Consider the following 60,948-nt stretch of genomic DNA (forward strand, 5'->3'; position numbering starts at 1 on the left):
CTCGATCCTTATCCCATTTTGATATTCGGCTCCGATTGGGTACACATATGCATTTTCCGAGATAAATTGGCCGGATTAACTTAATTGACAAATTGTCAAAAAGGTTTAGGACTCTATTGATAAAATTAAAAGTTTATGACAGAATTGGCAAAAGTGCATTTACGACTTTTTTTGACAATTTTTATCCTCCTCCCTTGCTCGCTCAATCCTTATCTAGGCATGTAGTAGACGTGCGGTTGATTGATTCCGCAGCATTTTATCCATCTATAACGAAAAATAAAATCAGCGCGCAACATGTAAAATCTAATCCATTTGCGGTCTTCTATCTTAAAAACTCTATGGCATGATCCCATTACGCATACGATCGGGTCGCGCAAGCAAACAAAATCATTGATCAGGCAATTTGCGTGAAGCTTTTAATCCTAGAGCCGCCAATTGTATTGCGATCCGAGGAGGAAATGATCAACCAAAGTACATAAGAGTATCGAAACGCAATGAGTTAAACAACTCCCATAAAAGAGCCGCACCCTCGACAATTCCGTTGATCGAGCACATTCGTTTGACCGAGCACGAGAAGGGAAGAAAGGCGGCAAGCCGAGCCGGGTGGCACGATCGGTAAATACCCCGGCATCAGCGAGGGCATTTTCGGCACACCGGGACGGCGGGATTCCAGCAGCGTACGAGGAAAAAGGTAATGTGTCCGGTAATGAACAGCTCAACGTTCCCCGAGTTTTTTCACCTTTCCCTCGCGGGGGTCATCCTACGCGGCTAAAAGGAATTGCGAATAAAAATGGAAAAAAGGAAATTCGATTAATTCCAGCTCAGCGCGAGCGCGGACATTGAAATCGAAATCCACCGTCCGTTTAAGGAAGGGTCAATTTAGAAGGTTCAGATGCTGCTCGCTTCCCAAAAAGCATGCTCGTTAAGCATTGAATTTCGTTAGCCTTAGCCGGCTACCCTTTTCTCGTTCGGGTTTTTAGGTTTCTTACGGGGATTTTCCAAATTTGACGGCTTCTTATCTTCTTCCGTTTGGCAATGACAAGGATAATTTCACGATTTGAGTAGATTACAGGATATTGCCTCTTTATTGCGAGACGAGGGTACGGTGATCATTTACGATTCGGTGTACGGTGGCCCGGGTACTCTCGGGCATCACCGCCCAATACCCTTGTAAATGGAAAATGTATCGAATTCTATGTGAAACCGAGTTACGTGAATCCCGAAAGTTCAATAGTCCCCGATTCTGAAAACTCTTCTCTCCCACTTCACACCTCGGAATGTACCCTTATCTAATGCCGTATTGGGTGTCGTGCAAATTTTTTGGCCATCCTTATCTAATGTCACATGAGAAACTGGTGTTATCTTTTGGGATTACGTGAGGGATGATGCATGTTGGTGGTACGTTTTTCGTTTTACTAAACTAGCCATTGAAAAACGAGCGATTCGCGGTGATGGTCAGCCGGTTGCAGCGCGCGCACCATAGCGCGCCCCGCACCGTATGATTGCGCCGTTGCCGCGTGAGCAGCATCGGCGTCCCAGATTGGTTTCCTCCTCCCGTTTCCCTCCCTCGTGCGAAATCCCGGAATTGACCTCCGCGAGGCCCCTGATTTGCGGCCCTTCCACACGCGCGCTTCGTCTTCGTCTCCACCGAAATAAATTCAGTAGAGAACTCCGCAGAAAGTCTCCGGCTTTCGCTTTTCATCGCCTGCGCGGAAACATTCGCTCCGCTTAAGCTTCGCCATACGCGACAAACTCGTCGAGCTCCTGTGTTCGGCGAGGCCTGCTGCATTCTCCTTTATAAGCGAAGCGGTAAGCTCTGTTCTTCTTCGCCTTCCGCTTCGAGCTCGACGAGGGGAGGCACGAGCGCTCGAGGCTTTCGAGCTGTCGAGCGGGGGCGGAGGTGCGTTCGGTGCGTCCGATGATGTCAGTGGCGATGGGGAGTGGTTGTTCGTGGGAGGTTGGACTCGGTCCCGTGGCGGTGATGTGCGTTCGCTGATCACTTCCGTCTCGGGAAGATTTCAGACACACAGAGAGAGAGAGAGAGAGAGAGAGGGAGAGAGATTTGAAAATGTCCGACACGCGAGTGAAGCGTTGAGTCTGATGCCGTGGGGTCATTGGTTGATCAAACGGAGTCGTTGTATTTAGGTACGACTTTAGGCTAACTCTCTTGTCTCTCTCTCTCTCTCTCTCGCGGTGATTTGCATCTTCGTTGATCGAGTCCTGTTTGCTCTGCTGTCAGTCCAGAGAGAGAGAGAGAGAGAGAGAGAGAGAGATTTTGTGCGAAATTCTGCTTCCTCGTTCTCGTCATACGTATGCATTTTTGTACAGCTCTGTGTGTCCTATATGTATAGCAAAATCAAGTAGGTGACAGAGAGAGAGAGAGAGAGAGAGAGATCCGAAGCTTATCATCTGCGAGTCTTGCTTGCTTCGGATCGTCATGTGTGTATTCATCTTTCGATTTCCCTGACGAAATTTCAGGTTGGTCTGATTGTCACGCCCGCCCACAAGAGAACAGAGGAATTCATCGACGCAATGCCTTCCGATTCGCGCCGCACGAGGACACCGCCTGCGGTTCCCCAGTACAGCCACTACAGGGATGACCTGGACAGCGATCTGCAGAGCAGTGCGGATTTCGCTAACTACACGGTCCATATTCCCCCCACGCCCGATAACCAGCCGATGGAACTGTCCAAACTGCCATCCTCCAAGGAGCGGGTCGAGGATCAGTACGCCTCGAGCTCGCTGTTCACCGGCGGCTACAACCTCGCCACGCGGGCAAGCTTGAAGGAGAAGGTGATCGAGTCCGAAAGCAGCCATCCGCAGATGACTGGCGTGAACGGATCGGAGTGCGCGTTACCCGGGTGCGATGCCAGAGTAATGAGCGATGAGAGAGGCAATGATGTGGTGCCTTGCGAGTGCGGCTTCAAAATTTGCCGGGATTGTTACAAGGATGTGATGAGGAGCGGGGATGGGACTTGTCCCGGGTGTAAGGAGGCCTACGAAGGGAAGAATGCGGAGGTAATGAAGCTGGATAAATCACAGGCGTTGTCCAAGATGGAGAGGAGGCTGTCCATGATGAAGTCTGCTTCCTTCAATAGGAGTTCCGCCAATGAGTTTGATAATAATCAGTGGCTATTCGAAACTAAGGGGAGCTATGGATATGGAAGTGCTATGTGGCCAAAGGATGATGCGGATGGAAATTCTGACGGGTTTGGCGAGCCCGAAGATCTTAAAGACAAGCAATGGAGGCCGCTTACTCGCAAATTGTCAATATCAGCTGCCATTCTTAGTCCGTACAGGTGATTCATATTTCTAGCCCCTTAAAATTTCAATTTGCGCACCATATCCCAGTCCTGCTCACAAGTTCTGCATAGAAATCCTTGTTCATGAGCATTGAATTGCAGCTGAGGCATGTTATAATTTAGGAGAAAACTGACCCCCTAATGTTGTCTATCATCTCTTGATAAGTGGCGCCTAGTTCACCTAATCAAATTCCCCTAAATTCATGATCGGAAGGGCAACTCTTCTTCTGTAATGACCCATTGCATATTTGTCTTTGCAAGGCTTAGCTAGTTTGACTTTGAGAAAGACTTGAGAAAAAATTTTGAAGGCAGGATCAGGGCTATCAGAATTTGCTCTATGGCATGCATTTCAGATTACTTAATGCGAGATTAATCAGGTTAAATAGTTATAATTCCTGATGGTTTTATGGCAGGTGTATGTTAAAGAACATCAAATGAATCCTGCTCTCCTGAAATATCACTGTGATAATGCGTCTGTTGTTCTTCGTAACAACTTCGATATTCCTATAACACCTATGGACACGTTAACCAGGAATTTGTGCATCTCCCTCTGTGATAATTCATATGTTGATCAGGGTGGCTTAAGAGTATTATTGTTGTAGCGTAACATTGATCCCGGTGAACTTTGTTTGATATTTCATCTGAGATATAGCACGATCTTATCTTTAGCATGTCAATTTCCAGTTAACACATTTTCAATCCTCCATACTCTTTTAGGCTCCTAATCCTCGCAAGAATGGCCGTTCTTGGATTATTCTTGGCATGGAGGGTCATGCACCCCAATGACGATGCGTTGTGGTTATGGGGGATGTCCGTGGTTTGTGAAATCTGGTTCGCATTCTCTTGGCTACTTGACCAGCTTCCGAAGCTCTGTCCCATCGATCGCGTTACTGACCTAGATGTTCTAAAGAGGAAATTTGAAACACCTAATCAGGGCAATCCTACTGGGAGGTCTGATCTTCCAGGCATAGATATCTTTGTCTCTACTGCAGATCCAGACAAAGAACCTCCACTTGTGACTGCAAATACCATTCTATCCATTTTGGCAGCCGATTATCCGGTCGAAAAGCTTTCCTGCTATGTTTCTGATGATGGGGGAGCACTACTAACATTTGAAGCCATGGCCGAAGCTGCTAGTTTTGCCAACTTGTGGGTGCCATTTTGCCGGAAGCACGATATAGAGCCAAGAAATCCCGATTCCTATTTTAATCTGACGAGAGATCCGTACAAGAACAAAGTCCGGCCAGACTTTGTCAGAGACCGCAGGAGGATTAAGCGAGAGTATGATGAGTTTAAGGTTCGAATAAATGGTCTTGGTGACTCTATTCGGCGACGTTCAGAGGCTTTTAATGCTCGAGAGGAGATCAAGGCTTTGAAGAAGCAGAGAGAGAATGCTATTATTGATGATGAGGTGGAAAATGTGAAGATCCCAAAAGCTACTTGGATGGCCGATGGAACCCATTGGCCTGGCACTTGGACAGTTACTGCGCCCGAACACTCCCGAGGTGATCATGCTAGCATTATTCAGGTAAAAATCTGATTCATTTTCTGATTATTATGCTGTTCTTTACAAGTGTTCAAAAGTTCAAATTTCTAGATGGTTCATGTCTAGTTTAGACGTTTTAATGAGACTTTTACGCCGTTATAAATTTTTGTTGATTCTTTGCTAGTCTCGCTTCACTTTTTTGTGAACACTTGGATCATCATCAAGTTTATTAAATTACTTGCCCACTGTACTCTGTCACTTGAATATATTTTTTGTGTAAAACTGTTGCTTTGAAAGTTTTTCCTGGAAACCACCTGGATTGCTTTAACACATACCTTTCTGGTGGCCCTTTTGATCTATAATCGTAACTAGATGTGCTCATCAGATGGATTACGTTGATTCAGGTGATGTTGAAGCCTCCGAGTGATGAACCACTTAAAGGTACAGAAGCTGATTCCAGGTTTATGGATCTAACTGAAGTAGACATTCGTCTTCCCCTGTTGGTGTATGTTTCCCGGGAAAAGCGACCTGGTTATGACCACAACAAGAAGGCTGGGGCCATGAATGCTCTTGTTCGAGCCTCAGCGATAATGTCCAATGGCCCCTTTATTCTTAACCTTGACTGTGACCACTACATCTACAACTCAGAAGCACTGAGAGAAGGTATATGCTTCATGATGGATCGTGGTGGGGACAGAATTTGCTATGTTCAGTTTCCTCAGAGGTTTGAAGGCATTGACCCATCCGATCGCTATGCCAACCACAATACGGTTTTCTTTGATGTGAACATGCGTGCTCTCGATGGCATTCAAGGCCCAGTCTATGTAGGTACCGGATGTCTATTTCGTAGGATTGCACTTTATGGGTTCGACCCACCTCGGAGGAAAGAACGCAGTACTTGTTGCAGTCACTTCTTTGCCCGTCGCAGGAAAGCTGCATCTGTTGCCTCTGCCCCTGAAATTTCGCGAGAAAACCATTCACTTAGAATGGAAGACGCTGAAAATGAAGAAATGACCACTGCGCTGATTCCTAAGAAGTTCGGGAATTCATATATGCTCATTGATTCCATACCTGTAGCTGAGTTCCAAGGCCGACCCCTTGCTGACCATCCATCTGTGAAACATGGACGGCCTCCTGGTGCTCTTACTATTCCTCGACAGCTTCTTGATGCGTCAACAGTTGCAGAGGCAATAAGTGCCATCTCATGCTGGTACGAAGATAAAACTGAGTGGGGTGACCGAGTAGGGTGGATTTACGGATCCGTCACAGAGGATGTCGTGACAGGGTACAGGATGCACAATAGAGGATGGAGATCCATATACTGCGTGACCAAGAGAGATGCTTTCCGCGGGACCGCGCCCATCAATCTCACCGATCGGCTTCATCAAGTCCTGCGGTGGGCAACAGGCTCGGTGGAGATATTCTTCTCTCGCAACAATGCCATAATGGCCAGCGGCAGGATGAAGTTCCTTCAGAGGATTGCTTACCTCAATGTGGGAATTTACCCATTCACTTCCTTCTTTCTCATTGTCTACTGCTTTCTCCCCGCGCTCTCTCTGTTCACTGGGAAGTTCATTGTGCAATCGCTCAATGTAGCCTTCCTTACTTACCTGCTATCGATCACCGTGACTCTCTGCCTTCTTGCATTGCTTGAGATAAAATGGTCCGGTGTCACGCTGGAAGAATGGTGGAGAAACGAGCAATTCTGGTTGATCGGCGGCACGAGCGCCCATCTTGCTGCTGTGTTGCAGGGGCTCCTGAAGGTGATTGCCGGGATCGAGATTTCGTTCACCCTGACATCAAAATCGTCAGGCGACGACAACGACGACGAGTTTGCGGACCTCTACATCTTCAAATGGACAGCCCTGATGATACCGCCGATCACAATCATATTCACCAATCTGATTGCGATCGCCGTGGCCTTTTCTCGAACCATCTATAGCACGTCCCCGCAATGGAGCGAACTAATAGGCGGCGTGTTCTTCAGCCTCTGGGTCTTGATGCACTTATATCCTTTTGCGAAAGGACTCATGGGAAGGCGAGGAAGAACGCCGACCATAGTGTATGTCTGGTCAGGTCTTCTAGCGATCACCATCTCCCTCCTCTGGGTGGCTATCGATCCACCATCGAATAACTCTCAAATCGGGGGATCGTTCCAGTTCCCGTAGTCTTAACTTCGCAGCTCGTTGGGGAAGATACACAAGACGGCACAGCTCGGCATGATCGTCGAATATCATTGTTTACCCTTAAGATGTAGGGTGGTTTTATAGTTCTCTTTGCTAGCTTCTAGCATTCATTCTTGCATTCATTCATTAAACAGCCATACGTACTCTATAGCCTCTACAGTTTACCAACCACCCAGAAATAGGCCTCTCTTTTTTTCTTCTCTGTGTTTACAGGGTGTTATACCTGTGATGCGTCAGTTTCTTGTATATCGATTCAGAAAATAAACGACATCTTTCTTAGAAGCGTGACTTCTTTGTCGAGTAAGTTCGTTGGTTCTTCGGAACATGAAGTCGAATCGTTTTTCTCGTTCCGGAGTAAACCGATGCGTAATTCAATTCCTTACTCGATACATTCGAACAAGAACTCAATTTTATCTAATGAGATTCGACAACAGACATATTGACAATGCTCATCTGATCTTGTGAAGGTGACTTTGTTTGATTACACGACCATACCAGCAAATTTTCTGAGTCTGACCACAACTCCAAGCATTTATCAACATAATAAACATTGAGATGATGATCAATGTTTAATTGGATTATTCAAGCCATGTGAAAATTCCCCCTCGTGTTATCTGCTTGTAGCCACAAAAATCAGAAAGGCAAAAAATCTTGACCAACCCAATAGAAGGGGGAAGAAAGAAAATGAGATGTAAAAGTCTAGGCACATGTAATTACAGCTAATGATCAAACTACATCACGGGCTGCTCCACCGACCCCGACACCACGGGGGTCTGCCCCCTCCGCCGTGACCGCCGCTTGTGGCTGCCGCCGAACTTGAGCCGCCCAGTGTCCTTGAACCGCTCCTTCTCCGACGGGAGGATCACGCACTCCGGCGGTGGGATCGCGTATCGGACAGTGTCGTAGCAGTAGGAGTAGTACATGTAGCTCTGCCGGAACCGCCGCATGGCCACGCGCCGCTGCGAAGTGACGGCAGAGAAGTCCTGGGCCTCGAGGAGGGCGAGCTTCTCGTAGCAGTGGCCGGCTGGGTACTGGTCGATGGGGTCGACGGGGCAGCCCTGGAGGACGAGGTCCTTGAACTCGGCCACAAAGGGGGCGTACTTGTAGTTGACCTTGTAGCGGCCGCCAGAGGTGGCCCAGTCGGAGGCGTCCCAGATGGTGGCGTACAGGGCCATCGGTTTCGCCGGGTAGTCGCCGCCCATGGCGTCGTTCCGGATTATCTCTCTGATGGGCACTTCATCCACGTAAAATCTGTGCCCAAAAACACATCACGCAGATCAGTATACAGTATAATCTGATGTAACTTAAGGGAGTAAAACTCAAGGTAAATCGAAAAATGCATGTTAAGCTTTTCATATTCCTTACTTAACATTTCATAATACAAAAAATGAAAGGTCCTAAAGTCAAAGTTTGTCATTGTCTAGAGACCGAAATTTTTCCTAATGTAATCTTGCGCGCCATTCTCGAGGATTGAAGATTGCGGCATTTTGAAGAAAGATGTGCGAGATAGAGAGCAGAATTCAAGCAATGATTCTCGCATTCCTACACGGGACACAAAAAAGGAAAAATTAGGTGCTCTCCTTTCTTTTTCAATTTCCTAGGAGTGTAGTAGAACAACGGTCAAGCTGTCTAATGCTTCGTTCTTAAGGCAAGAGAGCTAACATCATGTGGACCGACCGAGAAAAGAATCGACATGGGGTGTCCCAGCTCTTTTTAGAATAGAGTATTGCTCTTCGAAACCAAATCAATCATTCATGGACATCTAATTTTTATATTTGCAAAGACGATAATGTCAAGAAGCTAGATTACTATCAATGCGATGACTGAGTTGGATTACTAATTCGAAGTGGTTCGTATATGATAGTTTATATCACACTAAATTGAAATTGTTTGCACACGTTTGAATGCATGAACTCGGTATAACTAAGACCAATTCTGGCTCTAAAACTAAAACGACCGGGTCAACTTTGCCATATATCTCCAAGAAGCTAATCCCTTTCAAAGGGTTTCTCGCAACTTAGCCTAAAGATCGGCCATAAAAAAAGGATTAAACATAGTCCGAATTGTTCCGGTCAATATTCAACTGATCTCTCATGGTCGCCGAACGAGAATGACTTAGCTATTAGACGCCCGACCTGATGACACGACATCGGATTGAGGCGGGGTCGACGTACACGCGGTCCGGGCTTAAAGCTCTTCCGAGAGAAGAGACGGGTGCTAGCGACGAGCTCTCGGCTCCGATTAATGATTCGACTCGCTATCGACATCCTCCTACTCGTAGTTAACACTCATTACACGAACAGGTAGAGAGACATACCGCGTCGAGGACCCAAAATTAGGACATGAAGACAGCAAAGAAGAGGCAAAAAGAATGGAGGAGAAAAGCAAGCAGCTCACATGATGTTGTTGGTGGTCCAAAGGATGCTGTAGCGATGGAACTCCTTGGTGGGATCGAACCAGAGCGTGTACCGCTCCTCCCTCCCTCGGCTCGTGCTCCCGTTCCCGTACACGTTGGTCTGGAACCTCCATTTCTTCCCCCTCAAGTTCCCCAGAAACTCTATGTCCAGCTCGTCGTGGGTCTTCTCGAACACGTCGCCGTTCGATGTCTGCGCATCACTTTGTTCGTGATCATTCATAATCATTGAGAAACGTACATATCATCTTTTGGGTTTTCATACATATCCCATGCATGAGGAAGTGATCGACTAGAATAAGCTCATCTCTATGTAAAGATATATTAGCGGAAAACATAGAAAACGAGTCGCGTGATAGGTTTTACCTTCGACTATCCTTGCTTACCATTTTAATACCGCAAACGAAATAAACTTAGGTCTTCGTTTCCATTTACATCATTTGGATTGATTAGCATCGCTCCCCAATCAAATCCTACAATTCGGTCCATCAATCAAATGGTTCGCTTTTTAATTTATATTCGAAGTATTCTCTTTCTCTCTCTCTCTCTCTCTCGAACAAACTTACCAATTCCTAGAATTCTGCTAACGACGCTTCGTGTTTTCATGCATGACAAGACAACCCCACGAAGCGTGAGATCATTTCTTCACGTGTAATGACATCCGACTAAAACCATGCATCCAACATGTATAATTTCCCCAGTCACTTTGTAAACGTGCCGGAAATCAGAAACGCATTCGACGATCATGAAACTAAATCCCCTTGTTTTTACTCACATAAAACGCGACGACAACACCAGCCGTGTAATCCGATGGCAGCTTAATCTTCGCGCTGAAGAAGCCATACTTGTAGAGATTGGAGGAGATGAAACCGGAACCTGCAAAAAAAACAAAAGAATCATTCTTTTTTAACATACGCATATCGATCATTTGAATATGTGCGTGTGCACGCACGTACGCAGATGTAGAGATACGTGGGCGTGAGGCATACCGGAGAAGCGGTCGAGGAGGAGGCGGACACTCTTGCCGTTGGCGGAGCGGATGACGTTGCCGTTGCCGTCGCCGAAGAGAGGAGCGTAGGCCTCGTCGAAGGAGATGGGGACGACGTCGAAGGCCGCGGCGGCATTGGCGACACAGAAGAGAAGCGTAAGAAGAACAATCAAGAACGATGATGATGAAGATGATGAAGAAGATGAAGTCGTAACCGAGAGAGGGATTAGGCGACGCAAAGGATCCATAAAATTTCTTTTGTGTTGGCCAAAAGTTTCTTCGTTCTCTCTCCTCCACCTCTTTTTCTTTCTTGCTTTTTCCTGCCGTGATTAGTTTGCATATATAGCATTACCTATCAACCACGTCATTACACATATTTTTTGCAATCGAGAGAGAGAGAGAGAGAGAGATGGAAATGGTGTGCGATAGTGACCTTGTTAAGAGGAGTAAATCAAGGATTTGCCACTGTGGGTATTTAGGGTTTTTTTTTCCTTTGTGGGGTGTCCATGGTTGTTGATGATTGTGATTTTATTTATGAGCAACTACTATTGTTGGTACATACATTATTGATTCTCTCTATATATCCTAAGGATAACATTATGTACTTCTAAATGAATTTGTCATATTCAAGTAAGATATATATAATATATATGTATATATATGACATCATTGTATATTAATCTGTGTGTTTACAATTATTTAGAACGAGACATAGATAGATAACTGTATTGTCTCTTGATTGGGGCAACAGGGTACGAGTGATTCTTGTTTTGGCATGTAATTTATCTTGATAAAAAGTTTAGAACTAAATTAATTGTAGGTCGTGTAAATGACATGTTCAAACTAATTCTGGAACATTAGAGAGATGATCGAGCTGTTGCTACTAGGTTCTAATGGGAATTTACCAAAAGATGATACAAATCCGCCCCCACAACCCGATTTCGACCAAAAACCTCCCACCAACATATTTAAAACGATGTGCAAGTAATCCATTCAGACAAAATACTCATCTTAGTTTGAATAACTCCAACGAGAAAAGGGGTTGTGGACTTGGTCCGGCCAGATTAGGCAACGAAGTGGTTATATACGCAAGGTCCCATCAATTCAATTAATGCTTTCTTTTTTATCTGAGATGAGTATAGTCAGTTCGAAGATGAAGGGATCTTTCGCTTCTGCACGTAAGGAAGCTCACTCGAGGCCACAGCAAAGCACAATTTTAGAACTCTGCTTGTGCTTTGTCCTTATATTGAACCTAGACAATCCATGCTTGTATTATATTGGTCATTACAGTGCCCTTCCTTGCTTCCTAGAATCATTTTCTCTCCACCCAATTGGATTCTTATTCGATCTGATATGAATTGAGGGATTAGTTCCACCTAACTCCAGCATGGAAAAGCTTTGGAACTTCTTCTTTCATTTCTCACCAAATGGGATAAAGATAAGGTTATTTGATAATCATTTTTTGTGGGGTGAGCTCACAAGCGAAGCCCCTATCATCTTTGTGTTAACATTTTCCTAAACATAAGGACCTTTCAATAGTAGCTAGATGTCGCCATCGATCTCGATGACTCATAATTAAGATAAGTCTTCCCAGGAAAAGCTTCAAGATAAATGAACAAAGCATAAAGCCGATGTATGCATGTGTCCAAAGGGAGGGCCTCCCATGTTGCGTTGTTTTCAGGGGTCAATTTCATGATGTCACGACATGATGAATCATCGATAAACCATGTGAGCAAGCAAAGGAGAAAGTCAATGAGTGAATTATTATGCATGGTATGGCCAAAGACGAATGATGATGCACACGCACTCAGATTAGAGGGAGCCAATACTAAGCATAAGCAAGCACTTTGAATCACTCCAAACAATGATTAAGATGAATTCCTTGTCAAAAATCCATTCGTTTCGCGAAAAATGAACGATTTTGAAAATATCGACAACAATTTACATCTATAAATTTTATAGGTAATGAAAGCATTACTCGTTTATTCATTTTTATAAGCGATACAAGTAATTATTTTTATGAAAATGCTTTCCAGATCATTCATTTTCCACGAATGGAGTCAAGATAGCAACTAGCTCGCTCTCTAGCGTTGACTATGGCACCAAAAGGGTTCTCCAGAACAAGATTGCCAAATTCCTTCATGACAATAATGATTGGGTTTGGTTCAATGATAATCAAGAATTTGGTAAAACGGGTGGCAGTAGGTGGGCATTATTGTCCACATCTAAAAATTGGGGGGGCAAAAACAAGTGAGAGGCGCTTTGAGAGGGCTGGTTAGGTAATATCAAAGTGAACACAGGGGCATTAGGGGAAATAAAAGGAAGTTTGAGCTGGTTTTTAAATTAATCAGTTCTATTACGGTAAAGGAAAAGTTCATTAAGTCCGGTCTGTAGGCGGAAGGACCGTGACCTACAATCACGGCGACGTATTTAATGCCACGCTGTGATTACAGGCTTTGCCAATGTTACTCAGACTGACACTAGTAAGGATAACTAGATATAGCCAACGGGTTACCTCAATATAGAAACGTATTGAGCTGGAAGGTTTGCCTAACACTCAATAGTGATGTGGCAGTGGCAATGGCAATGGCAATGGCAATGGCAAAAAGATGAGAACAGATGGGTTTTTCACAAGAGATATGCTCATGAATCAGCACTAGACAATTGATTTAGGCCGGCGAAGACAAAGCTACCGCCCTGTCGATTGGCACGGTCGGCAACAATCTGAAGTATCGTCTCGCTTTAGGGTGTAATGGAACCCGGGTCCGAAATCACATACCATATCTGTATATCAATATGAGCACATTGTTTGATGATTTGATGCACTATGAACAACCTAAGAGAAACATGTGAGGAAGATTACCCTTTTGTACAGCTCCCAAGAACATCTACTCTTCCAAAAAAAAAGTCTCTAGCTTTTCACAAATTGGTACTTGGACTCGACGTAGTTTTCCGTGTCCCACAGGAACGATCCGAAGGCTACTGCCTCCAAAATCAGCATCGTCAACCCGGAGAACGCAAGGGAGACAACTTCGTCGCTCGACGTGTCGATGGAACCATCCTCCGCGACCCTTATATCAGGCCTCCCGAACAATGCTTGTGTCTGCTTCTCAATTAAGGAAATAGCCTCCTTGGATCTTATGGTCGCATATCGCTGAAGAGTCTCCGGATCCAAGTACATCACGTACGATCGGAGTCTATATACTTTGCCTTCTTCAGAATCCATGAAACCACCTCCGTCACCATCGCTACCATCATCAGGTGGAATTCTGATCAAAGAATCTGGATCCCAAAATGGGCTTGTCGGTATTGGATCCTTCGACCTCCCCCGATTCTCAGTATATCCCTCAGGAAGAGTGTTCATGGTCCTTTCAAGTTGAAATCGCTCGTCCACTCTTCTAAGGAAATACCCGTACATTATAGAAGCAGCGTACAGTTTTCCAAGTTTGATTTTGCTACTCTGTATAATGGTATCCAGGGGTCCCACGACCCGGTCTCCAGCCACAAGGGATAAGTGGCTCTGTATCATTTCAAAAGCTTCGGAAGAATGGACAGACTCGAGCTTCTCTTCTTGGTTAGGCCAAAGATCCACACGACCTGCGGGATCAGATGTTGCTGTAACCTTTGGGATCATTGAGATGTCATTCTCTACAAATCTCTGCACAATCAAGCAGTATATTATCTCTTCCAGTGTTTTGCGCCTCTCCTTCTCCTTGACCTCAGCAATTCTCCTGTGCAAGAAAAAGGGTCACATTAGACAGATCATCCAGCAAAGAACAGCTGGATCGAAACGTTGGAAACGAAAATTGCATTGGTATTATCTTTTGAACCAATTGAGCAAAAAAGAAGCTCCAAGTATTTAAATGACCACCACTTCATTATGTTAGGCTCCACTTGAAGAAAGATACGCCAAAAGCTAGATCATCAAAAGTTAAATTTGAGTGTGAATGGTTTTCGTTAAGATTTAACAGTTCAAGATCGAGCGGATTATATTTTACATCTCAACACTCTCCCTTATGCAAAGGCCAATAAGATCACGAAGGCTTGAAGTGTACAAACACGAGATGCATAAAGAAAGCAAAGCCACAGTTGTGCAGACAAGGGTCATAAAGAATCCAATCCAACCCGACATGTATGGCTCTTATACCATGATAAACTCGAAAAACTAAAGCTACGAGAGAAAGAGGCAAATCATATTTTAATCTGAAAGTAAATGAGGAAGAAAATAACATGCGAAACAGGGTAAAAAGAAAAGCACAAGAATCCACCGCATTGTAATCATTTGCCCAGCATAGGAAGGGGAATATACTTACTAAGATAAAGGCACTCAAGTAGATGTGTCCATCATGTCAAACTTTCTATACTTCCCCAGAAGTGAAATAACTAAGGTCTTGGCCTTTCAATTCTTCATAAAAATCTGACAAAACTCCATGAACTTTCATATATTTCCGCTACCTGTTCTGGTATCGGCTCAATTTTGTCCATTCTGGATTGGACTCATAAGTCAATGCGCCACAATGCAATGTGCCCAAGCGCATCAATAATAACAACTTAACTATGCTCCCTAAAATACCAAAAAACTGGACCCCATCAATTTTACAATAATGACCAGTCTTACTGACTATGGAGCAGGTCTCCAGGTTTGAATGAGGTCAATATGTTTCAAGGCACAGCATTAGATATAAATATCATTATTGATATGGAGTGCTTTATCATAGCTCTCATCACTTTCACTTAATGATCAACCCCTAATTTAGCATAGAATGAAAACATTCATCATTTTAAGCACCAAAAGACACATTCTAGACTATTTGTAAAATTTCAAGATACATAAAGTTATGAAAGAACTGTCAACTAAAGAAGGAGGTGGCTAACTCAAATTAAGAGGCGATCAAACCACAACAGCTAAATCAAACAAGCTGACTACAATATACCCAAACACAACAGGTGTCCTCTATTGTGGCTATTACCAGGCCAAAGCCAAATGTGGGCCACTATGACTAAGCATGCCTGGGTTACTTTTCAATTGTTTGCTTTGTCTCTCAGACGATCAGCACCGAGCAATATTAACAAGTTGGTGAATTATAACATTGAACTATCTTCAAACAAAGATCTGCAGTTGCTTATGACCAAAACCAAACTATAATCAGATAAAACAAGACAACAATGACGTGAACTGATTTTGCAAAGGCTACGCCAGTATCCTTATTCTTCCCTCAGTGTCAAGTTTTGATAGTATCAGATCAATAATGTTCAAACCACTTCACTTTCCAAGTCAGAGAGCCCATGGCAAAGCCAAATTTCAAGCTGCAGACCTTATGGTTCTTAATAGCCGAACGAAAAGAAACGACTACAAATTCAAGTGAAGAAAACTAGTAAGTAGAAGGAGAGTGGGGACAAAGACAGAACCACATACTGGTAGAGTAGATCTGCTGATGCAGGATTCTTTTCTTTTTCAGCATCTCTTTCACTTTGGAGGTTCTCAAGCTGCTGGTCAGCAGCAGCTAAAAGTAAATGTGGATGATTTTGGAGTATTTGTGCCAAAAGCTGTCCGATCGGAGACTCAAATGTTAGAGGCGCAACCGGGACTAGGTTGTCACTTAAATCCCCAGAGGCTCTAATCATTGAGCCTCTTGCTCGATACTTTCCCCGCCCATTTCCTAATGTCTGGATAGCAAAAGAGCGGCATCTCTAGAAAAGACAACACTTTGTGAGGAACACGTACATTATGCTAGACATTTCAGGGTTCAGTGAATGCAACATATGCATCCACTACTAAAACACCAGTCAACATATAAAAGCAAGCAGATGGACATATCATGCTCCATTATTCACTTTCCCCAAAGTCCAACCCCAACCTGTTCCCGAAAAGCACAACAGGACCTATATGAAGTGTATCAACAAATAATAATTGTTCTATACAATTGCAAACCCCACTTGCAACCCAACAATAACAAGGGCAAGCGTGAGGCCTCATACTCTCTCCATCATATCGACATATTCCACTTTCAAGAAGCTAGCAGACTGTCAACATGCAGCATTCATATCATCGAGAACGATGCCAGGAGTACAAAGAGTTTATGCTAACGGTTGCTCACAAATGCTATGGCAAACTCATGTTGTTGGGTTCTTGAATATGCCCCACTTGTTTAAATGGCCGTTTAGAGTTTTGTGACGTCGCTACACAAAACCAATGTCACAAGAAGTTCTTCCTGCCCACGGCACTACTATGACTCCATCTCCAAAAGCTACCACTTATCACACCATCCAAAATGACCCACAACAGAAGCATCAACTACGTCCCACACAGAAGCTCCAATTTGACTAGCCGGTTGCACCATCGGGCCAGCGTAATCTAGCAACCTCCCACAACGACACGAGCAACGAAACGGGGGAATTCACTCGATTGAGCGCACGCCCCTCTCGCAAAGCATCAAACCAAGGGACACCCATTAGAACATTTTCGACCTGCTCGACCATACAGGGAGAAAGTGCACACCTTGACGAAACCACCAGAGAGGAAGAACTTAGAGTCCGAGAAATTGTGGAAATGCCTAAGCTCGGAAGGGGACTTGTGGGTTCCACCCGATGCCGACGGAATGCTCATCAACACGTCGTTCGTCGCGCCCAAAATCTGCATCTTCCCCCCTCGAAAATTCTCGCGTCGCTGAGGGGCGAAGCACGCACGACCGGGCACAGAGAGAGAGAGAGAGAGGATGTCGGAGGAGGTTGTACAGTAGAAGAGTGTGGTCGAAGCAGTTTGCTTCCGTTGATTTTTTTTTTGATATTTTCCTCCTCTCCTCTTTCTTTTTTCCTTAATAAAAAGACCTTTTTTATTTTTATTTTCAGGAGCAACACAGCTCTAGGAAGCCACGAAATTGATATATTTAAATTAAGGGAAAATGACACAAAATGGTTCCTGAACTTTTGTCCGATGTGTAATGCGATCCCTAAACTTTCAATTTGTTCAACGTACTTTGCTCCCAATTTGCAATGTGATCCCCGAACTTATAATTTTGTTCAACGTAACTCCTGAAATTTTGGAACATATTCAATTTAGTCCTCGCACTTTATGAAAATGTTCAATATTGTCTCTGAACTTAAATTAATGGAAGAGAAATATTGAACATTTTCATTAAATGCATGAACTAAATTGACTTCCAGTGATTACATTGAACAAAATTATAAGTTCAAGGGCTACATTGCTTATTGAGATAAAGTTCAGGAACCACATTGAACAAACTAAAAGTTTATGCACCATATTGCACATTGAACTAAAATTCAGGGATCATTTGAAGCGATGAATTATAAGTGAATATTTCTGAAAGGCGAATTGTATTTAATACATAATGAGAATATATCATATAACTTAGATTACTAATATAATAAATTAATCTCAATATATTGAACAGTATTCTATTTTTAATCGCTCTCACGAAAAAAAAAAATTGTCCTAAAGTGATTTCCATATTAACCATGTTCTTCTTTCTTACATCAGTGAAAGTGATCAGAAATCACAAAACATTCGTATGATCAAAGAGTGATTTACAATGCATTTTTCATTGATTCCACGTTAGAATGAGCACAATTATGACAGATTGCAACCATGAAGAAGGATGACTCGAGCTGCATCAAGAAAGTTGGCCATGAGAACTTTCACCTTTCCACCGGCGGAAGGCCAAATCTTCCCCTTGTCTTGTTCTTTCCATGGTGGCTCGGGACATTCTTACTCCATCGGCGTTAACTGTATCATCCGAGGCGACTTTCAGGAGGGCTGGCCAAATCATCGAGGACAACAAGCAAATTTCGTTCGATAAGAATCTGGAGATGATTGTGGTCTATATATCTTGGTTAATGGAAAATTCTGACGCCGGAGGAACATGCTTAAGTTGAGGCATCGAAGGAGGACGACACCATCTCGTCCTATTTCATGGTGATGGAGGGAGCGGCCTACGGCATTGAGATCTGTATTTTCTTGCAAGATGTGTTTGTCTGGGTGCTATGTAGGTGCACTTGTTTGTATCTTTGTGATGAGAAGATGTAATTGATCCGTCTGGTTTAATGTGGTGTTCTAATTTATTAAGTCGTAATCTTTTATTGAGATGTGTTTGTCTAAATCTAGGTCGTATGTATTTGAACTCAATCAATGCAATTCGCGTGGTGTAACTTAGGATGCGCATGACAATCATTCTGTGCCCGGGAACTATTTCTACTCAGAAATGATTCTTTTTTATTCTGTGCCCGGAAACAATTTCTGAGCATTTGAAGGCGTTTGGTAACTGTCCAAAATTTCTATTCCTGGGATAGAAAAGAACAGAAATACGTTTAGTAACTACACAAAATTTCTTTTTATTAATAATATTTTAATAATATTTTAAATTGTTTAATTTTATTTTTTTTTCTTTCTACCCTTCCCTTCTTTGGCCATGGCCGGCCGCCGGTGACCGGCCACAGCCCAGGGAAGAACAACACAAAGAAGAAAAGATAAAAAAAAGAAAAAGAACTCATTCTCAAAATTGTGCCGAGAAACAAGAAGCAACTTTTTTTTACTTCTTGTTTCTCTTCCAAAACTGTTTCTGGGCACAAATTTTTGCAAAAATGTGCCTGGGAACAAAAAGTTTACCAAACGCATTTCTGTTCCCAAACTATTTCTGGGAACAAAAGAACAGAAATTTTCACTGTTTGGCACGTTACCAAACGGACCCTTAGTTTTATAGTGAGATTAATTTATTTATTTTTCTAAATCCGAGTCTTCTCTACTGCGTTTTGTATTTTATTTTTGAGCAATCAGAAAAACCAGGCCTGGGCATAATGTGCTCGGGCACGAGAATCCTAAGTCATGAACAGTAATTCACTTGATAATAAAGAAAGAGAATTCTTAGTTCAGTTTTTCAAATCAAAGGCTCAAAATGTCATCGCTCGACTAAACTTCGACACTTCTAGCTCTTGCCCGGTGATTAGATCGGAGGAAAGATTCCGATGTCCTTAAAACTCCCTGATTTCGAATCATCTCCTCTGTACAGTTCATCGTCGCAGTCGCACCGTAGGAAAAACTGTCGCCAAAAGCTTCCCTTGGACATGCTCAAAAACCACATGCAGGAATTTCTGAACACCAAAAGGCCAAGTACCATATGATCAGTTCAATTCAATGCACGTTGAGCAATGAACTAAGGTCTCTGAAAGACAGCTCGGGTAATCAACTCCAGGTTTTTCCAGTTGTGGAGGGGCATGTTAATCATCCGTCATTCCAATATCATCAGATGTCTCTATACACCCGATACAATTATGCCAGTAGATGTTTGGATCTTTGCGAGGCAAAACTCAAAATGGATTGCAGTGCCCAATAAGCAATGAGAATAACAAGAACAGCACATAGATGAACTCGCTCGTTAACAGCATACTCAAGCTCATTAAATTATCTGGATTACACGTCAATCAACAGTACTCGGTACACATAAGTGTGAATGCTACCCTTCTCAACAGAGAAAAATAAGGGTGGAAGGCAAACTTCACAGTGCTCAAGCCCAATCCTACATCCTCAACTATAAGGCTTGTTGACAGATGATTAAGACAAGACAATTAACATATCCTAAAACTATGAAGGTCAGCTTCAATAAGCGGTGGAACTACATACTACGTAAAATGAGAACTTCCTGTTGCTAGTTGGTTAGGTTACACTCCAGAAACCAGCATGACAGGGTAGCCAATAACACTAGTGAGCACTCTGGCCATGTTCAGGCTTTGCTGTCTTCTGAGATTCACTGTTCAAATGTCTTTGTTCAGACCTTGAATCTTCATGCGCAGGAACTTCCCCAAGCCTTTCCTGCAAAAGTGTGGTGTAAAGTATTTTAGGAGTCAAATCAGATGCTGTTCTGTGTTGATAGTTCAACAGGGAGTTTACAGGTCAAACTGGCTATAAATCTGTCTCCCCCACCCCCCGGTTCGTGGATGCACACATGTGCTGTGTGTTATGGGTGCGCACACGCATTGATCTGTAGTTGTGCATGCACTAATGCGTGCAATCAGCTAGGCTCGCCCCGAACAAAAAATATACATACTTCCATTTAAATGGGCAATTAATGTCTACCCCATGTTATGCTGCATGGATGATTGATCATTAATCAGTTAGTTTTGGTAGCAATAGCATCTTATGTAAAGGAGACCATAAACTTTAAACGGTCACCAGAGAACGAGGTTGGGTTAACGAGAGACTAATTCTGGAGGTAATGATGGGCAAACAACAGAGGAAGAGAAACAAGAGAAGCATCTTTTATATCACCTTCAGAGAAGCATTCTCCGCAAGAAGCTGATCGTACTCACTCCTGATGCGGCTCACTTCAGCTCTTAGAGAGGCATTTTCGTCTTTTAAAGCATCAGCACGGTGCGCAAGCTCGTCACATTCAGCCTGGCTCAATGCAAATGTATTCAACAAACTTCATTGCTGTAATCAGTGGATGCATGTACCTGAACAAGAATTGATTTTGAAACCATTGCAATTACCTGCTTCCGAAGCCGAGATCGCCGAGCAGACTCTCGGTTTGACTGCTTCCTTCTCTGCCGTTTAAGTTCTCTTTCATCCTAAAACCAACATAAAAGGTGCAGATACTTTTTTTAAGAAAAAAAAATGAAGCACATTGAGTTAAAATGTGCTAGCTCTATAAGGTATTTGTATAGCTACGTATTAATGTCCTACATAAAAAATGTGCTTCTAAACCCCATGCGTACCAACTGCACCAATATAATTTACACAAAGTACATGTGCCAATATGCAAATCTGCAAGCATCAGCGCCATGCAAGCAAATCCAATCAGCATTACAGAGGACTCAAACTGGTGTAGGAAAAGACTAGTAAGAAGCATAAAGCTACAGTATTATAGAACAAGTGACATCTATTAGAAAGCAATGGGAGCCCCTCATAACTGCAAAAACCTTATGTCGAAGCTTCTTGTGGCCTAATGAACAATAAGACCAGATTCATTGTGAATGTATTTCTAATGTCTAGAACTGAAGCTAAATTGTTGATGCCATAGAAAAACAAAAGGCTAAGTAATATACTTGGCTGTTTTAACCAAGCAACTATTGCCACAAATACACAAAATGGAAAGCTGCAGGTCTTAATCAAAACTTTGAGGTAACCTGTAGCCACATCTGAGACTGAACACTATCTCTTGACCCAGGAGTGACCATTCCTCCAGCAACTGGAGTAGAAGGAACCTTCCCACGAATTGCAGGGATAGCAGGAGTACCCCAGTAATCCATTCCAATATTCAAACTTGTAGTGGGACCAGGAACACCTGCTGGGCCAGCAGCAGCGATTGGCACCAATGCCACTGATTGGTTCACCGTTGCATGTGGAGTACTTGATCCTCCATTTTGAGAACCATGTTCACCATTGCCATTTTGAGATACATCTGCATAAAAGATATCACAAAACTTCCATTAATATCCACGCTCACAGATTAGAAATGTGCAACAGTGCAGTCAGATTTCAAGCACTAAACCTTCCAAGGAGTCTTGTCTGCCCCCTGATTTCGGTTGGGAGTCCTGCAAAATTTTTTGTGGATTCAACTATCGACCGAGAGAGAAACATAGTCAATTAACAATTGGGAGTGTGTCAGCTCAGGCTCCTTATTCAGAAAGAGTGTTATAAAAGCAGCCCACTTAGAAAAAGGGCTTGTACACTCATTTTTTGTGTTCCTATGCCCAAGATGTCAAACCTCAGCTTATGCAATCCATTTGGCCGGAGCAGTGCAAAACTCATATATTACAAATGAAGAAAGTTACCAAGGATGAGAATACACGCACACAACCCCCAAGAAAATAATCACAACAAAGTAACTGGACAGTAATTACTAATTCATCACACATGCACCATTGGCCATTGCTGATATATGCCTAATTGTAACTTTCCTATAGTTAGAAAAAATCCCTTGAGGAGCAAAAATGATCATAGCACTCACGTTCTGAGAATCATCACTTCCTTCACTTGTACCTTCACTTGCACTCTCAGCACTGCATATGAAGTCCAATATCAGCAGAAGCGTTTCAAAACGAGATGGCATAACATTCATGTCAGGTAAATACAGAAAAGATTAAACTCATGCCATCAATAAAACACGGTGAAAAAAAAAATCTCAAAAGGAGATATTTTCTCCATTTTTGTTAGAGCTATTGCAGCCGCCAAAGCAGCTATTGGGAAACCACATTCTGATGGGCATCCCATGACACTCTGCACCAACATTACATCCATTCACTGCGAAGTACTGTGAAACATATAACAAAACAGAGATCTTCACAACAATGGAAGAGATATACAACCTTCTCCAAAGAGTTTAACAAAGCTTTTCAAGTCGGATATCTTCATGATTTCCAACTTAAGAAGCAAAGCAAACTTGTAAAAGGACTACGAGAAGCCCTTAGTCATCCTTGCTGACACTACTGTATGCATATAATAATCACAAAGGGCACTCTACCTTTTTGAATAACCACCATTAGCAGATGCTCCAGATGTTTTGGCAAGCTCATTGTTTTTTCCTGTAATCATACTCAGACTCCCCAGGCTCCCTTTCGATCTTTTGATAGGCAATTTTTCTTTCACTTCAGATGGCTTACCATCAGCTTCCCCAGTTGTACTTCCCTGCAAACATGTGTGATCATGAGTTGACACTTCCAAAGTGACAGATGGTTAGCAAGAAATTGTCCAGGAAACTCGAGGAAACCTCGGCAATCCCATTTGGAGAAGGCATAGCAAAAGGACTAAAAGGATAAGATCCCTGTTGAATAAGATAGGAGATTGTAGTTAGTGGCATGGGAACTTGGTGAAGATAACATGTATAGAGTAATGGATGTGAAAGTACCGGGGGCATAGATGGGTGCGCATATATGCCACCATGGGGATACATTGCAACGTAGGGATGGGGTGGGGTGCCATAAGGAGGCATAATATGCTGCATCAAGGGCTAACGTTAAGGCTCTGATAACAACATTAAACAATGTACCGGGCTTGAATAAAGGACCGAAGTATCAAAAAACAAAACAACTACGAGACTGAGACCATGAGGATTATTAGTGTTTGCATGTCATTTGAGACAACATCGAAGCAACAAAATAAGCCTTATCTAGTATCTACTCCGTGAATCAGATGCACGTAAACAGAGACAAGGGCTGAAAAGAAAAAATGCCCAACTAAAGCACGGAGAACTTCAAAAAGTTAACACTAAATTCGTATCAATCTCATTCCATTGGCAAAACAACTGCTATTACCTCTAGTTCTAAACAAGACACCAAAAGTGTGTGATACACTGATCGACAAATTGAATGCATGTCAAAAGAGAGAATGAGTCACCGCTTCTGAAATCCAGCAAGTACGCCTCTCCTTACAAATCATCAATAAAAATTTCTCTTCCTTGTAATTTTCAGTTCCACCAAGCGTTTTGACTATCAGTTTGCTTAATATATTCAAATATTCTGGCTCGATCCTATGAGATTAGACAAAGAGTACTGACTACAACCCAGCTATTTCATGATGTATAATGTAATCTGTGGCTTAAAGAACTCAGTGAAACAAGCAATCTTCCATTTGTGAGAACAGACAAAAATCGCATGGGAAGATTTTCAAGTAAGTTCTCCTGAAAATCGAGTGCAAAACTGTTATCACTATTTATCGGTACAAATGGTAACTGCTCAAAAGGATGCCATTATCTTCATTTTCTAACTATCAAAGTTAAGTGTGTAAGTGTTTACCTAAAAGCTTAAGTTGTTAGAGAACAATGCAAATTGTATTTTGTACCTAACCACCCCCCCCGCCCCCAACCGGGAGGGCACGAATGCTGTAAATATGAAGCAAAATACACAAGCCTGATACATGTGGGCAAAATAATGGTTGAAACACTGCGCCAATACATATAAAGAAAAGAATCCTATAAATTGGCAATATAACGCTTCAGTACCAGGTTAAAATTGAGTACCCTACAATTTATTTTAGAAACTTCCATTAGAGGGTGAAGTGGATTATATTTTATATCTTAACATAACACCTAGTACCTACGATGTAGCTCATATTACAAGTCATAATGACTTTAAATGCCCTAATTAATGAGCCAAGTTACTTTACTTAATTAAAGAATAACAAAATTCATACACATCTGAGTATTAGATCATATCGAGCACCGACTCTGTGAATTCTAAGGAGAGATGAAGTCCCTGGGACAGTATTGCCAAGTAATGGGGTCTATTTCAACTTAAAATACTTAGAAGCACAAGTAGCACAAATTTCACATACCTGAACGCCCCACATATATGGTTGAGCATGGGGACTTGATGCCAAAAAACCATGAGGAGGAATAGGAGAATATGCCTGTTTGACAGACAACAATCATGTGAGAATTTGGAAATCCACCTACAGGTATCAAATTACACTAATTAGCGACAGTTTCCCGCAATTACACCTGAAAACCAGACCAATCTGGAGTAACTGGGTTGGCACTAGCGGTTGAAGATTGCTCCTGAACATTAAAACCAAAGGCGAAAATGCAAACTCAGTTCAAAAGTATCACTTGTAGAGGAAAACCTCAGTAAAACTGATGAACTCGGCAGAGAGAGCAAAAGTGTACCAGGGTAGTAGGAGGTGCCACCTTTGTCTCTTTCTCCTTCGCAGGTTTTTCAGTCTCGCTGCTACCCATATTTCTATCCCGCTCCCTCCACAAATTCCTCAAAGCATCCTGTTCTAAAAAGCATCCAACGTTGCAAGCTATTACATACCCAACAAAGGAGCGCCGTCTTCGAAAAATTGCAAATTGAAACCAACAATTTCAGAAGCCCAAGGTCTCGATATTCCGCTAAATGCAAATTAAAAGAGCTATCACCAATAAACCAAATTGGCTGCATTAGCTCCCGGCTGATAAAAAAAACACAAATTCAGCTCTCTCGTTTAAATCCCAAACAATCGACGACCCCCATAATTCCAAAGTCCCGATTCCATTGCCACTCGCTCGTTATTCCGGCAATTGAAACTTCGAAAATTGACAGGCCGCCACAAGCCCGGATAAAGAGATTACAGAGACGCACATGCAGCCAGACAGAGACCCCAAAACCAGGATAATCCCACGCCCCCGAAACCCAACATTCCAAACGCGGACGGCAAACGCAATCCCTACTCCGACGGGGAAGCACGAAAGTCAACTCACCGATCAGAAACTACCGAGAAATGCCCCTCCGGTGCACCGGTGGAGGAGTGATCGCGGATTCAATCGGCGAAATTCGAAAGGGAGCAGCTTGGCCGCCGACGCCGCGAAATTGGCTCGATTCCGGCGAGATTCCGACGGAGGGAGCGGGGAATTACGGGGACATTCCGATAATTCGAGGCGAAAAGGGGGAGAATTCGGGGGTGGGGATGAGATCAATAGGAGGAATTAGGGTTTGGCTCCTTGGGGTTAGGGGAGTATTTGGGGGTTCACGGAGCTGGATTCTGTGGGTGAACGTACAGTTCAGCTGTCCTGTTGAGAGGATTTCGTCCCGATTTTGCCCCCGGTGGGAATCTCGAATTCCGACGTTGTCCCTGCACACGAGTTCTTCCTCGTCTAGTCAAACTCGAACAACTTCGACCCAAAAAAAAAAAAAAAAAACTCGAACATCGTTTTTCCACGTGTAATCCCAATCGCGACAACTATTATCCCCGTAAGCGCAAACGCCAAAGTTAACGACAGTAACGGCCAGGCCTTTCTTTTTTCTTTTTTCTTTTTTCTTTGAGATATGTGCACTACAAGTCTTAAAACTTGTAGCGAACGTGCAATTATAAAACTTATAAAGAGTGCAATCAAGTCATGAAATTTATCAAATTGGTTCAATCAAGTTTTTCCGTTAACTTCATCCGACTTGTCTAATGAAAAATATTGACGTGTCTTATTCATTTCTTTCTTAAGATACGTGGCAATGATGTAGTGCCCACTAAGCATCACGTTAGAAAAAAATATTAAAAAAATGAAAAATACAAACTAAATTAGATTAAATATAAAAAATACAAACAAACTCATCCACGGCTAACTGCCGCCACAATCGCCAGGAAGGGCCAGTGAAGGTCGCCCGGGTCTTCCTGAAGCTCGGCGACCCTCCCAGATATGGGGCGAGGGTCACGCCTCCCCGATCCGAGCCAGCAGGCCCTCGCTGGAGGCCGTTAAGGCCTCCCAAGGGGCTAGCAAGGGTTGTCGGGCTTCAGGAAGGCCAAGGTGACCTTCGCTAGCCCTTTACGGCGGCCACCAATGAGGGCTTGGCCACAGCCTAAATTTGTTTGTTTTTTTTTTTTTTAACTTTAGCTTTTTTTATTTTTTTAATTTAATTTAGTTTGTATATTTTATTTTTTAAATATTTTTCTGACATGGCACTTGGTGGGCGCCTCGTGTCTTAAGAAAGTAATAAAATAAGACACGTCGGCATTTTCCGTTAATAAAGTTGGACGGAGTTAGCGGAAGGATTAGATTGAACCAATTTAACGAGTTTTTTTACTTGTTCGCACTTTTTTCAAGTTTTGTGATTCAATTATTTTTTCGTAACGAGTTTTAGGACTTCCGGTGAACTAATCCCTTTTTCTTTTGGAAAAACGACACAAAGTCCCTGAACTTTGACTCAATATGCAATGTGGTCCCTGAACTTTTAATTTGTTCAATGTAGTCTACGAACTTTAACCCAATGTGCAATATCTTATATTGCAGTCTCTAAACAGCTCCATCAAGGGTTCCGGTCATCGTGGCGGCTTTGTCAAGCCAAGCCATTCACTCTATTTTTCTATCAAGCCTGCGATCTTCGCTGGTATCGTCCAGGCTAAGATCTGGAGGCACGAGGGAGGTGTAGCAACAAAGGCAGAGGGAGAAAACTTGTACTGGGTGCAGCCGTCACGGCGCGGCGATGGACGTCGAGGATGGAGGTTGCAGCGACTTGCGCGGTGGAGATGGCTAAGCAGTACTCCCAAGTCCCAAGTGGCTAGGCACACGGTGGTTGGATGTAGGAGCTGGCGGCGATTGGATGGAGGAGGAAGACAAAGAAAAACGAGAATTTCAATTTTTTACTCAAGACACGTGTCAAATTTCAAGTAATTTATTAAAAAGAATGCTCGCCACGTCACTGAATGTCGCGGTGCTTGAAAACTTATCTGGGAGAAGAGATCATTAATTTTGTGTATTGATGGCCTAAGTAATGCACCGATTGGCCTTGGCTCGGTCTAAGTGGGATGAAGGCTTCGTTTGTTTATACTTATAAGATGCAAAATGTAACCGTTATATTATTTCGACGAATAACACACTATTCAATTTTTAAAATATTATAAAAAATAATATGTGAATTCACACGTCAATATTTATATATTGTAAAAGTTTGATGAATAAAAAGATATCAAAGTAAGTGCTCAATTAGGATTAAAAATAATAATCCAGACGAACTTTTAAGATTTTGATGCCTCTTAATCAGGGGCTTCGCTTGGATTCTTTAATTAGGGGCTTCGTTTATATCGCCACGTTAAGAGCTAACCTCACCAAAGGAAGGGAGCTTTTATTTATAAGGGCCTTTACGGCCTGTCCCCATCCTGTAGGCGAGTTCCATGGCTGTATTTCTTATTATAATGTACTGGTGCCCGCACGCTTCATCGTACCCTCAATTTACCCTGTATCTTTTTCTTCCTTAGGGAGAGGGATTACCCTCTGCAAATTTTACATCCCGGTGATCTCAAGGTCTGAATGAGAACTGAGATGAAGCATTTTAAGGACTTGCTTAGGTCCCATCTCGAAACCTTGCATGCTACATCATTTGCGTGGAAAACTGATGTCTTCTTTGTGAAAACAATTCAAACATAAAATGCTTCTTAATTTTTTGGATATTATGTCTGCACGATGAATTAATTAAAGTTTCGTTTGTTTGGTAGATAATGAATGATTTTAAAAATATTTGTTTTAAAATGATATTTTATATCGCTTACAAAATTGAGTAAATGATAAGCGTTTTCATCGTTCACGAAAATATTTGGACATAAATTGTTAACGGTAATGAACACATTTTTTCATTAACTAATTATTTCGAGCGGTATAAACGATTATTTTTTACATTTTTTTTTAAAATTATTAATCTTTTACGAAATAAACTAAACCAAAAGCTTTCTTATCTTTTCCATTATTATTAGTGAAAATTGACCTACGGCGGTCATACCTCTATCAAATCCTCTCTCCAATCACTAGAAATCAGATTACACATAACACGAGTAAAACATATACTTAATAGTAATCAGTATACTCAAAACACTCATCAGTCAAATCCAAATCATAAATAGGAGATATTCTAATCCTCAAATATATATATTTTTTTAACATTTGGAGGGAAAAAAATACCGAATATCATCGCGGGAAGCTTTTTGCCCTTTTTTTTTTTTCGCTGGGTAGCTTTTAGATTAGTTTCTTCCAAAACGATTTCTCGAATGCCAAAGATAATTCTCAAAATTTACAAACCAATTAGAAATTTTTAACCCAGAAAGTAAAATTCGCAAGAGGGCCGGCTCAGTGCTGTTAGAAGCAGAATTTATCGCGAAACGCCGCGCGGATGAACGACAAAAGAGCAAATCCCACCAGAAGAAGAAGAGGAAGGGAGTCTCCGTCTCGTCGTCGCGAAGCTGGAGCCACCGCCTCCGTCTTCGTATTCAATCGAATCGGATCCGATCGGAGCCCGCACGATTCGCCCGTTCGCAGTCCGTACGCCGTCGCCTCCCGATCGCTCCCCTGAATCCGGCTGAATCGCCGATTCCCAGTCGCCGGCATGGGCTTCGAAGACGATCCGTGCGGTCCCAAACCCTAGTTTTTTTTCCTCGTTCTTGCGATGTTTTTCTGGCAATTTCAGGGATCAATCGAGGGATTTGTTGTGGGTTTCTTGTTGCAGGTACCGGGACGAGGACGGGGAGCCGTTGATGGACTTCGACGACATCCCGTCGGATCGGGAGCAGTCGCCCGAGCCGCGGCAGCGGCACGATCACTTCCTCGACGACGACCTCGAGGACGACGTCGAAGGGGACAATTGGAAGACCGGCCGTGGCCGGTCGCAGACTCCGGTGTACGAACCGGATCAGTCCGAGTCGAAATCGAGGCCGAGGAAGAGGCTGGTTAAGAAAGGGGCCGGGGCTGGTAAGGTCAGCGACGCGGGCCTGGATGATTTGGCGGACGACGACGACGGTTTTCGTGGCGGCGGAGCTGGGGATTTTGCGAGGGAAAGCTCGGAGGAAGAGAGGAGATTGAAGAGGAAGATTGGGAAGGAAGGTGGCAGTGGGAAGAAGGAGAAGAGGCATAAGGGGGAGAGGAAGCACGGGACGAAGTCGGTGATTCCGAAGAAGGGGATGGGATTTTCGGGAAGAGGTTCCAGGGATCATGATGGGGATGTTAAGGAGATGTGGGACACCATCGCCGGTGGCGATTCTGAGGTATATCATCAATTCCTCTGTCTCGGGTTGTGGATGCCTGTCTCTGTGCTGCTGATTGATATAGGTGGCTCGGGACTGGTTTTGTATGTTGAGCATCAATCCCCGGCTGTTCAGTGCTTTTGAGGCAGCTTTGCTTGCAATCTGATTTTCAGGGGAAAAAAAGTTTGGATATTGCTTCATCTGAAGTGATTAGTTTTGATGTTTGGCAATTAAAATTTAAGCTTTTCTCTCATCATATATAATCTAATGCATTTTTTCATCAACTTGGATTGATATAACCTAATGTACGATGTTCAGCCTACTGGCTCCATGAGTCCGTGTCCAGGAATTCCACGGACTTGTTTGTTTCTTGTTTGGTGTTTTGGCTTTTGGTTATCAATGTCTACTGTTTCCACCAGTCCATAGTCAAATTCAGGAATTCCACGGACTTGGTTGTTTCTGGTTTGGTATTCTGGCTCTTGGTTGTCAATGTCCTCAGAAATTCTTTGTTTGCTCATGCTCTACAATCTTCAAGGCAACATGCTCAAGTATCTCTGTTGCCTGGAATTGGTTATTTTGTTCCAGCATTCTTGGTATATTTACTTTTTGGAACCTTGTTACATGTCTCTTTCTTGTGACAGGATGATCAAGATGGTGTTAGAACTGTGGACGATGATAATTTTATCGATGATAGTGGCGTCGATCCTGGGGAAAGGTATTACATTGATAATGAACCAGGTTCTCCTGGTGATGCTCCTCAGGTCAGTATTCAGTTCATAATTTGATTTCTACCAATCAATTCTTTCAGAGCAGGGTTATTTCAGCGTTAATGTCAACTGGATCCATACCTATGGTTTCTTTCCTGTTTCATTTGCAAATTGATACCTATCATTGGTCGAGCTTCATCATTACTAATAAACAAAAAGAAAAGGTTGAGCTTCATATTCACCGTTTGGTATTGCCTTGAATTTGCTAGGCAGAGGAGGGTGATGTGGATGATGAAATCAAGGAACTTTTCAAAATGGGTAAGAAAAAGAAGAAGAATGAGAAGAGTCCTGCAGAAATTGCTCTGCTGGTTGAGAATATCATGGCTGAGCTTGAGGTCACAGCTGAGGAAGATGCGGAACTTAACCGGCAGGGAAAACCTGCTATCAATAAGCTTAGGAAGTTGCCTCTTCTGACAGACGTTCTATCTAAGTAAGCCATCGTCACCCTAGTCTGATCTGCTTGCTTGTGTTCTATCTATTCAGGCTCCATTTTTATCAATTCATGATGATATGTGGCACTGATGCAGGAAGCAGCTTCAGCAAGAGTTCTTAGATCATGGAGTCTTAACACTTTTAAAGAACTGGCTTGAACCTCTTCCTGATGGAAGCTTACCCAATATAAACATCCGCGCTGCAATTTTGAAGATATTGACTGATGTATATTCACTTTTTTTTCTCTTCATTTTTGTCTGGAACAACTGTATAGCTGCTGCTTCAGGTGAAACCTTTTTTAAAACTTGAAAAACTGCTTGTTGTCTGCAGTTCCCTATTGATTTAGAACAGTATGATAGGAGGGAGCAATTGAAGAAAAGCGGCCTTGGAAAGGTTAGTATTTGCCTTGTGAAGGCAGCAGTTAGTCCTAAAATTCCTATTATATGTACTTACCTGTACTGTATGGACTGAGTCACTCCCTTGTGCAGGTTATAATGTTTTTGTCAAAATCTGATGAAGAAACAACATCCAACAGAAAGCTCGCTAAAGATTTGGTTGATAAATGGGTAAACCACCGATCCACTCACTTCTAACACCTTATAATATGCAAGTTTGAAATTCTTGACATTGTTATGTGTCATAATTAAAAGTGAAGTAATACATCGTTGAAAAGCCTTGTTGTGCTTCAGTGGTGCTGTCGGTTGATAAATCATTGAGCTTGTGGCATTGCTTACCCTAGAAAGATTTGTCTCTAATATATTGGAGCTGAGAGTTAGACAATTTGCCTTTTCGATCTCCTTGGTACATTGGTCTTTTTGTGCATCTAAAAGACATTTGCTTCTGGCTTTGGTTTTTCTTCTGTTTCATTGCTGCCTTGTGTAATTTCTAGCCATGAACTTAAGAATCTTTGCGATTTGGAATCCAGTATAGCTCTGTTTTTACAGCGGTTGTTATTTTGGTTGATTCAGTTTTTCTTGAAATTTTCTCTTATTTATATTCTTCTAAAGTTGCTTTAACTGTCGCATTACTGTCTTTGCACTTCTGGTGATTTTTCCGGGTTACTCAATGATTCTCAGCTTTGCTTGCTTGCTATTGATCTTAGTATCTTGTAGTTCATTTTGAAGACATCTTATGCTCATCTGGTTGACGATTGGTATATTGAGAGGGATTGCAGCTAAGTTTCTTAGATTTTTTGAAGCGATGCATAGGATGACGATTGTGCGCATGAAGAATATAATGCATCATATGCATTAGTGGTTTCCAATGATTTTTAATACTCTGCTTGTATATTTGACGGGGTTGCAGAGTCGACCAATATTCAACAAGAGCACGAGATTTGAGGACATGAGAAACTTGGAAGATGATAGGATTCCCTATCGAAGGCCATCGGTGAAGAAGTACTCTCTTCTTCTAGTTACTTTTGTATCTTCACTTTTCTATCATGTCCATTTTCTGTCAATAAGGAGCTTTAGGTTTTCTATATTTTCTTTTGTGAATTTTTTAGTTTCCTTGGATAACTTTCGTATCTTGATGGTGGATTGTTGGATAGGCCTGCCAGTAAAGATACCGGGATGGAGTCTAGAGACGGTGATCTTGATGCTGATGTGTTCTCACGGTGAATTTCAATCTCTGATTAGCCTGATTAGAGATTCTTGTGCTGGCTGTATTGGCGGTTTTAATGCTTGACCTCATTGCAGAGAGCGCAAATCTGGTCAGTCATCCTCTAGGCTGCATGCGTCTAGACCTGAAGCTACACCTTTGGATTTTGTGTTGCGCCCTCAATCTAAGATTGATCCTGATGAAATTAGAGCCCGTGCTAAGCAAGCCATGCAAGATCAGCGCCGACTAAAGGTTAGTTGTCTAATATACTTGTGATGGAAATGTAGGATTTTTGTTATGTATAGTCTAATTGAATCTGGTGCTGGGAGAAAATGAGCAACTGTGGATATCTTACACTGTATGAATATGCATTAGGAAAGCATCAGGAGGAAAATGCAGGGGGTTCGTTGGAGGGACGACGTGTGTGCATTTATCTTTCCAGTTTGGCAACTGCATGCCATACTTAATAGTCTTTTTCTTAACAATGGTCGTTGCACTTATTTTCTGCCGCGTATAATCACCTGGAACCTGTTGTTTGGTCTGAATTTCTGATTTATGAATTTACACTTGGGATGTGGGTTATAGAAGTTCTATTGCTTAGCACCTGCTTTGGTCAACACTACCTGGGTCACCTTTTCTGGCACAATAGCATGTTCACTCATATTTTGGTGCGTGGCAGATGAACAAGAAGTTGCAGCAGTTAAAAGCACCGAAAAAGAAGCAGCTTCAGGCTACAAAGCTTAGCGTGGAAGGCCGTGGTATGACGAAATATCTGTGATACGCGACCACACTCTCTAAATGATCCAGAGGAAATTTCCGCTATTCGTCAGAATGGATGGGCCAATTAGGGCATATTCAGATGCGCACCGCCGGATTTCAGACTCTCATAATTGGAATCGGGGTCTTTCCCATGCTTGCATAGCTACTATCAAGCTGAAAGACCCATTCGAAATCCTATCTTCGATTCGAAAGTATTGTTTAATTGACCATCTGACAAATGCTTTTGTTGGGGGCATAGTTGATACTTCGCATTCATATGAGCTTTTGAGGACCTCAAATTTCTCGAGTAATTTAAGATGAGTTCTTTCAGGTTTTGGTTGTCGCGGTACCTGTCTTGGTTGAACTTAAGCATGTTTAAGGGATATGTTCGAAATCGTAAAACTCGTTATGAAAGTGCATTTGAGTTTTAAAACTTATAAAAAATACAATCAAGTCATAAAACTTGTCAAATTGATTTAATCGAGTTCTAAATTTAATCTCATTTAACTTTCTAATGGAAAATGTTGACGTGGATTTTTTTATTATTTTTTTTATCTTACGGTGGTGATGATGTGATATTTTTTTAGTTTTATGTTTCATAATTTAGTTATGTCATTGCCACGTAGGTTATTGAAAATATTAAAATAAGTCACGTTACCGTTTTCTGTTAATAAATTAAATGGTGTTAACTTTAAGACTTGATTGAACAAATTTAATAAGTTTTAGAATTTATAGGACTCAATTGCAACAAGTTTTAGGACTTTTAATAAATATATTCTTATGTTTGAAGCAAAGGACATGTCGGGAAGATGCTCAAAATACCTTCGTTTTTTTTTCACTAAGTTGTTTATGAAAACAAATGGCAGCATCGTATTAAAAAATGTCGATTGGTGCAGGGGTTGTAATATCATTTCTGATGTGATCTCATCAAATCATTTACAAAAATGTTCAAATTGAAGTTCTTGGCAGCTTTTAGCATTGCACTGGAGCGCTGGAATAGACAAAAATAAATAATTAAAATTTTTTTTTCTAAAAATGATTGTATGTATCATTTGAAATAATTAGTTGATGAAAAATATTTTTCTAATTCTTCTAACGTTTTGGTGGACGACGATAATATTTTTCATTAATTTATTTTTGTAAGAGATAAAAATAATGATTTTAAAAAAAATATTTTTCAAATCATTCATTTTTTACGAAACAAATGAAGCTTGTTTTATTGGGAGCGCTCTAGGATAAAAATCTTAAATGCACTAGGTCATTGCGGAGAGGTTAATGTTGGGATTGTGCCATTGAGATCGTGAGAAGGTGGATAAGTTGAGATGTGTAAAGGCTACCCAGTATAGTATACTACCAAACCATTTGAACCAAAAGAAGAAAGAAATATTTAGTTACGACAATAAGTTCATTTAAAAAATGGCATATGAATTCGTTTGCCCTCGTTTGACAAAATCAAATTTTATGGGTTGACAATTTTAAATACAAAATATAGAAATAAAGCATTGTTTGTTAATAGCTTAACATTGAGCATTGAATATTACTAATTTTTAAAAAAAATAGATGGATAAAATAATAAATACGCCGACTCATATTTTAAAAACCCAACTCAGTATATCAGTATATACTAATGAACGTTATCAAATTACGTCCGATTTATCATTTGAGCAAATAAAGGGATTACATTAAACATTGATTACATTAAACATTTACTAATATTTCATGGACTATACTAAACAACGCACATTGAATCAATGTTTCGGATTATTTACATTATTTCTCCCTTATTTCTTTGCATGGATATCAGTGGCCCGACGGGCTGTAAACGGTGAGATAGCGCATCGCACGGGCCTCGGGCCTCACAAAACCGGGCCTGATGTCGGGTCGCCGAGCCGAGTTGAGCACCTCCTGCTACTCTCTCCCTCTTCCTTCGTCTTCGCGAGGTTTGAACTCGCGGCAATGGCGAGTCCAGAAGAAGCTAAGCTCGACGTCTTCCTCGCGTGGCTTCAGGTTCTCATCCTTTCCCCTGAACCATCTCCTTCATCGGCCGATTTCTAGCCGACTCGTTTTCCAATCCGTGTTTCGTTCGGGAGGAAAATGTCCGGCTGATTCTTCAGCCGAGACGAGTTTTATCGCGAGGTTGCGGTTTCGTGCGCGCCCGCTGCACGTGCTGTGTTTGTCAGAAAGTTTTTAAGTGGAATGAATCGCGTGGTGTGGTTCTTTGCGAGTGTCCGGTGTCGATAAACGTGGCCCGTGTGTTCAGGCGAACGGAGTTCAGCTGCGAGGTTGCGGGATCGAGTACTGCGATTCCACTAAAGGCTATGGCGTTTTCGCGTCCGGCGACGATCGCGACGGTAATTTGCACATTCCGGTTAGTTTATGCGAGCATGTACATTCATGCGTGCAGCTGTGCGTGTTTGCTCATAGCGTGTCTCTCTGTCTGGCTGAGCTTGACTTCGGTTTCGCTGACGACACTCTGTGGAAAGCAAATTTTGCATGTGTGCAATGTTATTTCTTTATTGTTTATGATCTGAGTGCCAGGCAAGAGTAAAAGTAAATCAGTTGGCTATGGCGAAAACAATTAATTCCTGCATTTTAAAAAAGGACTCTTTAGTCTTGTCAAATGCAGGCACCAGTGCTGGTTTTAAGGGAATGGTTCTGCTGCGTTCATTGACTGATGTTGCGATACTGGCCAATTAGAAATTATCCAAGAGAAAGAAAAAGCACCGCTGATTGCCCTTGTCAGTTGGCATCATTGGATTGGTACACTAACTGGATATTACAAGCTTTCGGGTCAGAGGGTCTAAACCCCGAAAGCTCCCTCCGTTAGGTGATTATATCATTTGTAAGAGAAGAAGAAGGATTTTAAACTAATGGGATCCTCTGTGTATGGGATTGTCTTCATCTTCACGAGCATAGTAATCATCCCAATGAAGTTTGGCTCCAAGAGCACAGAACTTCTCCAAATGAAGTTTGAAGGAAAACGATATGAATCATCTAATAAAATATTGAGCATAATGGCATGATAGGATTCATACAACTAACCCCATTTAGTGGAATAAGGCTTGGTTTCTCGTCGTTGTTCTTGTTGATATGATCCATGCTGTTTGGATTGGTTTGCACTTGGGAGCAATATCATTGCATGCCAAGAGGGAAGGCATGGCTACTTTTGGGGACATTACTTTTTACATGCTGGCAGAGAGGCCAGGTTCACATGATTGGTGATCTTGGATTTGTGGCAAATTGATTGGGTTTAAATCTACCAAAACGACCACGGTTCAAGACAAACTGTTCTATAATTAATATTGGATGATGATAGAGCCTTGCCTAGTTAAGCATTGCGGAATAATTTGCAGGAAAATGAGTGTTTATGTCATAACTTGATTATAACAGTTGAACAATTGGATCACTATCAAAGATCTCACTTCAGAATATTGTGGGATAAATTTCAGGAGTTTTAATGGTTGTTCCGCTAGATTTAGCCATTACTCCTATGAGAGTGTTGCAAGATCCTCTTCTTGGACCTGAATGTAGAGCAATGTTTGAAGAAGGAGAAGTTGATGACAGATTTTTGATGATCTTATATTTGACGGTAGAGCGACTTCGCAAGAATTCTCCATGGAAGCCGTATGTTTTATATATGTTTACTGGCCATTGTATTTTATTGTTCTTTCCCTTTCTTTTGGATGGGAGCTTGTTATTTATTTGGCTGAAAGTTTGTGTTAGGTACCTGAATATGCTTCCAACCAAGTACAACAGTCCTCTTTGGTTCACTGATGATGAATTTTTGGAGTTGAAGGGGACAGCTTTACATCGTGCGACCCAGCTGCAGGTAAATTCGAGAGTCATTTCTTGCACTAAAAACTGACATTGAGATGGCTGTAAAGAGTTTGGATTCTGTTCTCATCACTGCACCTGATTCGGCTGCAGCTTTTGTATGGGATTTTATATTCCAGAACTTCTAAATTATACTTTTACTAGGTTGATTTCTTTCATTTAAATGCATGAGTCATGATATTAAAGAAGATTCATGTTCCAGAGAAAACAATTGCTGTCTTTATATGAGGATAAAGCGAAGGGTTTGGTGAAGAAACTCCTTGCTCTTGCTGAGGATTCAGAAAGGTGTGTGGTCAACATGGTAATTCCATCATGTCTCGAACTAAGTGTAAATTTGCACCCATGTCATTCGTGCTGTGACCTGGTAGTCTTCACTGATATAGTGTTCTCTAACAAGGGTGGAGATGCTTGTTGTGTATAGCTATTTTAATGTGAAAGATCATCGCTTGTTTTACACTTGTACTATGTTGCAGCCATAATTTGCCCTCTGCCTCATTTTTTGCTTGAGTTATCTAGCACCTATTTTTAACTGATTTCCTGTTGTCTAGACTAAAAATTAGAGGTATTGTATTCTTGAATTCTTATACAGGAAGCTCTGTTCGGAAATCCAGGCCATCAGTTGAGGTCACTTGCTAACTGTAACTGTTACATGTAATTCTTGTTATCTGCTAATGCAACCGTTAGTCAAGCTGGTGATCTTGGTCTTCATTGAGTATTTGATGATCCTGTAGCTTTTGCTGCTCCCTCTGATATTAGTGGTTCCCTTAAAAAAATTGCTGGTGGCCAGGGACTGATGAGCTTTCCATAATTGTGGCAGCATGATTTTTCAACATGTAGTTAGAAGTTGAACTAGAATGGACTACATGTGTCAATGGATAATGCAAACAAAGTTAAGAGCATATTACGCAGAAAATCTAGAACATCAAATCACACTCTTTATTTTTGCTATGTAAGGTGGTTGGAATAAGCTTCTGTTGTTGTTTTAGTAGATATTTGAATTTGTTAATTCTTAAAACTGCTTCATGAATCTGCCTCAATTCATATATTTACAACCAACAGTGGGGGCTTCCCTTATATTATATGGATCGCTATCAGCTGCTGGACTCCCTTAGTTTTTCTACTTTTGAGATGGAAGGCCTTCCTATTTGTTGATTTTGTGTATTGCAGTTAGTAAAGCTTTCCAACCTTATCTGTTAAAATAAATAAGTTGACTGAAGACTATGACATACATCTATATGCTAGTGTCAGTGGAAAGTTGAAATATGTTATCTGCAGAACAAAATATGTTGAAGGTAATACCTATGTAAACAGCAGAATCGGCCATGTGATACACCTCCAAAAGGAGTTGGGTTGAGGTTGTGTTAGTTTGATCTGCTTAATGTCTTAGAGAAATGAATTTATTATCGAGTTATTGACATTTCTTTTTTTTTTTCCCTCCAGTGATGTTTGTTTTGAAGATTTTCTGTGGTAAGTATCTCTCTACTAACCGCTTCTTTTTTTACATTGCAAGGTCCAATACTTGGGCTTTCATGTGCATGATGTTTCACCTCACTGTCCTTTTATCTGGTTATTCTTAGGGCCAATTCTGTTTTCTGGACTCGTGCTTTGAATATTCCTTTTCCACATTCTTACGTATTTCCAAAAGAGGAAGATGATCAGGATGCAGATCACTGTCAAGAAAACACTAACGGTGCTTCAGGTCATGACGTGCCATGCGGAGTATCGGCTGATATGGAGGAGCAAAGGAGTGAGCTCTTTTTATACTGAAAAGAAATGTTTTATTTGTCTGTGTTAGGTTTTTCAAATGCTAATCTGCTGTGGTCCCTTTTTTCTTTTATTTAATCTATATGGCTGGCTTGTCTCAGGACAACATACTGAAGCATCCACTTCAATACATGAAGAAAAGGTCTGGGTTGAGGGCCTTGTACCTGGCATTGACTTTTGCAACCACGGTATGCTACTTGTTCATCTTCTCATATCGTATGGTTCTCTACCTGTCCTCAGTTTCGATGGCTTTACTTGTTTTCTTTCTGTTTTATTAAGTGAGAGTAAGTTACGTCTTATTAATAGGTTTAATGAATGGTAGCCACAATCTAAGCAGGAGAAAGATGTAACCTGCAGAGGCTATTACTAGATTTTGAGCTTCTGTTAAAGGGTTCTCTTGTTTTCCCTTTTGCACTGTCGGTGGTCACTGCATTCAAAGTGTTCCTGATTTTGCATGTGCTTCACGATGTTCATGGGTCTTTATACCGAGTCCACGAGCACGGCCTTTGAGGGTTTCTTCTGAAGTTTCATTTTATATTGTGTTAAGATGGAGAGGTAGATAGCTCGTTCTTTTAAATTTTTAAAACTTACTCTCTTTCGTCGAGGAACAAATTAAATAGTTTGCCATGGAAACAGCCCAGGCATAATGACAGTCCATGTATGTGCAAGCTAAAGTTCCTAAAGAAAGCCTGGAGGACGTTACAAAAGTTGGATCATGCTATCACACGCACTGAATGATTTTTAGACTGCTGGAAAGTACTTTGTCACTGCATGAAGAAATATAGCAACATGATGTCCTGGTGCCTTTTGTTGGTTTTGCAACTATGCACTCCAAGCATCTGGTCTACATTATGCTTCGTTAATTTTTACTTCTTCCGAGACACTATCTTGATGATTTGAATTAAGTTATTTTTGGCAAAAGTTTAATATATCCTGTTGCTTGTGGAACGATTTGCCAGATTTTAAGCCTGGAGCAACATGGGAAGTGGATAACTCAGGATCAACAACCGGAGTTCCCTTCTCTATGTATCTTCTTTCAGGTAGTATAACTCTTCCTGGATCAATTTAGTGTTTGTCATGTATGTTACTGTGTTTCTTTTTCTCTCTCTCTTCTTTGCCTTCGGTGTGGGGGCAGTTGCAAGCTGTAGCCGTTCTATTGTACTCTCACCCTATTTTCCATCATCTTTTCCCTTTGCTGATTGAGTCAAGTGTCCTCTCTTTAACCCAGTTTGATGTCCCTATTTCATTTCATAAACAGGAACGAATTTTCATTTTTCACCAAAATCGGCCTTTTGACAAATTAGCCTATAGCGATGATAAAAATTTTACGTTACTTCTGACATCATCCGTTCCCCTTTTGGAAAGCTCTGCAGGAGCCATTTGAAAATGAAAAAGAGGTCCGCATCAGTTATGGCAACAAAGGCAATGAGGTAATTGGGAGTTTGAGCCTCTAAAACCTTTATTATCTTTAGGTTGTGTTTGAGGTGGTAACAGCTAGTGGACTAAGCTCCTTTTTCCTTTAGCTATTTGTGGATTGCTAGCGCTTGTGAAAGTGTGAATGCATGTTGATTTTTCTGATAATGACACAAATGGTCCCTCTTGAACTTTTAATTTGTTCAATGTGGTTCCTGGATTTTTTGTACATGTTCAACTTAGTTCTAGAGCTATATGAAAAATATTCAATATTGCATTTCCATTAATTCAACTTCGGGGACAATATTGAACATTTTCTTATAGTTTAGGGGCTAAGTTGAACATGTATCAAAAGTCTAGGGACCACATTGCACATTGGGCTACAGTTCATGAGTCACATTGAATAAATTAAAAGTTTAGGGATTATATTGCACATTGGGCCAAAGTTCAGGTAACATTTGTGTCATTTTCCCTTGATTTTTTGCATGAATATATTCAATTTGTAACTTCAGCGGAAGAAACATTCTTTCCAGTTACTGTGCCATGCCACAGTCTATAACTGTTTGATTCGGTCATTAGAATCTGTTTTCCAGAGTGAGCTACATCATTTTACTACATCCCAAAGATTCTGCTTTGGGGTTATTTTGGTGACATTCCTGGATTTCCATGTCATGATGCTATAATTGTCTGCTATTTTGCTCCTAGATTGTGTATTTGATTTTATATCTTGTTAGCAAGTAATCGGGTATGTTGGTTTTAATATCTAATTTTTTCATATTAAACGCAGGAACTTTTATACCTCTATGGATTTGTGATTGATAACAATCCAGATGATTACCTCATGGTATGCTGTTTTTTATAAGTTTAGGATAGGTTCTCATGCAATTGTGCTTGATGTGGAAGTGAATTCTTGCAGGTGCATTATCCCGCAGAGGCAATTCAAAGCATTTCCTGTTGTGATGCTAAAATGCAGCTTCTTGATGCACAGGTCAGATATAGATGTGTTATTTCTTATTTAGATAATTTGTCTTACTAGTTTGTGGAACACACTCCTCTTTATCTTTTGTTTACAGACGTAATTTATGTGCGGCAGAAAGCTGAACTCAGGTGCCTTCTACCTAGAAATTTATTGGATCATGGCTTCTTCCCAACGAGCTCTTCTGAAAAGGGAGGAAGCAGCAAATGTGAAGCAGATAGAGGAGTATGCAGTTATAGTTGGAGTGGCCAGCGAAGGATGCCTTCATACATAAACAAGTTGGTTTTTCCTGAAAACTTTTTGACTGCCTTGAGGACCATTGTGATGCAAGAAAATAACCTTTCTCAAGTTTCAGAGTTTCTGGAAGAGGTGCAGTTTCTTAATGTCTTCGATACTGTCTAACTGCAGTTTCTTTCCTCAATACTGTAGATACGGTTAATTTCACCTCTTATGCTTCTCCACAACTTCTGCATCGTTTCTTTTTTGTTTCCGCCAAAAACTTCGGCGTCATTTCAAGACTTCCACACAAGTCTGAAGCGAGTATATTAGGGGCAATATGCTGGTCATAGTTGATAATTGAATAGATGCTTTTCTGTAATCATCGATTAAGATCATGAGGCTACATGATGAAAACTTGAGCATATGAGTTGACTTGCCTAACCTGTGCTGGGCTGAGCAGAAAAATGGGCAATTAATCTAGGTGGGTTGAGTTTGTTTATAGCTTCCATGTGCTGAATGCGAGCCCCTCCTCGGGCAGATTCCTCCTTTTGCTCCTCAGCCTACGCTGTTATAACGTATAAATACATTGAGCTTCCTCATAACTCAAGCTGAGAGGAGACAAATCTTTGTATGAGAAAATGTGTTCTAGGATATGAAAGTAGCAGAGGAACTTTTCTATGTAATTATATGGGAACCTTCATCCAGAAAGTAGATCAGAGAGTGAGCCATATGCCTGCGTTATATAATTGCAGGAGAAATTAGTGACATTACTGTCTTGGAAAGACTTTACCTCTTGGAACTTCTTAGTTTATTAGCAGACAACATTCGTGGAGGTCTTCGTCAGCAATCAACATTCTCTTAGAATTAAAAGATAACAGGTGATGCAGCATCTAAATGAAGCAAGGGCCTGTTCTTCCTGTGGGAAGCATAAAAGATGACAGTGGAGGATTAGACTCAGTGAAATGAGTGTCCCATTTGCTACATAGTTATTCTTCAACCTACGATGTAAACTTCAGGATGGCAGTCCTACTAGTAGAGGTGCTGCTAAAATCAAATTATGAAATCTAAATTTGTTTGCAACTGAAGACTGATTATGTTCTTCTCAAACAGTTAACTTATTTTCAAAACAATTTATCTTGATTGTCTCATTTCTTGACCACTAATTGGGTTTACTGCCTTGTTGAAGCTTGTTGGATCTGACAAGAAGGGGCAACCGTCGGATACAGAAGTCCGGGCAGCTGTGTGGGAGGTTTGTGGTGATTCTGGAGCATTGCAATTGCTTGTTGATCTTCTTCAAACAAAGTAAGTGGTAAACCTGTCATAAAAGTGTTTATAAGAAGTATGAAGTTGACAGTATCATATTGTCATTAAGTAGGTTATTGTTTATGAAATTTATAGGCAAGAACAATTGAAGCTAATACCAGCACGATTATGGGAAAGAGGAAAGCTATGAAAAAGATTATTAGAAACAATGGTACAAAAATGACAATCAACACATATTACATGCTAGGTCATATCATTCAAAGTGCTCCTTGGTTCTGATTACGTGAAAAGGTAATTACTGCAGCAAAGTTGCGACGAATGAAGACATGATGCTCCTAGTTAGATAAGATCATCTGGCAGGTTCTAGCAATATGTCTGCTTCTTATTTGTTAGGCGTTAGCAGTAAAATAACTCGATTTTATCTGGCTGTTCTTTTATCTTTACTTGGTCCTTGGTGTCCTTCACCTTGCTAGAGCTAATAGGCCTCTAAAGAATCAAAATCAATCTGTGGGCTTTATCCGTTTTCGGCATTGCAATTTTTGAGCTACTGGTCTAAGAAAATTTTGATGGAAGCAAGGATAAGAGAACAAGAGAACTGGAAGCCTACGATACATGCTTTAAGCTACCTACTGCATGTAAACCTTCAGAGATAGGCAGACAGCATGTTCTTTTAAATGCTTCCTCAATAGAAACTTTGCTCTTTCTCGCTGTGTTTATAATCTGAGACTTCTCATTTTTCCGCCCTTTTTTCCCTTTTCTTTCCTCTTGATCTTGACCTCTTTCAGGACAGCTGCACAGCTTTATGTTCTTGATCGGTTGAAATTTTTGGTTTGGATTTTTACCTGGCGAGATAATTTTCTAGTCACTAACAGTATCTCTGTTTTGCTAGAATGATGGACTTAGAAGAAGGTACTGGAACTGAGAGTTTTGATGCTGGACTGCTTGAAAAATTCCACATCTCAGAAAATCCCGAGCAGCACACGGTGCTCGAGAAGGTTCAAAGGTGATACTTTTTGAGCTTATAGATGATTCTTTTCCCTTAATTTCTGCTATAACTTACAGAAATTTTGGTTTTTTTTTCTTGCTAGTTTGGGCATATTGTATGCAGTGCATGATAAACAAAACCGGCTAATTTGTTTCAGAATGTCAGATATATTCATTTGTTAAATGGGCAGCATCGGAGTTAGTGATTTAAAACTGTCCATGAGTAGGTAAAAGCGTAGACAGTTTATCTTAGCGGAGGGAAATGTGTCGTGCTCTTTCTCTTTCGGACTTGAAAAGCATCTCATTGTTCTTTAGTTTCCATTGATGCTAGATGTACTTTCTTATCATTCTTTCATGCTGTTGCGGCAGGGACTCGAATGGCTTGACGCCACAGAATGTGGCCACTAGAAATAAATGGTCCGCGATCGTGTACCGGCGAGGGCAAAAAGAACTAACCCGGTTATTCTTGAGGGAAGCAGAACATGCGTTGCATCTAGCCCTGACTGAAGGTAACTGAACGTTACAGAACCAAGACTCTGCTTATTCATTTGGGTTCAAAACTAAATAAACAGGTGCAACTTATGTTCAGTTTCCTGATAGATACAATCGGGCATGCATTCTTTAAATTCTCTGCTCTACATTATGTAGTTTTGCATATCGTAGACCGTGATGTTTGACAAATTGTCCCTCTAACCTTTAAAGAGGAAGTTGGGTCATATTGAGATTATAGTCTTCCCATTTTCAAACATCAAAAAGCAATAACATCCTTACCCTGTTATCCTCATCACTCTAATACGACCTGCCAAAAAGTCCTACCCTTGCTTCTGCCCTCTACTCAAATACATCTTCGTCATTCGTCTAAGCCGGCAATGTTTCGTAGCGTCCAACCGAGGGCATAAGCAGCTGCGGCAGCTGTAGCACCGATTAAGACGGTAGCAAAGGCAGACAGGGCGTAGTTTTGACCGGCAATCTTGGCCTTGGCTATTCCCAGGAGAACGAGTGCGAGACCAGAAAGCATGCAAGCCCCTATGAACTTGATGGTGTTGCTGTTGGTGAATGGTATGAGGATGATGAACGAGAGGAGAGGCGCACTTCCGAACACAATGAAGGAGACGAAGGTCACGAGCCCATTCTTCCATGGCTTCTCTTCTTTATCAGGCGGAAGCATCCCCTTTTGAGCCATCATCTTCTCGTCCACCAGTATGTCCTTGTATTTCGAGAATATATTCACGACCTGGTCAAATGCAAGTCTCGTCCGTGAAGAACTGACAACATGGAACTAGCATACTGCATGAAACCCGCCTTACAACTACTATATATGCTGTGAATTTAGACACCAAAGGCGGAAAAAGGTTATACCGTCGCGGCATCCTCAGCAGACATGCCGAGCCTTTGATACTTGCGGAGGAGCTCCACCTTCTCAGGCTGGCTTCTGTTTGTGACATCCCACTCGGTCACAGCTCTCTCCTTGGCCGTGACGTCCTGCTCGGTGCTGGCTGATACGTAATCGCCACATCCCATCGATATCCCATCTGCAACCAGGTTGGCAAAACCCAACACCAGCACATCCCCTGAAAAGAAGAGAATTGATCCAGTTCACCCTGGTGGATTCCACAGAATCGCCCTCACAACATACCAACTATCTAGTTTTCCTAACTGTGTGCAAGAATCTATATTACACGGGCCGATTCGATCCCGGCTTTTGATGCAATTCTTCCTCGAAAGGGGAAGTACACCAAGTGGCGCGACTACACATGCTCATTATATCAAAATATCGATACTTTTATGTCCAAAACCCATAATTGACAAGGATACCATCAGTCGACTTCAGATGCAAACTTCGTACCAAATGCCTCGGACCAATGCAAAACGAGAGAATTCCCAGGTTAGCAGCAATCCTAAGATGGGTAAGAACTCTCTTGTACACAGCCTTGCTTGTTTCTCAGTTGTCCTCAATGACAAGAACAAAACCACTTTCACCTTGCCCTCGGATTATACTAGAGAGACAAATTAAAATAACACACGCTAATCCTCGGGATGTTCAAACTAGCATTCCCTGTTTGTTTCTTCCTTTCCTTTGTACTCCATAAGATCGAGCATTAAGTGTGATACCATCCTCATTCCATAAGGTAAAAATCCAAAATAAGCTCCAACTTTCTTCCATTTTTTGAAGTTTTTTAATTGATTAGCTGGAGATTCGGACTTGCTTTATTTGATTAATCGCTCATTTATTATCGAAAAGGTCGATAGTTAAATGTTTCACCACATTGATCGCGATGTAGCCATACTTAGCTGATGATTCCTCTATACTGGCAAAGCATAGTACCCCATTATCAAAGCTATCGAAATTTAGAACGTGTTACATACAATTTTGTAATATCTCAGCTTTCCAGGTTTGAGGGGACGGGTCCCGTTAAGTGATATACAACTAAGAATCACCTTTAAAAAGTTATTGCTTTGGGTGGCTACGCTCGAATACTTTCTTCGAGGCTTGATCCACGTGGAACTAATCTGCGAGGATCCGATTCAAACTGCGTGGCCTGAACTCTTGACATAAGTTTTTTTTTTTTTTTTTTTTGATAACTGAGGTGTCCGCGCGGCCGGCGAGCTAGGGCCAAACCAGCGGTGATGCCCGACTAGTCCTCGAGGGGGGCTAGCGCAGCATCCCACCGTCACGACCCCCCACTTAAATCACCGATGGGGGAGTTTGAACCCAAGACCTCTCGTGAAAGGAATTGAGCGCAAACCAACGCGGCCACCGATGGGTGGGTAACTCTTGAAAGAAGTTGCGCACTCTAGCAATCTAAGTTCTGGTTATAGAAAGCAATGGCCTTTTTGCTTTTCTTGCACTGTTTCTCACCAATGGACTTATGAACTACATCGGTTAAGTCTTGAAAAAAGACCAAAATGACATGCTTCGGAGGCAATGCGTGCATCAGTCCAAGCCACCCTTTTCTTGATAATGTAAGATTCTTGAAGTGCAGCGTTTCTTTACTTATGAATGAGGACTAGTAGTATAACACTCAAAGATCCAGCATTTTCCCTGTAAACGACGTCCCACACCCCCCTAAGAATTACTTAAGATATATAGCAAAGCTTTCATGCCAAGAATTCATCAATTACCGGAGGAAAGGCGGCCGGCGGAGATGGAGGAGATGAGAGAGAAGCAAGTGACGATGGCGTCGAGACCGGCGTACACGATGCTCTTCACGATCTCCCCCTTCCATGGCTCCTTTGGCCTCTCCGTCCTCATCCCACCACCGCCGCATCCTTCCACGTCTGTTTCCTCAATGCCATCGTCTTCTTCTCCCAGCAACCGCGCGTTGCTCGTCATGCTGTTCTCCGCCATCTTTTCGCTCTGTCGACTCGAAGCTGGAGCTTCAAAACGAGCCAAGAGTTATTTTTTCGCTTCTTTCCCTTTTTTGACCGTCCGATGTTCGTCTTCTTATGTGGTTTTTCACCGCCGGAACGAGCGCCGAAAAAGGTGAAAGGAAGGCCGAAGCCGGTGAAAAAACGAGAAGAACGAGTCTCGGTGTCGCCGTGCACGCAGGTCGCGCGACACGTGTCGCTTTTGCACGAGTGGATGCAACGTGAGGCCGACCCAACATGGGTCTTCCATTAATTTCGTGAATCAATACGATCATGTTCGTTTGCAGATTGCCAGAGGACACCAATCACTAAAAGTTGCTGAGTTTTCTCGCGGAAAATTTGAGGGTGTGTGAGAAAATATTATATGTTTTCTTGGGTACTGACAACAATTGCACCTTTGCGATCTTGCAAATACAAAAAAGAGAATAATGGACGAGCGAAACTCTCCCTGGATTAATGATGCCCTTTATAAAGTGAATCAACCTCTCGAAGCTGGTAAATAGGACATGATGCCACCACAAGTTGAAAGAAAATAGAACGATGCTCAATACAAATCGGCAGCTTTACGAATGCCTACACAAGATGGTCAAGAAAGAAGAGAAAAAGAAAAGAAAGTAATTTCAATCCCCTGAACCAGGTGTCCACAATGGTGCTGGTGTTCAGGCTTGTGATGCCGATTGGTAGCAAATCTTTTCATATCAATGGCCTCTTTTCTTCTTCTTCTTGGCTCTGTAATTGTGTTTTTTCATCACGATGATGAGTTATTTTCCCTACCTTGGATAGGGTTGGTTTCGAGGCCTTCTTGTGAGGATTGGAGTCGGGCAAGACCTTCAGTATGATTCCCATGGCTATGAGCAAGAGGCCCGTACTGTGCTGCTCGGTCAGTGGCTTTGTGAATATCAGGTATGACAGCAACAATGTGACCGCCTTTCTTGCTGTAGTTATCTGGAGTTGATACAGAAAAACCAATCAGCATGAACCCCCAAAGGAAAAGGATTTTTGCTTTTTATGTCATGGACCAGTAAGACGCGAGTCAAAACCCGGAGTGGGTGGCCCATACGTTGGAAAGATCAAGTGTGCAATGTTGCAATAGGGTAGATCAAGCTCATGAACACCCCATGTGGTATAGCAAAAGGAACTTCATTAACATCCCATGTGATTTCTAAGAAACTATTCTCCTATACTAACAAAAGTTAGCGATGATAAGTCAACGGAAGTAAAAAAGGGAAATGGTTCAAGTTTGTACCATGGCTGTGGTTGCAGCTCCAAATATGGCAATGAGAGAGAGGACCGAGACTTGGCCGATGAACGTGGCCATTGCTTCGAACACCAATACACCATATACATACAAATGCTGCAAGTTTTGCGTGAAAATACCCGTTGTAAGGCGTCTTGCTTGAAAAAGTTAATAAAATATTTATTCTACCACTGGTTAAGCGAGATTTGTGCCTCTCGTGCGAGGCTGAAAGCTGCTCTCTCAGCCTTGCAGATGGAGTTTATTATTACGAGTTCCGATGTAATCATAACCAACGCGTTACCTTGGAGCATGAATTCCATGCTTTAAACAATTCTCCTGTCAAGAGCATGGGTGGGATCAAGAAAGGCAAGCCCATCACAGTTGAACAGAACAACATCTCCATCTGCACAAGAAGATGAAATCGATGAAAACACATGGTTTGACACCAAAGATTTACATACGAAAACCCACCCAAAAGGAGCGATATGAGATGTGATTCACCTCACCTGAGTGGTTTCAGGGTTCATGGTAAAGATGGCTTCTTGCAAATTACCCAGGAAGGAGTCCATAACTAGAGCACCCGAGACCATCACCACGCCAATCACGCTGAAATTCGGCGATGTCTGAGCATCGGCCAAGGTGAAAAGGATCAGACCCACCACTAAGAGAACTGCAGACACGTATTCATGGGCTGGGTACTTCCGCCTCAGTCCCGGTATGAAGGCGCCCATTATCATTACCGGCAGAACCTGAAATTTCAGTCTCAGTCAGACAGGGCTAAAACACCAAAGGACCGAAGAGCCATACCACTCGATAATGCGATGTCCAAATAGATATATTAAGCGAGAGTTCCATATCTTCGAAGCACAACTAACATAACGATGCACAATGGACAATCCACGACAGAACCTTATAATTTCTCGGAGAAAGACTAGGAAAAGTTTGAATTGGCTGAAAACCCAAGACAAGCATTTCAAGAGTTGACTTGGTCTGCAATAGACTCTGGGACTATCCCATTAGGTCAGTTGGGTGGAATCCAATTCACACAATCATCCTATGACGAACTCGACTAATAGAGTATCGAAACCTTTTGAATAAATCGAGCCTACATATTGCAGCTAAACTTGAATCCCTCAACAATCATTGGGAACTTCGCGTCCCGTGTATACACCAGTCTCGTTAGAAGGTGGTAAAAACATGACGAAAAAAAGCACACTTCTGATCTATCTGACTCGTCGAACGCATAATTTTGCAAGAGACGGCTACCTTTGTTGATTTGAACATGAGCTGTGCGGGGTAATTGAGAAAAGCCAATGACCCCTTTGTGAGCCCATGTGAACCCATCAGCACTGCAGAGAGTTTCACATACGTCTTCCAAGGATTCACCATTTGCGTGGTGCTGAAGCCTTGTAGGTAAATGAGGAACAGATACACAAATCCCTGAACAAATGTGAAGTACCAACCATAGCTGCGGGAAAAAAACAAGACCATTTTCCAAAGTTCTTCAATTAATCGGAAGAAATAGACAACGAGTTCAATCCCAGAACAAAGAATCACCAGAAACGAAGGTGCTGAGAAAACTAACCTGAATTGAAGCCTGTTGTACACGTATTCCTGAGAATTAGACAATGATTAATATTCATCCTGAAACATAATACGCCTAAAAATTACGGGCGCCCACTAACGAAGCAGAACTAAAGCAAGAAAAGAAGACTAGACAGAGTAGTATCATCTGAGCAACTTGCATGCACCTACAACAATCCGTGCCAAAAGAACGAAACTGAGCAAAAACGAAAGCAAAAATTGCGTTGCCAGTTTTCACAGCGATGAAACAGAGAGATACATATAATCAAACAAAACAAAAAGCAGAGCTTCAAGAAGTACCTCGCATATGCCGTTGACGAGGTAACCGAAGAAGAATCCAGATGAGCAGATGATGAATTGTTGCCACTTCGGTCTGTCCGACAGCGAGATTCCGAACAAGGACCGGGCTTGCTCTTCGCTCTTCATGTCCTCAGCATACAATTCCTGAAAAACTCCAAAACCGTGCGATCCCAAGCACGAAACTTTCGAGCACCCGGTCCTCCAGTGGACCGATCACATGAACAGGGGCCGTTCAAATAGATGGACAAATTTCCACCCCCGATGATTGTTTCGAGATGACAACGACCTTGTTTGGTGGGACAGGCACTAACTCTTGCCGGCGTTGCGAAAAACAGAGGAGGGTGATACGAGAGAGAGAGAGAGAGAGAGATTACGTAGGAACGAGAAGATACGCGGATTTCATAATGATCTTCTCACTGTAAAAGGAAAAAAAAGGTGTAAAAAATGATTATATTTAGAATAAACGTAATTGATTTCATTATTATAGTTCCATATTTATGAATTCTTGCAGTGAAACGAAAAATCTTCAAGAATATATTTATAGGATTTCTTGTTTTGTCTTGTGGGAAAACTGATGAACACATGGGGTCGGTCTTGAACTCGTGCAAACCATCGCGAATCGGTAAACAAATCAAGGCCGGATGTCTTAACTTTTTTGGAAAAATTACTGAAAACATCCAAAAAAAAAAAAAAAGGACCGAGTTGACACGAGGTGAATCGGTTGAGGACTTTTTTGGTAATTTTTCCTGATTTCACCCGGCTGCATAAATCGCCACGACCACAAAGTCAATGAGATTTCCCAAGAAAGGATTTGATCGAGGGAACAAAACTAGCAAATTGAATTTCGAGATTCGAACACATTAGACAACTCCGATGAATCCACAACATCCCAAACACGGTGAAAAGGACAGAGAGAGTGAGAGAGAGAGAGAAGAATCCCCAAAGATGAACTGCAAAATGGCAGCAATGGAAATTACGAGCCCCCATGGAGAAAGGCTTGCACGGTGAAGAGCATTAGATGATGACAGAGAGAATTCGCAGCCCCGATTGACACCAACGACACGTTTGGCGAAGTTGGAGCAGATGCCGAATGGCCAATGCCAGAGCTTCTGGGTTGGTGGGAATCGTCGACTGAAGTCAAAGCTACGAGCCTCGAAATCTGTGGCACCTCCGGACCTCTATAAAACCGGTTCTGGTAAAACTGGCTTTTTTGGCGCCGCTCGAAGTTTCCATTTCACGTGTCTTGTTCAGGTCTCTCCTGGAAATCATCATTTGATTCGGAGAGTTCAAGGTTTGCGTTTGGCAACACTTCGCCAATGCCCTTTAACCAAGGGAAAGTAATCGATTGGTAAATTTTTTTGGAGAGTTTTGAAGAGATACAAATTACATTTCCTAAGGAGCTTTTTTTTTTTTTTTTTTTCCGAAGAGTCGTGAAAAGATACAATTGCATTTTCAAAGGCCTCTAAAGGCATCTGGGGCTAGGAAATTTTGAGCTATTTTGAGTTTTGAACATTTATGAAATGCAAATACAAATTTTTTTCTTCCAACTTTGCCTTCTCTTAACTTTTATAATTCTGGAAATGTCCCAACCTCACGTGACTCCTCGGCATGGCGCAAACAGTTTTGGTTGCCGGCAAGCTAGTCTGGCGCTGGCAAGCCCTGCCTTAAGACCTCAGGCAATGGCTGACAGCTAAATCTAGACAATGGAGACTAAGTTCTGCCGGCAAATGTAATTTTTTTCGAATGGCGCTAAAGTTAATCAAAATTACTTCCTGATGTGTTTTCAAAATACACTCAACTAAAGTTCTTTGCATTTTTCCAAATGCTTTCCTCTTATTCCAAACGCACCTTAAGACGAGGTTGGTGAGAGGCATGCCGTGTCGTTATTCAAAATCTAGGTTTCGGAGATTCGATAACCATTTGTCATGCATAAGGAAAAAATTACTACACTTTTGATTGATTAAGTCATAATCTCATTACATACTTTCAAATTCTCAAATTCTAATTGCCATCGAGTCCAATTTTGCCAAGAACTGTAATTCCCGTTAGACTAGTATTAAAACATAATCATGCAACGACAAAAAAAATCGACCAAATCATGGATTTTGAAATCATGCAATTATTAAATAATCACCAATAACCAAACAATTGATCTACTTTTGGCGTTGTCTTGCCCCTCTATTCTTGATTTTGCGCTATCGAATATTTGCTTTCCGTCTCTTTTGCACACAAATGCACGTACGCCTTTCGCTAGTATAGGACGAACATGGATGAGGCAACCCAAGAACAATCAACAGGTCTATCAAATTTAGGAAGAAGAACATACATACATACATACATACTAATATGGACCTGGTCGAATCAAATGCTCTGAAATTGCCAAGTTCCTTAAGCATTTAACATCCGTAAGTAGTCATCGATTATAGACATGGCGGAGGAACGATAACCCGAACCGAAGAGATTATAGTGATTCAGATAGTGATACAAGAGGTAAATATCTCTCCTCTTCTCGTACCCCGGCTGTTTAGGCATCACCTGGGAAGGATCACCACGTGATTAGCAGTGAAAGAAAAATGCACAAGATGACGCTGCGAAAATTAGGCATACCTTGAAGTAGGCGTCGTAGAAGGCTCCTGCAAATCCAGCACACCAGGACATTCCGAATTCTGCCTCATTGTGTCCATCTACAAAAAGAAACCGGCAAACTCAGCTCTCCGACTAAATGGAAGAAAATACTTTTGCAGCCAATACTCTTCAAGCGCGTAGAGTTCCAAGATCGCAAGGGCATCAATCAAACTCATGATCATGATTATGTTACCAACAGATAAGGTCTATATTTGTCAGACAGAGCTAAGGCATTCGGTTTTCTGCAAACATTTGATCCCAGAAGATTTCATGATATTTCAAAGTTTTTCCTTCTTAATCCCTGTAATTCTAAGATCTGTTACCATCCCCAAACTTCATTTCGTTTTTGTTTTTTATAACAACCTGAACTAAATCAGAAGCCAAGAACAAGTTTAGAAACCAAGCCACCCTAAACCATCAGCTGGAGACTAAACGTGAGAAAGAGAGCATCGGTTTTAACAGTCCAACAAAATAAGACATGCCAACAATCCCTGACTTACAATAACATGCTGGATCAAGTATGACAGGCTCGCCGTTCTCGTCAGAACTTATGTTTCCGCTCCACAAGTCTCCATGCAGTAGGCATGGCTCTATAACCACACCCTCAAATAGGGGTCCCATGCTTTTCACTAGCCTCTGTCCTGTTGAGTTGCTGGCGTCAAAATTATGCCATTACATAGGAGAATTTATGGACATAAGTCTACATTATAAGGTATAATGTCGTGGTTCCCATTACAAGTAAAGAAAAACTAATCAACAGCATGACATGCGTTCGCTAGTGTGCTCGAACCGTTAACTAGTAGGGGGAAAAATCCAAAATATGTGCATTTCGGCAATGTCAAAAAAGAAATCAATTTCAAAGTTTGAACAAAAAGTGTATTTCTTTTAGTTCTCCAAAGGTTTTGGGTTTCACATTATTACGCTTCAGCTCTGGCGTCATTTTCAACATGAATCATGGGAACTGCTTTAACCCTCACTTACAATTGCAGGAGTAAACATTGAATCCAGCGAAATAACCAATTTAAACCGAGAGAGAGCTGAAAGGAGGTTCAAAACAATTGCTTTTGGAAATTCAAAGGGCTTCTTTTCGGTATGACATGTAACAGCAGGGCACAATAAGAGAACGTGAATAAACATGGGAAAAAGGTTGCTTTGAAATTTCACCTTTGTCATATATTGATCTATCTCCATACTGCTCCAATGCCAACTTCAATTGGTAACCAAGTCTATGTTCTCCATAAAACTGAACCCAGTCAGATGACCAAGTGTTTATCTGTGGAGTACTACAAGGCAAGGCAAGATACACGGATCCATCAGAGTACAACCCAATACAAGTGCAATGCAAAGTACCTCTGTGCACCCACCATGCGTAAGAGAGCAGTAGGGACGCAGAAAGAAAGCCTACCTGCCAATGGTATTATCAACATCGAAGCCGAAGCCTTTTGCAGATTTCCCAGCTTTATGCATTTCAGCAAGCTTCTTCCCAAGGACAGGCTGAGTACCAATGTATAGTCAAAAGATTATTGTTGCCCTAACTGTGGGAGACATCAACTCCGTAAAAGGTCACAGGGTTCACCTGATTGCCTCTTGATGCTCCGAACTCGACAAACTCCATGATTATGAATGAACCACCGGTTGGAAGAGGCCCCACCTGGACAGACAGAAAACTTCCACAGTCTTTCATGGCATATATTAGTCAGAAGCTTCCTTTCTGTTATGAAAAGGGATTAGATGTTTCCTGACCTTGAACGGCCTAGGCACACGGATTGTCCCCGTCTCATACATGGCACCTAAACCAAGAGCTTCTGCGTCGAACATTGATGGCCCGATTCTCCTGCTCCAGTTTTCAATAAAATAAATTCTTCTGCAGTCTAGTACACAGATAGAAGCACCTACATAACATATGCAATTGTGGCCAATATCTGTAAGGCAACTAGCTGGATTGTCTGATGCTTACCTATTTGTCTTAACGAAGAACGAACCAGCATCTGTATCGTACCGACTAGCCGAATTGATGCAACCTCCACCAACAGGACTTATCCTTGTTATTTGAGTAGCCTTTCCTTCCGATAGAATCCATTCCCGAATCGGATCATCACCCATCGCTGCCACTGCTACATTAAGAAAGATTGTGAATCAAACAAATTCAAGCCGAAACAGAAGTTCATCCAACACCAGACATCTCGGAAGAAAATACAGCGTAGCGGCTTCCACGTAGTTCTGTACATCCCAAATCAGTGATAGGTTGGTCTTCCTTATTGTTTAAGCTAGTACAAAAGTGAAAAGCAGCAGCATTCTTATTATCATTGATAGGCTTACAACATGACTTTGCATAACGTCTTTCACCCACGACTCGCATCGCATCAACAAATGGATTTACCACGTAAATCACTGTACTTCAAGAGCTAGACAGCTCGAGAAAACCATGCCATGCGGCAAGAAACGTAGCAGCATCCTGGGAACTGTCTATTGACGATCCTAAGTCTCCGAATACCAAGATTCGAGAACTCTCGGTTAACTAAAGAGACGGCGCAGTTATCTTTCGATCCTATGCACGTTCTCATCATACTTTCATCAAGAGTGAACCGCTATCGATATTCTCGAATGAACTATCATGTACAAAGTACCCCCATCCCCAATTCGAACAATTCTCCGCAAGAACCCATTGCACACGAACCCATTTCGTCAGCAATCGAGGCTCGAATCCCAGGTATGTCTAAGCATAAGCTAGTGATAGACACTGTCTTACATCCCAACATCAGAGGAGATAATTCAAGAGAAACGATCATTAGAAAAAGGGGAAAGGGAGAGAAACAGAGCTCGATCGAAGCGGCCTGCGAGTGTGGAATGGCGAGTACATACACAGCGAGCGAGCAGACACTTACTGACGAATGGCTTGCGTTCGGGGGAGGCGAGACGAGGAAGACGAGCGAGAGCCGGGAAGCTAGAGCACGAAGAGATAATCCCCACGTGTCCCACCATCTCTCTCTCTCTCTCTCTCTGTGTAGTGTTTAGCGATGGCTCGCTCCCGACTTCGTCCTGTGTCGCCAGCAGCCTCCATGCCCACGCGTGTGGAGGTGATTTCTGTTTTTTTTTTTTTTTTGGAAAAATACCACAAAAAACTCTAAATTATGTCACTTATGATAAATTTATCCTAAACTTTTTTTTGTGACACAAAAAACCCCAAACTATGTCACTTGTGACAAATTTACTCTTAACTTTTTTTTGTGACACGAAAAACCCTAAATTATGCCGCTTGTGACACATTTACCCCACAATACTTTGGTCCATGGATATTTTCGTCTTTTTTTCCTCTTTTTGTTTTTTTCGTTTTTTTTTTCTTTTCTTCTCTCTCTTCCCTCCGCTAGCCATGGCGGAGGGAAGCCGGCAAGGGCGACCCTCGCCCGGCGACCCTCGCCGGCATCGGGTGAGGGCCTGCCCGACGCCGGATCTGGCGAGGGCGACTTCGCCCAACTCAGGCGAGGGCTGCCCTCGCTCGACGCCGGCAAGGGTCGCCCTTGCCCAATGTCGGCGAGGGTCGCCCTTGCCGGCTTCCCTCCGCCATGGCTAGCGGAGGGAAGAGAGAGAAGAAAAGAAAAAAAAGGAAAAAAACAGAAAGAGGAAAAAAAGACGAAAATGCCCATGGGCCAAAGTATTGTGAGGTAAATATATCACAAGTGGCATAGTTTGGGGTTTTTCGTGTCACAAAAAAAAGTTCAGAGTAAATTTGTCACAAGTGGCATAGTTTAGGGTTTTACGTGCCACAAAAAAAAGTTCAGGATAAATTTATCACAAATGAAATAGTTTGAAGTTTTTGGTGGTATTTTCCCTTTTTTTTTATCAGCCTCTTTTTGTTTTGCCTTTTCTTATTAGTATGTGTTTCTTCTTTTTTACAAATGAATTTTACAATATTCTGTTTCGGATGAAAATCGAGACAGGAGTCATTTTCTTAGGACCCTGTCCTTTTTCTCGCTTGTTTCTAGGGAGTGGACGAGAATAAATTAGGGGTGAGAAACACAAACCGGACCAAGAGTTGCCTGGATTTGACCGAACTGGTAAGTTCTGGGCGGTTTTCGAGGGCATCGGTCTGGTTTCCGGTTCCATAAAATTAGAACCGGCAATTTCAGTCCTGTTCCCAGTTTCCATGGTGAAACTGTCTACCCGGATCGAACCGGTTATTATTATTATTATTTTAGTTCTTAAAATCTTTAAAGAAAGAAACCCTAATTCCTTTTAGTCTTTACCCTCTCTTTTCTTTTTCCAGTTTCCCTTTCCCCTCTCTCACGAGTCACGCCTTTCCCTCTCTCTAGTCCTCCCTCTCGGCTATTTCCCCTCCCATCCCTCTCTTTCCAACTGGCCTCTCACGCCTTTCCCTTTCGGCTCTTTCCCATCCCCTCTCGCTCGCACTCTTATCCCTCTCCATTTGCTGCCAATCACTCTTATCTCTCTGTCTTTCTCCTTCTTGAGCTTCGTCATTCGCACCCTGTCCCTCTTCATTGGAGACCGATTCCATTCCATTGGACCATCGGGGAAACGCGCCGGACCGGTCGGTCCGGTTCAGTTCCAAGGCCAGGTGGTCCGGTTCCCGATTCTAGAAACTGAAACCTTATGTAAATGGTATAGTGAATAATAGGCCTAATTCCCTAAAAAATTCCAAACTTTAGATTAAGTTCCAAATCTGCCATGAACTTTTTTTTATCTAAAGAAAAACCCCAAACTTTAGGTTTAGTCCCAAATATGCCACGAACTTTTTTTTGTCTCGGAAAAACCCTAAACTTTAAGTCCAGCCCCAAATCTACCATAAATTTTATTGTGTAAAAAAAAATCAAAATTCAATTTATTTTCAAAAATATACCCCATGATCCAGTCTCAACTTGACGTGGCACTTCTACGTCGATAATAAATTCACATTAACAAAGTAATGGTAACGGTGATTTGTTATCGACGTCGAAATGCTACGTCAAGTTGTGACAGGATAACGGGGGTATATTTTTTAAAATAAATAAACCTTGCTGATTTTTTTACACAAAACAAAATTCGAGGCAAATTTGAGACTGGAGTTAAAGTTTGGGATTTTTTCTGAGACAAAAAATGTTCAGGGTAGATGTGAGATTTGACCTAAAGTTGGGGTTTTTTTGTGTGTGTAATTCACCCGTGAATGATATGTATAATAATGAAAAATATGCTTAATTTCTTTCACATTGAATATGAAAGAAAAAAACTTCATCATCATATACTGGAAAACCATACTGTTGAGTACATGAAAAGGCAAATGAAAAATAGACTAAAACAAGTCACTAAATACATGGTCTCCAAATTGAGATGGGAAGAAGGATTATGTTAGGTATTGAGTCACTATCACACTGCATCAACCAGGACGACTCTGCTCGTGTTTCCCACACAAAATTCCTATTCGACACGTCCTATCCTCTGTTACCAAGCAATTTCCTTTATGCTCTTCTCCTGTGAATACAGAATGTAATCGCACATGCGGACACTATAGACAGAACTTGCCAATGACAGCCGCTGCGACCCATTGATCGGCTAGCTCGTGCCGTTGTGGATCGAATGCAAGTCCCTGTAAGAGCCTGAGGAAGATGGTTTCGCCATCTGATCATCTACTCGTCCCCGTGTTCCCTAGAAAGAGTCTGGTTGGTCCCGGGGAATGGTCGGCAGCAGGCTCGGGATTCTCTTGGTTATCGCTTCTGCTCTGCTCCGAGTGACCAGCGCCCTGAATCAACCAGCGACGCGAATTGTCCGTCGATATCTCGGATTCCTCGAGAGAACTCGTCGTTTCCAATTCGATGGTTCCTGCAGACTTCCACAAGACCGAGTCTTGCAAGTGCAAGCGGCAAACGGGGCACGTGGATTGCTTCCTCAGCCATGCATCGATGCAGGAGAGATGAAAAGTGTGGCCGCATATGGGCATGATCCGCAACACTTCTTTCTCTCGGTACTCCCCGAGACAGATTGAGCATCTGCAGGACCCAAAAAGATCAAGCATTTATAGCAAAGCAATATGATAATGATATCAATCTGATCAAACGAACCATTTGATGACATCAATTTCAGTGTATATTCGATTTCTGACTTAAGGAGTCGATAGATGTGCCTAAACTTACTGTGCATCTTCGGCCGAGCTAAAAGCCTTCTGGTCGAAATTCATCGTCGGGATCGCATCTACCAGAACAGGCTCGAGTGCCCTCACTCGACGCTCCGGCTGCCAAGCATAACCCAAATTACAAATCCCCCAATCTTCATTCAATGAAAATAAACTCTCAGCAACAAATTACAGAGCACATATGCAATCACATATTCACATCCATCATCAAGTTCATCCACCACACAATTGGTTGAAGCAGTGAGGTCACCAAGTCTCACACTTTCTGGCCATTTCAATCAAAGTCCTGTAGTAGCTGCACTTTTTCTTCTTCCAGAGAAAAGTTTCATCATACTCCTAGAAGCGCAAGCTATCATGGTTTAACCAATTCGGAATTCCACACACAGACCCACCAACGAATGATGAAGTACCGAACTGGGTTCGCATCATTACCTGCTCGACATCGATTCTTGAATCGAGCTCGAACATGGGCCTCGCTCCATCCCTCCGCATCCTCCCGCAAATCAGTCTCGTGCACACGAACACGATGAACGTTGCACTCATCCCGAACCCAATTACAGTAGTGATCAAATTCATGCCCTTGGCCATCATTTACCGAGCTGAAAAAAAAAGGGGGAAACAAAGAACTGACAACAGGAGGAGGAGGAGGAGGAGGAGGAGGAGAAGAGTACTCAGGTGACAGAAGTCAAATGCTTTCGAAGGAAGGGTAGCTCTTTTCCATGATCGGGGGACCATGAAAACTGCTCCATTTTGGAGTTTTGCCTTGGATTGACCTCAAAATCGCTAGGGATGATTGGAACCGATGGGCCACGGATGGGATGGTGAAGATCATCAGAAGGAGGAGGTGATTGGGGGAAGAATTAAGGCTCTTCCATTATATTCTCATTTTTCTTTTCCATGTCATTAAAATATACGTCGCGCGTGGGGTCCACGAGAATATGGGACCTGCCAAATCAAGCACAAATCATAAGATCGCATGTCACATATGAAACCATCTATCCTTAAATTTATAATAAAAAAAGTAATAATTATATAAGGTCAATATGTGTAAATCGCTATAATTATAATTACCGATTACCATTGATCACGTGAACTCCGCAATGGATATACATAGACTGAATCTATATAATTACTTATAGTTAAATTTGACAGAATTTATATCGAATCGGTCGGACCGTCGGACATCAGGCGTACGTATCGGACGGCTGAGGACGGTCGACGGATTTGGCCCGCAAGGAATCCGACGGTGGAAAAAGCGGATAACATCAAACGTACGAGAGGGATTGAGATTCCTACGCGCGTGTGGAGAATGCGGAGGAGGCTTTTTTTTTTGGCCCCTTTTTTGCTTTTTTCTAAGGGGAAAATTTTTTGCTGGTTTTGGATAAGGCCCCGCATTAAATAAGATTCGTCCATTTTTCTTGGCAGTGGCGCCAGCGGTCGAGACATTTCGGCAGGCACTTTTCAAATTGTGGGGCACGGGAGGTCCCCATCTCTTTTGTCTGGGGGCCTTTTAAGTGCTCGCCACAAAAAAATAAATTAATAATAAAATTGGGCTAAAAATTGGGGGACAAAAAAGGTTAATTGCAATCCGTGCACAAACACGAGCTTCAGTTGTTTGCACCATTGTTTAACGGAGGGAAACCACTCCGAATAGTCTCGAATGTTGGTTTAACGTGTAATGTGTGATCCTCGAACTTTTAATTCATTTAATGAGATCCCTGAATTATAGATAAATGCTCAATATAGTTCTTAAACTATATTGAAAATGGTCAATGTCGTCATCCTGTTTTATTCAAATTACCGGATTCTGCTAATGTGGCTTTCAAGCCGTCAAGTTTGTACAAGTTACGAGTGGATTGTGTACGTAGTGTTCATCTCAAATAAGGATATAAGAATTCATGCCA

The 60,948-nt window shown here is 42.0% G+C and overlaps 10 protein-coding genes across 16 annotated transcripts; 3 read left to right on the forward strand and 7 right to left on the reverse strand.

Annotated features, from left to right (window-relative positions):
* Positions 1 to 1,762: 1,762 nt before the first annotated feature.
* Positions 1,763 to 7,405, forward strand: LOC115685415 (cellulose synthase-like protein D2). Of its 2 annotated transcripts, none has more exons than XM_030610491.2 (4): positions 1,763 to 2,145; positions 2,479 to 3,299; positions 4,020 to 4,830; positions 5,193 to 7,405. In XM_030610491.2, the coding sequence occupies exons 2-4, from the start codon at positions 2,533 to 2,535 to the stop codon at positions 6,954 to 6,956; spliced, it is 3,342 nt and encodes a 1,113-aa protein (XP_030466351.1). In that variant the 5' UTR covers positions 1,763 to 2,145; positions 2,479 to 2,532; the 3' UTR covers positions 6,957 to 7,405. The 2 variants fall into 2 exon arrangements, with proteins under 2 accessions (XP_030466351.1, XP_056160445.1); XM_056304470.1 differs by having other exon boundaries at positions 1,763 to 1,809.
* A 100-nt stretch (positions 7,406 to 7,505) lies between these two features.
* Positions 7,506 to 10,736, reverse strand: LOC115685416 (probable xyloglucan endotransglucosylase/hydrolase protein 30). The gene is made up of 4 exons (XM_030610492.2): positions 10,377 to 10,736; positions 10,163 to 10,263; positions 9,372 to 9,580; positions 7,506 to 8,225 (listed from the first exon to the last, which is right to left on the reverse strand). The coding sequence occupies exons 1-4, from the start codon at positions 10,621 to 10,623 to the stop codon at positions 7,706 to 7,708; spliced, it is 1,077 nt and encodes a 358-aa protein (XP_030466352.2). The 5' UTR covers positions 10,624 to 10,736; the 3' UTR covers positions 7,506 to 7,705.
* A 2,354-nt stretch (positions 10,737 to 13,090) lies between these two features.
* On the reverse strand, positions 13,091 to 17,135 carry LOC115685457 (UV-B-induced protein At3g17800, chloroplastic). Its single transcript, XM_030610539.2, has 3 exons — positions 16,875 to 17,135; positions 15,792 to 16,066; positions 13,091 to 14,106 (listed from the first exon to the last, which is right to left on the reverse strand). The coding sequence occupies exons 1-3, from the start codon at positions 17,013 to 17,015 to the stop codon at positions 13,287 to 13,289; spliced, it is 1,236 nt and encodes a 411-aa protein (XP_030466399.1). The 5' UTR covers positions 17,016 to 17,135; the 3' UTR covers positions 13,091 to 13,286.
* A 2,615-nt stretch (positions 17,136 to 19,750) lies between these two features.
* LOC115685421 (bZIP transcription factor 16) lies at positions 19,751 to 25,854 on the reverse strand. Of its 2 annotated transcripts, none has more exons than XM_030610499.2 (13): positions 25,561 to 25,854; positions 24,988 to 25,095; positions 24,823 to 24,879; positions 24,657 to 24,731; positions 23,233 to 23,322; positions 23,095 to 23,148; positions 22,849 to 23,012; positions 22,336 to 22,387; positions 21,877 to 21,919; positions 21,512 to 21,786; positions 20,876 to 20,953; positions 20,655 to 20,780; positions 19,751 to 20,198 (listed from the first exon to the last, which is right to left on the reverse strand). In XM_030610499.2, exons 2-13 carry the CDS (start codon positions 25,054 to 25,056, stop codon positions 20,088 to 20,090), a joined length of 1,194 nt encoding a protein of 397 aa, XP_030466359.1. In that variant the 5' UTR covers positions 25,057 to 25,095; positions 25,561 to 25,854; the 3' UTR covers positions 19,751 to 20,087. The 2 variants fall into 2 exon arrangements, with proteins under 2 accessions (XP_030466359.1, XP_030466358.1); XM_030610498.2 differs by having other exon boundaries at positions 24,988 to 25,100.
* A 3,076-nt stretch (positions 25,855 to 28,930) lies between these two features.
* On the forward strand, positions 28,931 to 33,685 carry LOC115685420 (protein IWS1 homolog 1). The gene is made up of 11 exons (XM_030610497.2): positions 28,931 to 29,184; positions 29,285 to 29,819; positions 30,440 to 30,559; positions 30,775 to 30,995; positions 31,093 to 31,222; positions 31,328 to 31,390; positions 31,486 to 31,563; positions 32,303 to 32,394; positions 32,547 to 32,612; positions 32,695 to 32,848; positions 33,276 to 33,685. Exons 1-11 carry the CDS (start codon positions 29,165 to 29,167, stop codon positions 33,372 to 33,374), a joined length of 1,578 nt encoding a protein of 525 aa, XP_030466357.1. The 5' UTR covers positions 28,931 to 29,164; the 3' UTR covers positions 33,375 to 33,685.
* A 1,573-nt stretch (positions 33,686 to 35,258) lies between these two features.
* On the forward strand, positions 35,259 to 45,149 carry LOC115685438 (uncharacterized). Its single transcript, XM_030610515.2, has 17 exons — positions 35,259 to 35,362; positions 35,616 to 35,706; positions 36,805 to 36,979; positions 37,079 to 37,184; positions 37,392 to 37,474; positions 38,630 to 38,656; positions 38,767 to 38,936; positions 39,055 to 39,141; positions 39,913 to 39,993; positions 40,319 to 40,383; positions 41,154 to 41,210; positions 41,283 to 41,354; positions 41,460 to 41,711; positions 42,748 to 42,863; positions 43,714 to 43,827; positions 44,178 to 44,317; positions 44,800 to 45,149. Exons 1-17 carry the CDS (start codon positions 35,312 to 35,314, stop codon positions 44,838 to 44,840), a joined length of 1,728 nt encoding a protein of 575 aa, XP_030466375.2. The 5' UTR covers positions 35,259 to 35,311; the 3' UTR covers positions 44,841 to 45,149.
* Positions 44,504 to 47,480, reverse strand: LOC115685439 (vacuolar iron transporter 1-like). Its single transcript, XM_030610517.2, has 3 exons — positions 46,932 to 47,480; positions 45,168 to 45,379; positions 44,504 to 45,042 (listed from the first exon to the last, which is right to left on the reverse strand). The coding sequence occupies exons 1-3, from the start codon at positions 47,155 to 47,157 to the stop codon at positions 44,659 to 44,661; spliced, it is 822 nt and encodes a 273-aa protein (XP_030466377.2). The 5' UTR covers positions 47,158 to 47,480; the 3' UTR covers positions 44,504 to 44,658.
* Positions 47,481 to 47,606: 126 nt separating this feature from the next.
* Positions 47,607 to 50,636, reverse strand: LOC115685344 (UDP-galactose/UDP-glucose transporter 4-like). The gene is made up of 7 exons (XM_030610400.2): positions 50,299 to 50,636; positions 50,000 to 50,028; positions 49,681 to 49,882; positions 48,921 to 49,163; positions 48,716 to 48,817; positions 48,424 to 48,531; positions 47,607 to 48,122 (listed from the first exon to the last, which is right to left on the reverse strand). The coding sequence occupies exons 1-7, from the start codon at positions 50,422 to 50,424 to the stop codon at positions 47,871 to 47,873; spliced, it is 1,062 nt and encodes a 353-aa protein (XP_030466260.2). The 5' UTR covers positions 50,425 to 50,636; the 3' UTR covers positions 47,607 to 47,870.
* Positions 50,637 to 52,583: 1,947 nt separating this feature from the next.
* LOC115685342 (protein-ribulosamine 3-kinase, chloroplastic) lies at positions 52,584 to 55,973 on the reverse strand. 5 transcript variants are annotated; one of them, XM_056304401.1, is made up of 10 exons: positions 55,809 to 55,909; positions 55,128 to 55,190; positions 54,881 to 55,034; positions 54,667 to 54,794; positions 54,500 to 54,574; positions 54,329 to 54,417; positions 54,088 to 54,206; positions 53,424 to 53,564; positions 52,906 to 52,982; positions 52,584 to 52,833 (listed from the first exon to the last, which is right to left on the reverse strand). In XM_056304401.1, the coding sequence occupies exons 3-10, from the start codon at positions 54,909 to 54,911 to the stop codon at positions 52,687 to 52,689; spliced, it is 807 nt and encodes a 268-aa protein (XP_056160376.1). In that variant the 5' UTR covers positions 54,912 to 55,034; positions 55,128 to 55,190; positions 55,809 to 55,909; the 3' UTR covers positions 52,584 to 52,686. The 5 variants fall into 5 exon arrangements, with proteins under 5 accessions (XP_056160376.1, XP_056160374.1, XP_030466257.2 ...); XM_056304399.1 differs by having other exon boundaries at positions 54,667 to 54,757; positions 55,809 to 55,905; XM_030610397.2 differs by lacking the exon at positions 55,128 to 55,190 and having other exon boundaries at positions 54,667 to 54,757; positions 54,881 to 55,037; positions 55,809 to 55,973.
* A 2,164-nt stretch (positions 55,974 to 58,137) lies between these two features.
* Positions 58,138 to 59,911, reverse strand: LOC115668889 (RING-H2 finger protein ATL39-like). Its single transcript, XM_056304676.1, has 3 exons — positions 59,477 to 59,911; positions 59,046 to 59,143; positions 58,138 to 58,901 (listed from the first exon to the last, which is right to left on the reverse strand). Exons 1-3 carry the CDS (start codon positions 59,633 to 59,635, stop codon positions 58,538 to 58,540), a joined length of 621 nt encoding a protein of 206 aa, XP_056160651.1. The 5' UTR covers positions 59,636 to 59,911; the 3' UTR covers positions 58,138 to 58,537.
* Between the last annotated feature and the right edge of the window lie 1,037 nt (positions 59,912 to 60,948).

The sequence above is a fragment of the Syzygium oleosum genome, unplaced genomic scaffold (assembly GCF_021117445.2).
Source record: "Syzygium oleosum isolate NSW1041296 unplaced genomic scaffold, Sole_v2.1 Sole_v2.32, whole genome shotgun sequence".
Taxonomy (NCBI): Eukaryota; Viridiplantae; Streptophyta; class Magnoliopsida; order Myrtales; family Myrtaceae; genus Syzygium; species Syzygium oleosum.

Bases quoted from the DNA above. Each gene is read 5' to 3' on its own strand.
- LOC115685457 (XM_030610539.2), bottom strand. From the start codon at position 17,015: ATGCAGATTTTGGGCGCGACGAACGACGTGTTGATGAGCATTCCGTCG. The intron at 16,067-16,874 runs GTGTGCACTTTC...TGTCTTTTCTAG, and splicing joins TCTCTGGTGGTTTCGTCAAG to AGATGCCGCTCTTTTGCTAT. The intron at 14,107-15,791 runs GTATGTGGTTCT...TTTCTTGCACAG, and splicing joins TCAGCAGATCTACTCTACCA to GAGAATTGCTGAGGTCAAGG.
- LOC115685438 (XM_030610515.2), top strand. From the start codon at position 35,312: ATGGCGAGTCCAGAAGAAGCTAAGCTCGACGTCTTCCTCGCGTGGCTT. The intron at 37,185-37,391 runs GTAAATTCGAGA...TTCATGTTCCAG, and splicing joins ATCGTGCGACCCAGCTGCAG to AGAAAACAATTGCTGTCTTT. The intron at 40,384-41,153 runs GTAATTGGGAGT...TATTAAACGCAG, and splicing joins ATGGCAACAAAGGCAATGAG to GAACTTTTATACCTCTATGG.
- LOC115685342 (XM_030610397.2), bottom strand. From the start codon at position 55,905: ATGGTGGGACACGTGGGGATTATCTCTTCGTGCTCTAGCTTCCCGGCT. The intron at 54,575-54,666 runs GTCAGGAAACAT...CTGTCTGTCCAG, and splicing joins GTGTGCCTAGGCCGTTCAAG to GTGGGGCCTCTTCCAACCGG. The intron at 52,834-52,905 runs GTATGCCTAATT...GATCCTTCCCAG, and splicing joins TCTACGACGCCTACTTCAAG to GTGATGCCTAAACAGCCGGG.
- LOC115685344 (XM_030610400.2), bottom strand. From the start codon at position 50,424: ATGAAGAGCGAAGAGCAAGCCCGGTCCTTGTTCGGAATCTCGCTGTCG. The intron at 50,029-50,298 runs GTACTTCTTGAA...TCTAATTCTCAG, and splicing joins TCGTCAACGGCATATGCGAG to GAATACGTGTACAACAGGCT. The intron at 48,818-48,920 runs GTGAGGTGAATC...CTTCTTGTGCAG, and splicing joins TGAACCCTGAAACCACTCAG to ATGGAGATGTTGTTCTGTTC.
- LOC115668889 (XM_056304676.1), bottom strand. From the start codon at position 59,635: ATGATGGCCAAGGGCATGAATTTGATCACTACTGTAATTGGGTTCGGG. The intron at 59,144-59,476 runs GTAATGATGCGA...TATGCTTGGCAG, and splicing joins CAAGAATCGATGTCGAGCAG to CCGGAGCGTCGAGTGAGGGC. The intron at 58,902-59,045 runs GTAAGTTTAGGC...TGGGTCCTGCAG, and splicing joins AGCTCGGCCGAAGATGCACA to ATGCTCAATCTGTCTCGGGG.
- LOC115685416 (XM_030610492.2), bottom strand. From the start codon at position 10,623: ATGGATCCTTTGCGTCGCCTAATCCCTCTCTCGGTTACGACTTCATCT. The intron at 9,581-10,162 runs GTGAGTAAAAAC...AGTGATGCGCAG, and splicing joins GTGTTGTCGTCGCGTTTTAT to ACATCGAACGGCGACGTGTT. The intron at 8,226-9,371 runs GTGAGCTGCTTG...TTTTGGGCACAG, and splicing joins TGGACCACCAACAACATCAT to ATTTTACGTGGATGAAGTGC.
- LOC115685439 (XM_030610517.2), bottom strand. From the start codon at position 47,157: ATGGCGGAGAACAGCATGACGAGCAACGCGCGGTTGCTGGGAGAAGAA. The intron at 45,380-46,931 runs GTAATTGATGAA...TCTTCTTTTCAG, and splicing joins CGCCGGCCGCCTTTCCTCCG to GGGATGTGCTGGTGTTGGGT. The intron at 45,043-45,167 runs GTATAACCTTTT...GCATTTGACCAG, and splicing joins CTGCTGAGGATGCCGCGACG to GTCGTGAATATATTCTCGAA.
- LOC115685415 (XM_030610491.2), top strand. From the start codon at position 2,533: ATGCCTTCCGATTCGCGCCGCACGAGGACACCGCCTGCGGTTCCCCAG. The intron at 3,300-4,019 runs GTGATTCATATT...ATACTCTTTTAG, and splicing joins GCCATTCTTAGTCCGTACAG to GCTCCTAATCCTCGCAAGAA. The intron at 4,831-5,192 runs GTAAAAATCTGA...ACGTTGATTCAG, and splicing joins ATCATGCTAGCATTATTCAG to GTGATGTTGAAGCCTCCGAG.
- LOC115685420 (XM_030610497.2), top strand. From the start codon at position 29,165: ATGGGCTTCGAAGACGATCC. The intron at 30,560-30,774 runs GTCAGTATTCAG...TGAATTTGCTAG, and splicing joins CTCCTGGTGATGCTCCTCAG to GCAGAGGAGGGTGATGTGGA. The intron at 31,223-31,327 runs GTATATTCACTT...TGTTGTCTGCAG, and splicing joins TTTTGAAGATATTGACTGAT to TTCCCTATTGATTTAGAACA.
- LOC115685421 (XM_030610499.2), bottom strand. From the start codon at position 25,056: ATGGGTAGCAGCGAGACTGAAAAACCTGCGAAGGAGAAAGAGACAAAG. The intron at 22,388-22,848 runs GTAGAGTGCCCT...CTTCATATGCAG, and splicing joins AATGGTGGTTATTCAAAAAG to TGCTGAGAGTGCAAGTGAAG. The intron at 20,199-20,654 runs GTGATATAAAAG...ACACTTTTGCAG, and splicing joins CGGAGAATGCTTCTCTGAAG to GAAAGGCTTGGGGAAGTTCC.